The sequence below is a fragment of the Anopheles funestus genome, chromosome X (genome assembly GCF_943734845.2).
Source record: "Anopheles funestus chromosome X, idAnoFuneDA-416_04, whole genome shotgun sequence".
NCBI classification, from domain to species: Eukaryota; Metazoa; Arthropoda; class Insecta; order Diptera; family Culicidae; genus Anopheles; species Anopheles funestus.
The window spans coordinates 3,141,643-3,212,123 of NC_064597.1; the positions used below are offsets into that span (position 1 = coordinate 3,141,643).

At 40.0% G+C, this 70,481-nt stretch overlaps 2 protein-coding genes across 2 annotated transcripts; one reads left to right on the top strand and one right to left on the bottom strand.

The window, feature by feature from the left end:
- Positions 1-14,654: 14,654 nt before the first annotated feature.
- On the top strand, positions 14,655-21,000 carry LOC125762858 (achaete-scute complex protein T8). The gene has a single exon (XM_049425420.1). It carries the CDS (start codon positions 16,936-16,938, stop codon positions 18,079-18,081), a length of 1,146 nt encoding a protein of 381 aa, XP_049281377.1. The 5' UTR covers positions 14,655-16,935; the 3' UTR covers positions 18,082-21,000.
- A 22,337-nt stretch (positions 21,001-43,337) lies between these two features.
- LOC125762735 (protein yellow) lies at positions 43,338-49,469 on the bottom strand. The gene is made up of 2 exons (XM_049425214.1): positions 49,078-49,469; positions 43,338-45,256 (listed from the first exon to the last, which is right to left on the bottom strand). The coding sequence occupies exons 1-2, from the start codon at positions 49,310-49,312 to the stop codon at positions 43,836-43,838; spliced, it is 1,656 nt and encodes a 551-aa protein (XP_049281171.1). The 5' UTR covers positions 49,313-49,469; the 3' UTR covers positions 43,338-43,835.
- Between the last annotated feature and the right edge of the window lie 21,012 nt (positions 49,470-70,481).

Sequence of the window (70,481 nt, forward strand, 5' to 3'; positions counted from 1 at the left end):
CACGTGGAACAATGAAAATGACAAAAGTAAACAAACGATCAAGATCGAAATGGTACCCCATGATTGTTGGTACCCATTGTTTGTGATATGATTTTTGGATCGTAAATTTCATCCCTTATTAAAATTATCAAATACACGTACACATATAGCTTAAATAAAAATTCAAATAGAAATATGGACATGAATTTTCCATGTGTAAATTTGAAACCCAAATTTCCAATCTCTCTCTCTCTCTCTCTCTCCTAAAATCATGTGTGTCTTCGTCGATCTTAAAGCCCAAAACTGAGGGTTGGATTTGTTATGATGGATGCATAAAGGATGTGATTTTCATCTGCAAGGATGTGTCCCTTTCTGTTCCATATGTTTCCCTTCGTGGTTTTCGTGAGAATTTCAAGAGATAGAACCTCTTGACATTCAAGAGATAGACGACCACAATGTTCGCATGGTTTGTAAGGAATTCAATTCTGCGTCTTTGCATATATTGTACACAATTGTTTGATCCTTAGTACTAAGGATATAAAAAAAAACAGAAATGAAATATTATATTTTAACTTTATTTTGCGATTTACTAAAAATACCCTTAGCTGATTTAATGATTCTATTCCTTGATGATTCTATTCACTCAAATAATGCTTTAAACTAAAAAAAGAATAAAAATAAAAAAAAAAATTTCAAAAAATTTCAACTCGAAAATTTCATAAGGCTTACCCCTTACGTTTTTTTGAGAAATTTTGCAAAAAAAATGAAATTGATTTATTTTAATGCCAATTGGTTGCAATGAGTTTCTTTTCACTCAAATAATGATTGAATTAAAAAAAAGAGTAAAAAATAATGAAAAAATCAAAAAATTCAAAAAAATGAAAATTTACTAAGGGTCATTTTTGCACCAAATTTTGCTTATAACTCGGTCGGTATCCAACGGATCGCCAATCTTTAACCTGTGGTCGATAGATGGCATCAATGGCTACATTTTCCTTTTGTACGGCCACGTCCTCAGATGTCTGTGTCAAAAGTTATTGGAGGAATAAAGTTCCTTACCCTGTTTGATAAAATGTAAAACTTTCTTCATTTTTGCACCAACTTTTGCCTATAACTCGGTCGGTATCCAACGGATCGCCAATCTTTAACTTGTGGTCGATAGATGAGAACAATGGCTACATTTTCTTCTTGGGCCGCCATGCCCTCAGATGTCTGTGCCAGAAGTTATTCGAAGAACCAAGTTCCTTACCCTGTTTGAGAAAATGTAAAATTTTCCTCATTTTTCTGCAGTTCAGCAAAATTTTTAAATGTGATATTTTTTTAATGCGAATTTGTTGCAATAGGTTTCTTTTCACTCAAATAATGCTTTAAACTAAAAAAAGAATAAAAAATCGGAAAAAAATTTTCAAAAAAATTTCAACTCGAAAATTTCATAAGGCTTACCCCTTATGATTTTTTTGGGAAATTTTGCAAAAAAAAATGAAATTGATTTATTTTAATGCCAATGGGTTGCAATGGGTTTCTATTCACTCAAATAATGTTTTAAATTGAAAAATGAATAGAAAATTCGAAAAAAATGAAAAATTATAACAATTTAAAAATTTCACAAGACTCATTTTTGCACCAAGTTTTGCCTATAACTCGGTCGGTATACAACGGATCGCCAATCTTTAACTTGTGGTCGATAGATGGCATTAATGGCTACATTTTCTTCTTGGGCTGCCATGCCCTCAGATGTCTGTGTCAGAAGTTATTGGAGGAATAAAGTTCCTTACCCTGTTTGATAAAATGTGAAACTTTCCTAATTTTTGCACCAAGTTTTGCCTATAACTCGGTCGGTATACAACGGATCGCCAATCTTTAACTTGTGGTCGATAGATGAGAACAATGGCTACATTTTCTTCTTGGGCCGCCATGCCCTCAGATGTCTGTGCCAGAAGTTATTCGAAGAACCAAGTTCCTTACCCTGTTTGAGAAAATGTAAAATTTTCCTCATTTTTCTGCAGTTCAGCAAAATTTTTAAATGTGATATTTTTTTAATGCGAATTTGTTGCAATAGGTTTCTTTTCACTCAAATAATGCTTTAAACTAAAAAAAGAATAAAAAATCGGAAAAAAATTTTCAAAAAAATTTCAACTCGAAAATTTCATAAGGCTTACCCCTTATGATTTTTTTGGGAAATTTTGCAAAAAAAAATGAAATTGATTTATTTTAATGCCAATGGGTTGCAATGGGTTTCTATTCACTCAAATAATGTTTTAAATTGAAAAATGAATAGAAAATTCGAAAAAAATGAAAAATTATAACAATTTAAAAATTTCACAAGACTCATTTTTGCACCAAGTTTTGCCTATAACTCGGTCGGTATACAACGGATCGCCAATCTTTAACTTGTGGTCGATAGATGGCATTAATGGCTACATTTTCTTCTTGGGCTGCCATGCCCTCAGATGTCTGTGTCAGAAGTTATTGGAGGAATAAAGTTCCTTACCCTGTTTGATAAAATGTGAAACTTTCCTAATTTTTGCACCAAGTTTTGCCTATAACTCGGTCGGTATACAACGGATCGCCAATCTTTAACTTGTGGTCGATAGATGAGAACAATGGCTACATTTTCTTCTTGGGCCGCCATGCCCTCAGATGTCTGTGCCAGAAGTTATTCGAAGAACCAAGTTCCTTACCCTGTTTGAGAAAATGTAAAATTTTCCTCATTTTTCTGCAGTTCAGCAAAATTTTTAAATGTGATATTTTTTTAATGCGAATTTGTTGCAATAGGTTTCTTTTCACTCAAATAATGCTTTAAACTAAAAAAAGAATAAAAAATCGGAAAAAAATTTTCAAAAAAATTTCAACTCGAAAATTTCATAAGGCTTACCCCTTATGATTTTTTTGGGAAATTTTGCAAAAAAAAATGAAATTGATTTATTTTAATGCCAATGGGTTGCAATGGGTTTCTATTCACTCAAATAATGTTTTAAATTGAAAAATGAATAGAAAATTCGAAAAAAATTGAAAAATTATAACAATTTAAAAATTTCACAAGACTCATTTTTGCACCAAGTTTTGCCTATAACTCGGTCGGTATGCAACGGATCGCCAATCTTTAACTTGTGGTCGATAGATGGCATTAATGGCTACATTTTCTTCTTAGGCCACCATGCCCTCAGATGTCTGTGTCAAAAGTTATTGGAGGAATAAAGTTCCTTACCCTGTTTGAGAAAATGTAAAACTTTCCTCATTTTTGCACCAAATTTTGCCTATAACTCGGTCGGTATCCAACGGATCGCCAATCTTTAACTTGTGGTCGATAGATGGCATTAATGGCTACATTTTCTTCTTAGGCCACCATGCCCTCAGATGTCTGTGTCAAAAGTTATTGGAGGAATAAAGTTCCTTACCCTGTTTGATAAAATGTAAAACTTTCCTCATTTTTGCACCAAATTTTGCCTATAACTCGGTCGGTATCCAACGGATCGCCAATCTTTAACTTGTGGTCGATAGATGAGAACAATGGCTACATTTTCTTCTTGGGCCGCCATGCCCTCAGATGTCTGTGCCAGAAGTTATTCGAAGAACCAAGTTCCTTACCCTGTTTGAGAAAATGTAAAATTTTCCTCATTTTTCTGCAGTTCAGCAAAATTTTTAAATGTGATATTTTTTTAATGCGAATTTGTTGCAATAGGTTTCTTTTCACTCAAATAATGCTTTAAACTAAAAAAAGAATAAAAAATCGGAAAAAAATTTTCAAAAAAATTTCAACTCGAAAATTTCATAAGGCTTACCCCTTATGATTTTTTTGGGAAATTTTGCAAAAAAAATGAAATTGATTTATTTTAATGCCAATGGGTTGCAATGGGTTTCTATTCACTCAAATAATGTTTTAAATTGAAAAATGAATAGAAAATTCGAAAAAAATTGAAAAATTATAACAATTTAAAAATTTCACAAGACTCATTTTTGCACCAAGTTTTGCCTATAACTCGGTCGGTATGCAACGGATCGCCAATCTTTAACTTGTGGTCGATAGATGGCATTAATGGCTACATTTTCTTCTTGGGCCGCCATGCCCTCAGATGTCTGTGCCAGAAGTTATTCGAAGAACCAAGTTCCTTACCCTGTTTGAGAAAATGTAAAATTTTCCTCATTTTTCTGTAGTTCAGCAAAATTTTTAAATGTGATATTTTTTTAATGCGAATTTGTTGCAATAGGTTTCTTTTCACTCAAATAATGCTTTAAACTAAAAAAAGAATAAAAAATCGGAAAAAAATTTTCAAAAAAATTTCAACTCGAAAATTTCATAAGGCTTACCCCTTATGATTTTTTTGGGAAATTTTGCAAAAAAAATGAAATTGATTTATTTTAATGCCAATGGGTTGCAATGGGTTTCTATTCACTCAAATAATGTTTTAAATTGAAAAATGAATAGAAAATTCGAAAAAAATTGAAAAATTATAACAATTTAAAAATTTCACAAGACTCATTTTTGCACCAAGTTTTGCCTATAACTCGGTCGGTATGCAACGGATCGCCAATCTTTAACTTGTGGTCGATAGATGGCATTAATGGCTACATTTTCTTCTTAGGCCACCATGCCCTCAGATGTCTGTGTCAAAAGTTATTGGAGGAATAAAGTTCCTTACCCTGTTTGAGAAAATGTAAAACTTTCCTCATTTTTGCACCAAATTTTGCCTATAACTCGGTCGGTATCCAACGGATCGCCAATCTTTAACTTGTGGTCGATAGATGAGAACAATGGCTACATTTTCTTCTTGGGCCGCCATGCCCTCAGATGTCTGTGCCAGAAGTTATTCGAAGAACCAAGTTCCTTACCCTGTTTGAGAAAATGTAAAATTTTCCTCATTTTTCTGCAGTTCAGCAAAATTTTTAAATGTGATATTTTTTTAATGCGAATTTGTTGCAATAGGTTTCTTTTCACTCAAATAATGCTTTAAACTAAAAAAAGAATAAAAAATCGGAAAAAAATTTTCAAAAAAATTTCAACTCGAAAATTTCATAAGGCTTACCCCTTATGATTTTTTTGGGAAATTTTGCAAAAAAAATGAAATTGATTTATTTTAATGCCAATGGGTTGCAATGGGTTTCTATTCACTCAAATAATGTTTTAAATTGAAAAATGAATAGAAAATTCGAAAAAAATGAAAAATTATAACAATTTAAAAATTTCACAAGACTCATTTTTGCACCAAGTTTTGCCTATAACTCGGTCGGTATACAACGGATCGCCAATCTTTAACTTGTGGTCGATAGATGGCATTAATGGCTACATTTTCTTCTTGGGCTGCCATGCCCTCAGATGTCTGTGTCAGAAGTTATTGGAGGAATAAAGTTCCTTACCCTGTTTGATAAAATGTGAAACTTTCCTCATTTTTGCACCAAGTTTTGCCTATAACTCGGTCGGTATACAACGGATCGCCAATCTTTAACTTGTGGTCGATAGATGAGAACAATGGCTACATTTTCTTCTTGGGCCGCCATGCCCTCAGATGTCTGTGCCAGAAGTTATGCGAAGAACCAAGTTCCTTACCCTGTTTGAGAAAATGTAAAATTTTCCTCATTTTTCTGCAGTTCAGCAAAATTTTTAAATGTGATATTTTTTTAATGCGAATTTGTTGCAATAGGTTTCTTTTCACTCAAATAATGCTTTAAACTAAAAAAAGAATAAAAAATCGGAAAAAAAATTTCAAAAAAATTTCAACTCGAAAATTTCATAAGGCTTACCCCTTATGATTTTTTTGGGAAATTTTGCAAAAAAAATGAAATTGATTTATTTTAATGCCAATGGGTTGCAATGGGTTTCTATTCACTCAAATAATGTTTTAAATTGAAAAATGAATAGAAAATTCGAAAAAAATTGAAAAATTATAACAATTTAAAAATTTCACAAGACTCATTTTTGCACCAAGTTTTGCCTATAACTCGGTCGGTATGCAACGGATCGCCAATCTTTAACTTGTGGTCGATAGATGGCATTAATGGCTACATTTTCTTCTTGGGCCACCATGCCCTCAGATGTCTGTGTCAAAAGTTATTGGAGGAATAAAGTTCCTTACCCTGTTTGATAAAATGTAAAACTTTCCTCATTTTTGCACCAAGTTTTGCCTATAACTCGGTCGGTATCCAACGTATCGCCAATCTTTAACTTGTGGTCGATAGATGGCATTAATGGCTACATTTTCTTCTTAGGCCACCATGCCCTCAGATGTCTGTGTCAAAAGTTATTGGAGGAATAAAGTTCCTTACCCTGTTTGAGAAAATGTAAAACTTTCCTCATTTTTGCACCAAATTTTGCCTATAACTCGGTCGGTATCCAACGGATCGCCAATCTTTAACTTGTGGTCGATAGATGAGAACAATGGCTACATTTTCTTCTTGGGCCGCCATGCCCTCAGATGTCTGTGCCAGAAGTTATTCGAAGAACCAAGTTCCTTACCCTGTTTGAGAAAATGTAAAATTTTCCTCATTTTTCTGCAGTTCAGCAAAATTTTTAAATGTGATATTTTTTTAATGCGAATTTGTTGCAATAGGTTTCTTTTCACTCAAATAATGCTTTAAACTAAAAAAAGAATAAAAAATCGGAAAAAAAATTTCAAAAAAATTTCAACTCGAAAATTTCATAAGGCTTACCCCTTATGATTTTTTTGGGAAATTTTGCAAAAAAAATGAAATTGATTTATTTTAATGCCAATGGGTTGCAATGGGTTTCTATTCACTCAAATAATGTTTCAAATTGAAAAATGAATAGAAAATTCGAAAAAAATTGAAAAATTATAACAATTTAAAAATTTCACAAGACTCATTTTTGCACCAAGTTTTGCCTATAACTCGGTCGGTATACAACGGATCGCCAATCTTTAACTTGTGGTCGATAGATGGCATTAATGGCTACATTTTCTTCTTGGGCCGCCATGCCCTCAGATGTCTGTGCCAGAAGTTATTCGAAGAACCAAGTTCCTTACCCTGTTTGAGAAAATGTAAAATTTTCCTCATTTTTCTGTAGTTCAGCAAAATTTTTAAATGTGATATTTTTTTAATGCGAATTTGTTGCAATAGGTTTCTTTTCACTCAAATAATGCTTTAAACTAAAAAAAGAATAAAAAATCGGAAAAAAATTTTCAAAAAAATTTCAACTCGAAAATTTCATAAGGCTTACCCCTTATGATTTTTTTGGGAAATTTTGCAAAAAAAATGAAATTGATTTATTTTAATGCCAATGGGTTGCAATGGGTTTCTATTCACTCAAATAATGTTTTAAATTGAAAAATGAATAGAAAATTCGAAAAAAATTGAAAAATTATAACAATTTAAAAATTTCACAAGACTCATTTTTGCACCAAGTTTTGCCTATAACTCGGTCGGTATGCAACGGATCGCCAATCTTTAACTTGTAGTCGATAGATGGCATTAATGGCTACATTTTCTTCTTAGGCCACCATGCCCTCAGATGTCTGTGTCAAAAGTTATTGGAGGAATAAAGTTCCTTACCCTGTTTGAGAAAATGTAAAACTTTCCTCATTTTTGCACCAAGTTTTGCCTATAACTCGGTCGGTATACAACGGATCGCCAATCTTTAACTTGTGGTCGATAGATGAGAACAATGGCTACATTTTCTTCTTGGGCCGCCATGCCCTCAGATGTCTGTGCCAGAAGTTATTCGAAGAACCAAGTTCCTTACCCTGTTTGAGAAAATGTAAAATTTTCCTCATTTTTCTGCAGTTCAGCAAAATTTTTAAATGTGATATTTTTTTAATGCGAATTTGTTGCAATAGGTTTCTTTTCACTCAAATAATGCTTTAAACTAAAAAAAGAATAAAAAATCGGAAAAAAATTTTCAAAAAAATTTCAACTCGAAAATTTCATAAGGCTTACCCCTTATGATTTTTTTGGGAAATTTTGCAAAAAAAATTAAATTGATTTATTTTAATGCCAATGGGTTGCAATGGGTTTCTATTCACTCAAATAATGTTTTAAATTGAAAAATGAATAGAAAATTCGAAAAAAATGAAAAATTATAACAATTTAAAAATTTCACAAGACTCATTTTTGCACCAAGTTTTGCCTATAACTCGGTCGGTATACAACGGATCGCCAATCTTTAACTTGTGGTCGATAGATGGCATTAATGGCTACATTTTCTTCTTGGGCTGCCATGCCCTCAGATGTCTGTGTCAGAAGTTATTGGAGGAATAAAGTTCCTTACCCTGTTTGATAAAATGTGAAACTTTCCTAATTTTTGCACCAAGTTTTGCCTATAACTCGGTCGGTATACAACGGATCGCCAATCTTTAACTTGTGGTCGATAGATGAGAACAATGGCTACATTTTCTTCTTGGGCCGCCATGCCCTCAGATGTCTGTGCCAGAAGTTATGCGAAGAACCAAGTTCCTTACCCTGTTTGAGAAAATGTAAAATTTTCCTCATTTTTCTGCAGTTCAGCAAAATTTTTAAATGTGATATTTTTTTAATGCGAATTTGTTGCAATAGGTTTCTTTTCACTCAAATAATGCTTTAAACTAAAAAAAGAATAAAAAATCGGAAAAAAAATTTCAAAAAAATTTCAACTCGAAAATTTCATAAGGCTTACCCCTTATGATTTTTTTGGGAAATTTTGCAAAAAAAATGAAATTGATTTATTTTAATGCCAATGGGTTGCAATGGGTTTCTATTCACTCAAATAATGTTTCAAATTGAAAAATGAATAGAAAATTCGAAAAAAATTGAAAAATTATAACAATTTAAAAATTTCACAAGACTCATTTTTGCACCAAGTTTTGCCTATAACTCGGTCGGTATACAACGGATCGCCAATCTTTAACTTGTGGTCGATAGATGGCATTAATGGCTACATTTTCTTCTTGGGCCGCCATGCCCTCAGATGTCTGTGCCAGAAGTTATTCGAAGAACCAAGTTCCTTACCCTGTTTGAGAAAATGTAAAATTTTCCTCATTTTTCTGTAGTTCAGCAAAATTTTTAAATGTGATATTTTTTTAATGCGAATTTGTTGCAATAGGTTTCTTTTCACTCAAATAATGCTTTAAACTAAAAAAAGAATAAAAAATCGGAAAAAAATTTTCAAAAAAATTTCAACTCGAAAATTTCATAAGGCTTACCCCTTATGATTTTTTTGGGAAATTTTGCAAAAAAAATGAAATTGATTTATTTTAATGCCAATGGGTTGCAATGGGTTTCTATTCACTCAAATAATGTTTTAAATTGAAAAATGAATAGAAAATTCGAAAAAAATTGAAAAATTATAACAATTTAAAAATTTCACAAGACTCATTTTTGCACCAAGTTTTGCCTATAACTCGGTCGGTATGCAACGGATCGCCAATCTTTAACTTGTGGTCGATAGATGGCATTAATGGCTACATTTTCTTCTTAGGCCACCATGCCCTCAGATGTCTGTGTCAAAAGTTATTGGAGGAATAAAGTTCCTTACCCTGTTTGAGAAAATGTAAAACTTTCCTCATTTTTGCACCAAGTTTTGCCTATAACTCGGTCGGTATACAACGGATCGCCAATCTTTAACTTGTGGTCGATAGATGAGAACAATGGCTACATTTTCTTCTTGGGCCGCCATGCCCTCAGATGTCTGTGCCAGAAGTTATTCGAAGAACCAAGTTCCTTACCCTGTTTGAGAAAATGTAAAATTTTCCTCATTTTTCTGCAGTTCAGCAAAATTTTTAAATGTGATATTTTTTTAATGCGAATTTGTTGCAATAGGTTTCTTTTCACTCAAATAATGCTTTAAACTAAAAAAAGAATAAAAAATCGGAAAAAAATTTTCAAAAAAATTTCAACTCGAAAATTTCATAAGGCTTACCCCTTATGATTTTTTTGGGAAATTTTGCAAAAAAAATTAAATTGATTTATTTTAATGCCAATGGGTTGCAATGGGTTTCTATTCACTCAAATAATGTTTTAAATTGAAAAATGAATAGAAAATTCGAAAAAAATGAAAAATTATAACAATTTAAAAATTTCACAAGACTCATTTTTGCACCAAGTTTTGCCTATAACTCGGTCGGTATACAACGGATCGCCAATCTTTAACTTGTGGTCGATAGATGGCATTAATGGCTACATTTTCTTCTTGGGCTGCCATGCCCTCAGATGTCTGTGTCAGAAGTTATTGGAGGAATAAAGTTCCTTACCCTGTTTGATAAAATGTGAAACTTTCCTAATTTTTGCACCAAGTTTTGCCTATAACTCGGTCGGTATACAACGGATCGCCAATCTTTAACTTGTGGTCGATAGATGAGAACAATGGCTACATTTTCTTCTTGGGCCGCCATGCCCTCAGATGTCTGTGCCAGAAGTTATGCGAAGAACCAAGTTCCTTACCCTGTTTGAGAAAATGTAAAATTTTCCTCATTTTTCTGCAGTTCAGCAAAATTTTTAAATGTGATATTTTTTTAATGCGAATTTGTTGCAATAGGTTTCTTTTCACTCAAATAATGCTTTAAACTAAAAAAAGAATAAAAAATCGGAAAAAAATTTTCAAAAAAATTTCAACTCGAAAATTTCATAAGGCTTACCCCTTATGATTTTTTTGGGAAATTTTGCAAAAAAAATGAAATTGATTTATTTTAATGCCAATGGGTTGCAATGGGTTTCTATTCACTCAAATAATGTTTTAAATTGAAAAATGAATAGAAAATTCGAAAAAAATTGAAAAATTATAACAATTTAAAAATTTCACAAGACTCATTTTTGCACCAAGTTTTGCCTATAACTCGGTCGGTATGCAACGGATCGCCAATCTTTAACTTGTGGTCGATAGATGGCATTAATGGCTACATTTTCTTCTTAGGCCACCATGCCCTCAGATGTCTGTGTCAAAAGTTATTGGAGAAATAAAGTTCCTTACCCTGTTTGATAAAATGTAAAACTTTCCTCATTTTTGCACCAAGTTTTGCCTATAACTCGGTCGGTATACAACGGATCGCCAATCTTTAACTTGTGGTCGATAGATGGCATTAATGGCTACATTTTCTTCTTAGGCCACCATGCCCTCAGATGTCTGTGTCAAAAGTTATTGGAGGAATAAAGTTCCTTACCCTGTTTGAGAAAATGTAAAACTTTCCTAATTTTTGCACCAAATTTTGCCTATAACTCGGTCGGTATCCAACGGATCGCCAATCTTTAACTTGTGGTCGATAGATGAGAACAATGGCTACATTTTCTTCTTGGGCCGCCATGCCCTCAGATGTCTGTGTCAAAAGTTATTGGAGGAATAAAGTTCCTTACCCTGTTTGAGAAAATGTAAAATTTTCCTCATTTTTCTGTAGTTCAGCAAAATTTTTAAATGTGATATGTTTTAATGCGAATTTGTTGCAATAGGTTTCTTTTCACTCAAATAATGCTTTAAACTAAAAAAAGAATAAAAAATCGGAAAAAAATTTTCAAAAAAATTTCAACTCGAAAATTTCATAAGGCTTACCCCTTATGATTTTTTTGGGAAATTTTGCAAAAAAAATGAAATTGATTTATTTTAATGCCAATGGGTTGCAATGGGTTTCTATTCACTCAAATAATGTTTTAAATTGAAAAATGAATAGAAAATTCGAAAAAAATTGAAAAATTATAACAATTTAAAAATTTCACAAGACTCATTTTTGCACCAAGTTTTGCCTATAACTCGGTCGGTATACAACGGATCGCCAATCTTTAACTTGTGGTCGATAGATGGCATTAATGGCTACATTTTCTTCTTAGGCCACCATGCCCTCAGATGTCTGTGTCAAAAGTTATTGGAGGAATAAAGTTCCTTACCCTGTTTGAGAAAATGTAAAACTTTCCTAATTTTTGCACCAAATTTTGCCTATAACTCGGTCGGTATCCAACGGATCGCCAATCTTTAACTTGTGGTCGATAGATGAGAACAATGGCTACATTTTCTTCTTGGGCCGCCATGCCCTCAGATGTCTGTGCCAGAAGTTATTCGAAGAACCAAGTTCCTTACCCTGTTTGAGAAAATGTAAAATTTTCCTCATTTTTCTGCAGTTCAGCAAAATTTTTAAATGTGATATTTTTTTAATGCGAATTTGTTGCAATAGGTTTCTTTTCACTCAAATAATGCTTTAAACTAAAAAAAGAATAAAAAATCGGAAAAAAAATTTCAAAAAAATTTCAACTCGAAAATTTCATAAGGCTTACCCCTTATGATTTTTTTGGGAAATTTTGCAAAAAAAATGAAATTGATTTATTTTAATGCCAATGGGTTGCAATGGGTTTCTATTCACTCAAATAATGTTTTAAATTGAAAAATGAATAGAAAATTCGAAAAAAATTGAAAAATTATAACAATTTTAAAATTTCACAAGACTCATTTTTGCACCAAGTTTTGCCTATAACTCGGTCGGTATACAACGGATCGCCAATCTTTAACTTGTGGTCGATAGATGGCATTAATGGCTACATTTTCTTCTTAGGCCGCCATGCCCTCAGATGTCTGTGTCAAAAGTTATTGGAGGAATAAAGTTCCTTACCCTGTTTGATAAAATGTAAAACTTTCCTCATTTTTGCACCAAATTTTGCCTATAACTCGGTCGGTATACAACGGATCGCCAATCTTTAACTTGTGGTCGATAGATGAGAACAATGGCTACATTTTCTTCTTGGGCCGCCATGCCCTCAGATGTCTGTGTCAAAAGTTATTGGAGGAATAAAGTTCCTTACCCTGTTTGAGAAAATGTAAAATTTTCCTCATTTTTCTGTAGTTCAGCAAAATTTTTAAATGTGATATGTTTTAATGCGAATTTGTTGCAATAGGTTTCTTTTCACTCAAATAATGCTTTAAACTAAATCTTTAACTTGTGGTCGATAGATGGCATTAATGGCTACATTTTCTTCTTAGGCCGCCATGCCCTCAGATGTCTGTGTCAAAAGTTATTGGAGGAATAAAGTTCCTTACCCTGTTTGATAAAATGTAAAACTTTCCTCATTTTTGCACCAAATTTTGCCTATAACTCGGTCGGTATACAACGGATCGCCAATCTTTAACTTGTGGTCGATAGATGAGAACAATGGCTACATTTTCTTTTTACGTAACCATGCCCTCAGATGTCTGTGTCAAAAGTTATTGGAGGAATAAAGTTCCTTACCCTGTTTGATAAAATGTAAAACTTTCCTCATTTTTGCACCAAATTTTGCCTATAACTCGGTCGGTATCCAACGGATCGCCAATCTTTAACTTGTGGTCGATAGATGGCACCAATGGCTACATTTTCTTCTTGGACGGCCATGCCCTCAGATGTCTGTGCCAGAAGTTATTCGAGGAACCAAGTTCCTTACCCTGTTTGAGAAAATGTAAAATTTTCCTCATTTTTGCACCAACTTTTGCCTATAACTCGGTCGGTATCCAACGGATCGCCAATCTTTAACCTGTGGTCGATAGATCAGAACAATGGCTACATTTTCTTCTTGGACGGCTATGCCCTCAGATGTCTGTGCCAGAAGTTATTCGAGGAACCAAGTTCCTTACCCTGTTTGAGAAAATGTAAAATTTTCCTCATTTTTCTGCAGTTCAGCAAAATTTTTAAATGAGATATTTTTTAATGCGAATTTGTTGCAATAGGTTTCTTTTCACTCAAATAATGCTTTAAACTAAAAAAAGAATAAAAAATCGGAAAAAAATTTTCAAAAAAATTTCAACTCGAAAATTTCATAAGGCTTACCCCTTATGATTTTTTGGGAAATTTTGCAAAAAAAATTAAATTGATTTATTTTAATGCCAATGGGTTGCAATGGGTTTCTTTTCACTCAAATAATGTTTTAAATTGAAAAATGAATAGAAAATTCGAAAAAAATTGAAAAATTATAACAATTTAAAAATTTCACAAGACTCATTTTTGCACCAAGTTTTGCCTATAACTCGGTCGGTATACAACGGATCGCCAATCTTTAACTTGTGGTCGATAGATGGCATTAATGGCTACATTTTCTTCTTGGGCCGCCATGCCCTCAGATGTCTGTGTCAGAAGTTATTGGAGGATTAAAGTTCCTTACCCTGTTTGATAAAATGTAAAACTTTCCTCATTTTTGCACCAAATTTTGCCTATAACTCGGTCGGTATCCAACGGATCGCCAATCTTTAACTTGTGGTCGATAGATGGCACCAATGGCTACATTTTCTTCTTGGGCCGCCATGCCCTCAGATGTCTGTGCCAGAAGTTATTCGAGGAACCAAGTTCCTTACCCTGTTTGAGAAAATGTAAAATTTTCCTCATTTTTCTGCAGTTCAGCAAAATTTTTAAATGAGATATTTTTTAATGCGAATTTGTTGCAATAGGTTTCTTTTCACTCAAATAATGCTTTAAACTAAAAAAAGAATAAAAAATCGGAAAAAAATTTTCAAAAAAATTTCAACTCGAAAATTTCATAAGGCTTACCCCTTATGATTTTTTGGGAAATTTTGCAAAAAAAATTAAATTGATTTATTTTAATGCCAATGGGTTGCAATGGGTTTCTATTCACTCAAATAATGTTTTAAATTGAAAAATGAATAGAAAATTCGAAAAAATTGAAAAATTAAAAGAAATGAAAAATTTTGTTATGTTTTATTATATACGGGTATACGAGCATATAAAGCAACAGATTCAAAATGTTTGTTCAGCAGTATTATTCCACCAAAAGATCCAATGCACACGCCATTCTTCAAACGCTAGTTCACAAACATTTCGTGTCCTGTTGCTGTTTGTCTGTTTCACGGTTCAAACACTTTTCCTTAGCGTTGTTCATTAACTTCCTTTTGCGCTTACTTCACTGTTTCGGGCTGTTTGCGCACGGTTTCGTCCTTCGTGGCAAAGGCAACCGGGAACGGGACGTATCCAAAAACCAAAGACTTCAGCTGAATAAAAAAGAAGAAGTAACTAAATCCTTAGAAATAGGAAGCCTCAGACTTGTGGACCAAAGTAATAGGAGAACGAATACTCCGAACGGAAAACTCTCAAAGTTTTCTGGAACCCGCCTTTTCTGCTTGGTTTCGTTTGATCCCAATTTTTAATGTGTCGATCATCCTTTGAGCATTACGTAGGTTTTTCGTTGAGTTGTTCGCTGTTTGCTTCTAGCGACGTGGAAGACATTTTCCATGCTCGTGGGATAGTTCCCGGTCCCGAGCGCGACTTGACAGCTTCTAAATTGATAGCGAGAATAACATCTTCAGTGTACGTTTTTTTTCTTCTCTCTCGTACTTTTATCTTTCGCTTAGCACGGATGCGTGATGTCAAGACGTCGCCAAGGATCAGACGCTTGCGCTGGCAGAGAAGGAGAGGTTAGAGTGAGAAGGCGACAAACAAAGTCGGTAGTCGAAGGAAAAGGTTACACATAAAAATACCATGTAGCGGAATCTTAAGAGCTTGCAAAGGCCTTTCGGTTCAGGGAAGCAGAAAAAAATATCTAAAATAACCGCTCCAGAAGGTATTTCTGTAGAAGTACTTCTGCGACTTTCAACGCAGCAGGGAACAGAGTGGGTCCTTCACCGTGTTTGAAGTGCAATAGTTTCTGCGCACGGGCGAAATAATCAACTCGCAAAGCGAAACTGTTGACAGGGCAGCGCGGTGTGAGCCGATAGAGCTGGAAGAAGGAATAAAAAAAAACAACACGGGACTTCTTCAGAGGCACCCGCGCGTTTGTGCTTGAGAATATAACAGTTTTGCAGAAGCTGCTTCAAATCACCACGGCCGATCATGGATGGTCCGCAGCAAGGATTCTGCGTGCCGGAAACGAAGCCAAAAATCGGGTACAACCCCGGTTTATGAAAGTGTTTGCGAATAAAATTAGATGCAATTCAGGGACCTAAGGGGGAATACGGTTTGTGTATGTCTTCCTAGCTGCTTTATACGGTGTGAGGTTATGTACAAACGGTTTTTAGGTTTTGCCTTGCTCGTAAGAGGGGTCCTGAATCGGGGTCCACTGAAGCGTATCCTGAAGCTGGTTTATTTATTTTTTTTTGGTGCCGCACCCCGAACGCCACCTTGTCTATAGGGTACGGTACCTTCCCTTTTTTCCATTCTGGAAAGCGGTACGCTGTAATTTCGATACATAATTCCGACATGATGCAACACGGGAAAGGAAAACGGGAAATGTCTACCACCGGGAGGGTATGGTTTTCGGAACAAACGAAGCGGGAAGAAAAACCGGGTCCTTATATACTACAGTGGAGGACAGGGGGCAAGAGACATTGAAGTTACCGGAGTTACCGGAGTTACCGGAGTTGTCAGCGAAAAAATACAAAAATTAAGGACCTTTCGTAATCTTCATTGAAACGTACAGAGGGGAGAAATTGAAGAAAGAAAAAACAATTTCAGGACCCTTTTTGCTGTATGGGCGACAACACACACACACACACACACAAACGGTATCGGAAGGATGGGAAAAACAGGCAAACAGCAAGTCCCCGTTGCTGTGCCGATCATCAATGCCGCTAACAGCAATTGGTAGAGGATCAGACCAGGTGTGTGTGTACGTATATGTGTTTGACTCACGCGCGCGCGCGCTCTCACACACTCAAGGTCCAGCTGATCCTGGTCGATGCCACCGAGCGCCAGGGGAAGTTTCGTTGCTGTGTTTAATTTCTGCCGAGTACGAGGCCGGCTGCGAGCTCTGGGCACGCGACACTGTTGCCAGAACAACAGCAACCACGGCAGCGACCGGACAAGGTCTCGGCTGCTCAGTACTTACCACACAACACCACAATCAAATGGTTTTTCCCTGAGTGCTGCTAGAGTAACAACAGTGCGCAATTGTGAAAGTAAACCGTGTGTCCGCGCGTGCGTGTGTGTGTGTGTGTAGATGTATTTCTCTTATCGTGAAGTGCCTTGAGGTAGATGAGCCAAGCAAAGATCAACACTCGCCCCCATCAACTTCCTCGTTCCTGTTGTTGAAGAATTGCCCCAAAAAAATCAATTTCCCCAAAAAAAAAACAACGTAAAAATGTCAACCGGCGGACAAACGTCACTCAACCCACCGAAGCGGATGAAGCTGAAGGAGAACCAGATGGTGGTGGCGGTGCGTGATTTTGCACCGGCAACGCTCAAGCGCAAGCTCCCGCTCGGTAACTACGTCAGTGCGGATAACGTGATACCGGCGGTGAGCGCGCAGACATTCGCCAAGCAGCTCGCGCACGCTGGTGCCGGCCCGGGTCGGAAGCGGTCCAGCAGTACCGAGCCGAGAAGCGGCGTGTCCGCCGTCGAGCGGCGTAATGCACGCGAACGGAACCGGGTGCAGCAGGTAAACAATGGGTTTGCCGCGCTCCGGCAGCGCATACCGGACGAAATAGCGGAAGCGTTCGAGGCCGGCACAACGGCACGCGGCGTCCACAAGAAGCTGAGCAAGGTGGAAACGCTAAGGATGGCGGTGGAGTACATCAAAAGCTTGGAGCGGCTGCTCGAACACTCCGGCACGGGTGGTGCACGTGTACCGAGCTTCCCCCCGGATACGGCCGACACTCAACTCCCTGCGACACCACCGCCCGAACCAATTACCGGCCAATCCGGGAACTTCTTTCTCGCAATCAAACCACGCACGAGCAAGCTGGAACAGACCGGTACCGGGATAATGGCCGGCAATGGTGTCGGTGCGCTCGATCAGACCCAGATCACCATCATCAACGGGCATCAGTATATGCGCATCCCCGGTACCAACACGTTCCAGTATCTGGATCCGGAGAGTCTCCACGACGAAGATGATAGCTCTACCGAGCGAGCTCCACCCTTGCCGGATGAGGAGGAGGAGGAAGAGGAGGATACGTGCTCTAGCAGTGGTGATCTGCTGAGTGAGTCCGCCATTGCCCTTTCGCCGCAGAGCAACTTCACGCTCGAACCGGACACGGACTCGAAGCGGGACGTCGACTCACTCTACCATTCGATCGTATCCCAACCGGACGGTACGATGTTCGATCAGCAGCAGTACGATGATCTGATGCTGATCAAATCGGAACTCCAGGATGAGGCGGACCTCGCGGAGGACGCATCGTTTCTCAGCTGGTTCGAGGCGAATCAACAACAGTTGCAGCTTCAGCAGCAGCTGCAACAACACCTACAGCAACAGCTCCAGAGCCAGCAGAGTTTGCTCGATTGAGAATTGCAGAAAGTTCCAGTAGTCTAATCAACACCAACACCAAAATGACAAGTAGTTTCTATTTACCGTGTACATATGCATGTTTGTTTTTTTGTCTTTGTCAAACAACATTGAAGCCTATATATTACTCACTATTTGCGATTATTTATAATATTTATTAATAGTTTTTTTTGCTTAAACGTACAGTAGTGCCCTTATTTATTTCCCCATTCACAAAAGTGACTTAATGATGCATTTTTTTTTTCTTTAAAATAAATGAAATTGAAATGTCTCTTTAGCTGAGGAAACTCTGGAGATAACTTAAATGACTCTAAAGCTTGAAATTTCCAGAATTTATTTCCAGGAGGTTAGAGATTAGATAGAATCTAGTTCAAGTACGTAAATGATTAAATTGTTGGAAGAAGAAAAGTTTATTAGGAATTGAGCTCAAAACCTCGTTATTGGTACAATAAGTTCAAGCATCAATCGCGAAATAGCTTCTTTCTGTACCTTGTGCCTGTCAAACGAACCGTCGTCTGCGGATGGGAAGTTTTTGACTGATAAGTATTACGTTTATAGTTGCATAGTATTAGAGACTGATACACCGTTCGAGGGGGGAGGGGGGGGGGTTAGATTATTTTAAATTTGAAAAGGATACAAAACATTACCAACATTACCACTGTAAATGTGTACCCGTTTGTTTGTATTTGTATGTAAAATTTGGAAGTAAATAAATTGAAAAAAATACACAATAATAAAATCGAAATTTTACTGTAGTTTTTTTTTCTTGGTTTGGTAGTATATAAGGGTGAGAAAGGTGAGTTCGATGGGTAGAATTGGTTGGTAGAATAATTAGAAAAAAAAGCCGTGACAAGGGAGCTGAGAATGCATTCAGCATTCAGGAAAAAAGGGGGTTTTTTACCCTTCAAGCAATCACTCATTATATACAGATGCTGGAATTCACACGGCCCAAAACATTCCGCCAATTGTCCCTTCGCGCACACAGCGCTTGCATTGCATGCGGACGTTACATGACGCAGCGTACGTTTTTAGTTGGGTTTTTATTTTTTCTACCTTACTCGTTTGCCACTCTTAATACACAGGGTGCATGCTGTGTTTGCGCAGGGTTCAGGTTTCCGGTGCTCCCCTCGAGTCGAAGTCACATCGGTGGATGTGGAGTGGCCATTGTCTGGTCGGTTCACTCCACCGTCCCAAGATGGAGGTGTAACCCCGTATTAGCGGGCGACTACTGGGTTTTATTTCCACCAGCACAGTCCTGGCGGTATCCTGCCGGGTTTTTGGTGCCTCAACCGAACGCGCATTGTGACGCAAGCGCACGGCATTCGAATACCAAAAAAAGCGGGATGGCAAATCCAAAGCGAAACGAAACTAAAAATCCTCCACCAAGAACGGCGTTTTGTTCTTCTTCTGCTCATTCAGTAGATCCGTTTGCAGGGACCCCGTACCTGAAGGTAATCGCATTCATTCCTGTGAGAATGCATGCGAATGGTTTCGGATGAAACGATATAAAAGAAAAATCTCCTAGATCATGAATCACAGAAATCAAAAGTAATGGTACGGTAGAATTAACTGCACGTATCCTCGTTCCGTTGAGGTTGGAACCGGGAGAAAATGAAAAACACCAGGACGAACGAACCAAAGAGTGTCCCTACAGCAGGGGGAAACGGTAACGAAGAATGAAACAACAATAAAGAATGAAAAAAAAATGCGCCAGCGAAAGGAAACCCAGTAATCGAAAAGGATCAAAATTGAGAACCCGGACAAAACGGGGCGCAAAAGGTCCTCGTGTTCCTTCTGCAAAAGGCTGGGATAAGCGTGCCATCGTACGGACGAGGCACACGACCCAACCATCCCAACCTTGTGTGCTTGTGTGTATTTGTCTGGCAGCTGAAACTCTATGCATTCGTTACGAACGATACGCGCAAGGAGAGAAGAAACGAGTCCGAAGCGTGCGGTGGAATAAAGATCGAACGGATAGAAAGGACGCACGACCCCCAGGGACATCTGCAACCGTGGTCTTTGCCTGATCATAGGTTCGGTGTTAGCTCGCGTCCAATAAATGAATACCGCCACGATAAGGTTGCTCCCGCACCGGTGACGAACATTATTACACACACACACGCACACTAGGCAAGCATTAATTTATTTCACCCAGATTTCTAGGCGCAACCACCGTCAGAAAAGGGTGAACACGAGAGGGGTTTTTTTGTTGTTGAAATTTTTATAAAATTGCTTTTCATTTTCATAATGAAAATAGAGGTTCAACTTTATGATTTTTGCTTCCCTAGGTACCGGAAGTGGTTCTATGGTGCCGGATGTGTAGCGGAATTCTACACGCACACGTGCCACGGGCGCGTATCGTCACATGATCGCGTGTATCAACCTTGGCTTGGTTTGCAGAAGTGCGTGCGCGTGCAAAACATCCGGTAAGGAATGTCTCACCCAGTTTGCCGGGAAGTTTATTTCATTTTCTACTCCTTTGTTGTGTTATACCTCCTCCTGTACAAGTCAGTCATTAAGGGAGAGTTAAATCTACTTGAAGTATATCTTGAAAATTCAATGTAAACGAAAGACTTCAACAAGTTTAATTTCTACGTCTATCTTTGAGAATATGTGCGTTGTAAAGCTTTAAGAGTCAGAGCAGCGTTCAAAGCTCACCAAAAACTTCCCTTTTCACGTTCCAACCACTTCCCGCCTGGCTGGACAACCCGAACTGAAGATGTGTTGGACGCTAAGGGACCCATTTGCCTCACCACTTCATGGGGCAGATGTTTTTCGCCTACCTTTACAACCCGCATCATCCAAAAGCGCTGGTGTGTCAGCGGCAAAACCTTGCCCTTCGCGTAGCGTCCAGGTGTTTCTACGAAACCTTGTGGAAGGTTCGTGCAAGCGGTGAGGGAAAGAGGGAGTGGAGACACAAAACAAAAAAAACCACGAGAAAGCTAACGAGACGACACGAAAAACAATTCGTCGATCGTCAATTGATTTTGTTTGCGAAGGCCTTTTGCGCGGAAATTGCGCCTGTCACAACAAAAGCAAATGCAATCCGCGGTACGATTGGTGTTGGACAACCTGTTTCCCTTCCCCCCCCCTCCCCTCCCCCCCCTCTCTATGTGCGATCGGTTCTAAATTTCGTGCGGGAGTGTTTGCTGCCTTGATTGCACCCGAAAGCGTGTTGATTGGATGGGATGGGTTATGGTTATGGTGCTACTATGCACCCTGCAAACAAATTAAGACTTTGTTGCTTTACTCTGTGAGGTATAAAATTAAAATTAAATCACTAAAAGCGAAGCACACGGATAAAATGTACCGAACGAAGGAATGGATTCATTCGAATGAAGCCAAAATAAAATAAAAACGAAACGGAATGTATATGTATTTCAACTTCTTTAACACGATTCCCCCATAATTAGATCAAACTTCCGAAAATCCTGGTACGATTTTCGTTCCTTATCCCAGATCGCGAACGTTCACCGTCACGTGCCGGACCAGGACGGAGAACGCCAGCACATAGAAGTATGCGCAATTATAATAATATTATAAAAACAATAACAATAATGATAAAGGACACTAGCAGGAATGAGGTAGAATGAGAGAATTAGCGAACGATAAGCGAACGAAACGTAAGGAAACGGGGCAAGCATAAAGGGTTTTCTACTTTACAAGAAATGATAACCCATCCCCGAAGCGTGCATCCTTCGCCGCTGCAAGTGCGTATACGTTTGCTGAAGAAGGGACAAAAAAAAACGTTGCCGATAATAAACTCAAACCACGCCGAACATATTCAATTTGGTGCGATTTCGGCGGGAGTGTACGAGTGAGACCGAGCGCGAGCGTGCGCGTGCGCGCGCGCGCCATGCACCTTCAATCGTGCGGGAGCGTTATTTTAATTTTGTGTGCCTTTTGCGCCGGTGTTTTCCACCGTAACGGTGGTGGTGGTTTTTTTTAAGTTGCTTGCTGCACAAGTGCATCAACGGGTCCAGCTCATTTCGGGACGAAATTTAAAACGATAAATGTACGAAGACAGTGAGGGGAGGTAATGCAGCGAAGAAGCGTTCCACGCGGGGTTAAATTTTGGGGATGGCCAGGTTTACTGCTTAGGTTATGTTTTGGGGGCCCGTAGGCCCCCATTGCTGCTGCTCTTCATTAGATGGAAAATGATTGGAATAGGGTGCGGAGAAAAAAAAAACGGTACGATCGGTGGGGTTGTTTTCTGTTGGCCCGGTTTTTTTGCTGCCGGCGATTTTAAGACGTGCACAATATTAAAGGCGCTCTGCCTGTTCTTTGCAAATAAATTGGCAAAGCACTCACGGCAAAGTGAACCGTTTTTTTTCCTTCACTCTGTTCTGCTTTTTCTTTGCACGAACTTCTTGCACGTTTGGTTTGAAATGATTTGGTAAATTGGATGAAGCGGAATGAGCCGAGATGGGGGTGCAACAGTAAAGGTGTTTTTTTATATTATCCCGATCATACACACGCTCCTACCGTCCTTGCATTGGGGTATGAGTATGATGTTTGTTTTTATTTGATGTTATCCTGCAATCACTCTCCCTGTAATACTCTTAATCAATTTTGTTCGATTGCCTGGTTCGATTGAGGGATAAGAATGTTCCCCCGATTCATGCTTCATTTTACGACAGTAAACTTAACATTTTCTTTACTCCCTTTTTAGTTTATTCGAATAAAACAACTTTTCATTGTATTCTAATCATTAAAAAATATTTTAAGTTATTATTTGACGAGAAAAAAGCAAGTAAACATGATGCTTAAATTAATAAAAAGTAGGGTTCGTCGCTTGTTTTTGTTCGTCTACTGTTGAAGTCTTTTGTTTTATTACTAATTACTATTTTTGCATGTATTTTTGGCTAGGGATGAATATAAAATGATGCAAATAAACAGAGTTTCGTCTTAAAATATGCCTTTTCGACTGTAAATAAATACACAGAATAAATGTATTAAAAAAATGAAAAAAAAAACATTTTGTTATTCGATTTGAGTATTCACAAGATTTTCTTCAAGCTTTCACGATTCCTTGTAAAGCTTCGATCGAATTTCCCTTCCCATATGGCAGATTTATTTTCTCCACAGTGCACCGCATGTGGTATTCACTTTCGCAAACAGTTGGCAACGCTTTGCTGCCCGGTTCGGTGAAGAAAAAGGATATATTTTCCAGCTTTTTTGTCCCGACCGAAACTTAATGTGAGCATATTTTTTTATTGTTACTGCTTCAAACCGATCCCTTTTCAAAGGGTTTAGCGCAGCAAATCTGACAAACGACAGATTTGTCGCTCGGCAAAGGAAACCGTGAACGTGATGAGGCGAAATTTAGAAAAGGGAACGAAAACGGGAACAATATCGATTCATCAAGCGGTGTGCACCGGGCTTGGAACGGAACGCCGATGGTTTGGCGTGTGAAATGAAAGGGGTTTGTCATTTGAAAGTGCTTTGTCAGGACGGCAAGTGACACTCGGTAAAGAAATTAATCCTTTTTTTTCGCTGTCGTTCGCTTGTTCGTTGTATTATTTCATGGCTGAGAGTTTTGCACTACTCCCGAACCACAAGACCATATGGTTAAAAGTGTCCACATGGAGCTACTTTTTGCACAGCGAAACATACCTCAGAAAGCAATCACACAAATGTTACTAATTGCTCCTAAAAGTATGCAAAAGTCATAACGTTTCCTTCCCATCGGCGTAGGAAAGGAAAGCAATCCATTTGGAAAAAAATTAAGCGATCCACTTTTGCTACCAAACAAATGCACCCGTGCATGAAGCGGATAATGAAACTGTCCGCAATGGTGAAGTCGCCTGCCAATCGGTGCTAAGCCGCCAGGTTTACATTATTTGTTTTGACTACATGTGCATTGTTTCGAGGCGCAGTAATTACTTTCTGTTGCTCTTTTTGCCTTTGTTGTTGTTGCGAACCTTGCGAACGAGAGTCCCACCCGGGGGAAGGTCGGGTTTCCTTTTGGTCGGGAAAGCAGGGAATGTGTCCTTTTCGGGATTAGGTCCAGCGCAGGAGCCAGGTAGATGCGACACACACCCGACGAACGGGGATTAAGTTGCTAATCCACCCGGTGCAGCTAACAAAAGCTTCCGATTTCCAACCAAGCTGATGCTCTTTTTTTGGCGCGATGCAGCATGTGTTCAAACCATCATAAAAAGGAGAGTTTTGTTTAGAACAGTTTGAGTAAAAAAAATGTTTCATTTAATAATTTTTTCTCACTTTTTTATTAAATATTTTTTGTTGTCCTTTTTCGACGCTAACTAAAATACATTAATAAAGCCAGACGTAGCTGCTTTAGTCACGATTTTGCAATCAAGAAAGCGCATACATCCCATTCCGTTTTTATGACCATCAAAAACGGTGTCTGAACTTGATCCGTTCCACACAGGCGCACCAGCCACAGACGAAGATCAAGTTCGAACAATGAACTTTCGTCTTGCCGGCAGCGTTTTTTTCTTCATCTTCTCCACCTCCTGCTTCAGTCTCATCCGAGCAAGGTTAAGGACAACGGAAGTGGATGCCGGAATGCAAATGGCATCTACTTCCTGGCACTCTAGGCCCCTTTTTTTCGGGGCCTCTCATTGTCTAGCACACTTCCCGCCGTGTTCCGGTTTGCGGTGGTACCGAGCGCGTTCCGGAAGAAACAATGAGCGCATAACAAAGCGAAACTGAAAGCTAGGAAAATAAAAGCATTAAAATAAAGCACAGTGAAAACCCATCCAAGTAGGAAACTGTACGAAAGTAGGATTCTGCTGTAATCGGGAACCGACTCGGGTTCGTCGCCTGCTTTGTCCTACCAGAAGGGCATTGAATGATTGCATCGGCTGTGGTAGCGCTCGTTGTCTTCACTTCCTTTTTAAACGTGTGCGTGTGCGGATTTGTTTTCGTTCCATCTTATCCCTCCTTCACCTTACCCGCCTTCCGGATGACTTTACGGTCCACCTTTTAAGGTTGCGTCTTGGCCCAGTGATGATTTCTTCCTGGGCCTTTTTTTCTCTCTAATTTTTTCTCTCCCTTTTTTGCATGATGCCCTAACTCCGGTCTAAGAAATTGCATATATGCCGAGACAGCGAGACGATGCTGCGATTTGCATCACAGCATCCGGAACGCACATAAATAATGCGGAAAGGGATGCATAGAAAGGATGCCGAGGTTTTTATTTTCTTTTTTTTTCTTTTTTTGCAAATAAGGTAAAATCGGGATGTACCGCAACCGAACAGGAAGTAAGCGACGAACGCCGAAGGCCGATCGTTGAAGACGCTTGTGATGGACGGAACAATACCGGACAAAAATAATAAAAGATTGATTTTTTCCTTCGGTCTAGCAGTCGAGCAGTCGAGAGGAGAGAATGAACGCTGATTTGCCGCCTTTTGTGGATTAAGTTTTCGTTTGTTTTCTTTTTCCAGAATTTTCTTTCCAGTGTGCCTGCTTTATGAGGTTTTTTGTTCGATTTTAATTTCATTTCTATTTAAACTATTCATTTTTTTATTTCAATTCCATAGTAAATAGTCTTTGGAAAAGTAAAACTCACCTTCGAAAGGATCGATCGGGAGCTTGATAAGAAGCTAAGTTATGAATTATATTTTTCTGCCATATCATGGAAAGCACTGAACTCCAACAAATAAACGAGAAATAGTGCCTGAACCTTCATGCTCCATTTCATACGTGTATCCTTCGTATCGGTTTTGAGCATCATCAATCATCTATTCGCACATTACATAATAGGTGAATCCTTTAGCCCACTCAAAACCTCCGCAAGCTCAATTAAAACGGTTCGATTTGGAAAATGTTAAAAAGTTAATAACGAAGAAGAGCAAAAACAACCCCCATAACGGGGCACTTATGCGGAGGTGCTACATTCGCTTTTTAATTGCAATAATTAATGCTGTTTTGGTGCGACTTTTGTGGGACCGTTACCACTTTTTCCTAAAGGTTCTGCACAGGCTACGGCACCCAATTTCCAGGAAGATACGCACACACACACTACTTAAACACAATTTGCACCCTTTTTTCTTTTCACCCACCCTAGGATAACGATCTTTCCCTTACATGGGCAACGGTTGCCCGTTGCGCAAAACGCTTCAGAACGAAGAACATACGAAAGACTCACAAGCGACGAACCCGAATCGGCTAGCGGTCGAACCTGCTAGCAAAATGATAGGGAGCGGTGTAATTAATAAGTCTCGAAGAAATAGGTTACGGGAGCAAAACCGTTTGTCCTTATCGGATCATTCCTTCCACCCTTCCACGGGATCTCTTTGCTTTACACACCCGTTACACCCTGTTTGCATCCTTACGGGTGGGATGATGAAATTTCAAAAAAGAAGAAAAAAATCTTTCAAAGGAAAGCTTACTATCATCTTTCGGGCTTTGTTCGTTCCATTAATAGCTCTCAAAATATCGGTTTGGTTTTGCAATCACGGCACCCATTCGCCAGGAAATAACGAAGAAAATAAAAACAATCAAATGCAAACACGCACCAAAAAGGATGGCTACGATTAAACGGTGTATTTGTGTTTGTCTACGGGGCAGGACTAGAGAAATTATCCCTATTCTCCGTATCCATATCCTCCGAAACGCGTGGAGGTGAAAAATGTTTGTAATCGTATCGTTTAAGTCGTTTCTGAAATCGAAAATTAAAACAAAAATGCTCTACATTTTTCCCCTTAAAGCCTTTTTTTCCATTCCATTCGCAGTAATTGGAAAATTAGAAAACATGATTCAAATATTTTTATTGCTTCATTATCCTTTTTCCGTTGGTAGGTCCACGTAATTCGTCCTATCGCTTTTTGTATTGCGCGCTGCTGGTTGGGTGGTTTTTCTAGTGTTTTTTCTCCTCTCCCGTTTTCCATCCCTTTAAAAGGAAGACTCCTTTTTTGTTTCAGCTTCCTTCTAGAACCTTTTATCGCGAGTGGAATGCCAGTGCCGTCGTGCCAGTGTGCGCACAGTTAGGGTTAATTTTAATTGGCATATCTTGGCACCCGATAGAAATCCTTCGATGTGTCGGTTGTTGTACCGCCGTGATGATGGATTTCTAATCGAACGTTTGGTTCCGTTTAGTCGGTCCCGGTTCTGGAGATAGGATTGTTAAATGCTTCGGTTGAGGAAGGACACGCAAAGGACAACAAGGGTTTCGTATCGACGTTTTTCTTTTTTTTCGTTTGCTTTGTTTTAAAGGATGATTGTAAGGGATTGATCGATGACCGGGCGGGCATTTTTATTGGACCACCTGGAGGATTCCCTACTTTACCTCATTTGTTTCTCTCTCTCTCTCTCTGCTCTGTTTTTTACTTGATAACGAAACTGCACAAGCGCCAGCATACGAAAGTGATTTGAAGAATATGAAGCGCGTAACATGATCATGGCTTATGACAAATTCAAGCGCCTTTCGCTTACTCACAGCCAGTATCATTTTTCCTAAACATCGCGAGGTGTGAGGTTGTAATTGAATCCACCGCCTAAGCGCATTTACCATGCCACAGCTAGTACGAAAGGGGTTTTACTTTAAAAAAAAAAGAAAAAAATAAGGAGAATATTTTCATGCTCCTTTCGAGAACTTATCTCTCAGAACTTAGGCCCTCAGCTATCTGTTCTGTCAGCTATCTTTCAACGAGTGCTACTTTACTCAAGCACCTTAAGAGCTTGTCCTCGAAACCGTCTTCTAAGGGCTCGTAAAAACTATTTTACGAGTGCCTGGGTGCCGCACTTAATGGAACGAAAAATGAAGAAGGAAAAACCGAAAACGGACGAGGTCGCAAGGGTTTCGCCTGCCCAACGAAAAAAAAATCCTTTTCCATCTGGCGCTGGAAAATGATTTTACTCATTCGACACAAAGCGACAACCAAATGCAAATGCAGGTTTCCCTCTCACTTTATTTTTGTGACCGAGCCAGCGTTATAAACAGAAGCTTAAAATGTTGGCTGAAGGCAACATTTTAATTGTTTGATTATGGTAATCAATGTCCTTCCTTTCCTTTCGAGCGCTTTTCTTTTTTTTTGGCGAGGTTACAGTTGCCTTGAAAGATGAACCGATGATTGCTTCGTTACCAAATGTGACTGTTTACGATCTTGCGCCCAATTTGCTGGAAGGACAACGGCACGTATTGCAGTTTGGAAAGATTTTTTTTTTATTATTATTAGACATCAACAGAGTAAACCAATGTTTTTCGGTTCTTATCCTTGGTGATGCTCAACGACAAAGCGCAGTTTTAGTTTTATTTTTAGCTGCAGGACATAACCGATAAATCTTTTCAACTGTAAACTTCAGGGCCGAAGTTATGCGAAGAGTGTCGTAAACGTCAGAATTAGCGTTGTTTTTTGAATGATTTGTTTATGGATTAATTATCACTTAGTTTTGTAAACAAATCGTAACATCGCTAGCGCAGTTTATATTTAATATATTCTTTTTATTAAAGTGTTTATTTTAAAACTATTTTTCTTCCTAGAAGATGTTTTAAAAGAATATAAGAATATAATAAATTAAGAATATATTTAAAACACGTCCTTTGAGGAACTTGTTGCAGCTCGTGCTTTTATGTTGATTGCTGCTGCACAGTGGGAAGTAGATCATAATGATGAATGGTCATAAATATTTTTTTTATAATATTAATAAATTTGCTACTTTTCACAACGAAAAGCATCTTTAATAGGGAGGAAAAATTCGTGTTTAATAATAATTCTTCATATTAAAACGAAATTCAGTTTAAATTTAATATTGCAGCGCATCTTCTAAAACCACCCGAACCAATAGATTTGCGCTGGAAAGTGTTACACACTAAAAGTTGCGTGATTCTTTTACACCGCATGATACAACCAGCCTGCCTGTCTGCAAGTGATGCGGCAACTTTAACAAGAACCGACAAACAGTGAACAAATAAAAGAAAAAACACAAGAAAATGACACCATCGTTCCTACCGTCCGGTAAGGGCAAATTTCCACCGATGAAAAGCACACCAAGGGGAGGAAGGAAACAATGCACGGCAGCAACTGGACAGAAGCGGCACATGCCATTAAACACAGTGACAATGATGATGACACCGAGGCCGGTCGATATCTAAAGGAATTTTAAATTAAAAACGAGAGAGAAAGAAAAAAAAAGCACCAAAAACTCACCCAACTACCGCTTCAAGTCAAATGTTTGGCGAATAATAGGTGCGCATCTATTCTTCTCTCATTTGCTGCGGACAAAGACAAAGCTCACAACAAAAGGGACTCACACGCAGAGAGAAATAATAAAGGATCTCAACCATTGACGCTTCGTTTTTTTCTCTTTGGTTGGTCGAATTCGTTTGCAATTCCACCATGGTCCGTGCAGAAACCGGCAGGACACTGTTCCAAGGGGTACGCTTTAATGAGCGAACGATTACGAACAAATAACCATAGAAAATTTGTCCAGAATTTCCCAGGTTGCAACCGGGGAAACGGGATGGTCCACCTGGCGTGTTGCGCCATGCCGTGCGCCAGTGCCGCGCATGCTCCGTCCATTGTGTAGGGTCGCCGCAGGGAAAGGTACAACACTTTTCCCTTTTGGGCTGCATTGTATGAGCTCAAACGAGGCCACTTCTTTGGGTCCTTCGGTTACAGCTGGGCAGGAGTTAGGCGGGTGTAATGAGGCAAAGGAAGGTGGAAAACCAGGACCACCTGTTGCGGGGTTAGCCGGGACATCAGCACGACAACTGGTAATCAAATCTGTTTGCTGTTAATTCTGTTCCGATGTTAATTTTGCATGGAAGCTGATAAACAGTCTGTAGTCTGTGTTTTAGTGCGTACGGAGATCCTAGTTTGTTGAGGAGTACATACAGCATAAAAGGATGACATGGACTCGCTGTACTAGCATAACAAGTGCCGCGCAATTCTTCACAAATTCTATTGATGTGCCTTATTTCACTATAACTCCCTCCCCGTAGCGATCCATGGGAGACGGTCGAATGACACAAGATCAGCAGGGATTTTTAGAAGTTTTGTTGTTTTTTTTTGCTCATTTCCGCCGAAGCCCAGAGGAGGGCGCAACGCTTCAGACGCAGTATGGAGATCCTTTCAAAACGAATCTTACATCTGGAACAACCCTCAGTCATCGAACAATGCGCCAAAATGTACCACGACTTTTCCACTGTGTTTGTGTACAAAATAGGCTGCACGCTTTAATAGGCGGCGAATCGAATGTTAGGTTATTCGGTCGGATTCGTTGCACCATCACAATTAGTGATGGCAGCTGAAATTTCCGAATGTTTATACCCAGAAATATGCAATTTTTAGACTGTCAAAAGATTTGTGTTTTTCTCTTTCCACACACACGGCGAAATGTGGTCCAACCTTCTGGTGTTGCGGTGGCGATTGGCTACCGCAGGCGCCCCCCCAGTAAGCTGTGAAGCCTTCAACACGTCTGGTGATACGTGCTGGTTGCCACTTTTGCTAAAACAAACATATAATCAACGTCCCGCGTATCGGACAACCCTAATGCACTTCCTCCTCCCGACCCCCAAAACAATCCCTTTTTTGGTCATCCGCGGCTTTGGAAGCGATTAGCGTGCAGAGATGCAGATTTGCAGGCAAAAGAGCTACTCGGCAGGATGCAGGTTCATGATTCATGGCACCATCGTACGCCCCGTTTGTCTGTGTGTGTTTGTTGTTTATTTTTATTTTCTACCGATTGCTATCGCGTCAGATATGATACAGGGATAAGCAGCGGCATTTTGGCAGATTGGATCGCGTTGCAAACGTTCGCTTCCGTACCGCCCCAGAAAATACCCCGGCATCGGCATAAAGGGCATAATCTTATCGATCCCCCACCCCCCTAACGGCGCCTCCCACCTGTTGTTTGCTTTTCATTAGAAATTGTTTCGGTTTTATTTTTCTTTCTCCCTCCTTATAACCGCCGGTTGCGTATTCAAATGTACGGATGATGGTCGGCCCGACTCCGGGTGTACGGCCGTCCGCCGGCGATCGACGCCCGGCGGACTGTCTAATGATGATAATGCTGCCGTCGATAAAACATGAAAACGGAACCCTATCATTTGGAGACGATTTTTTCCCAGAATGAAAAGCGGGACGAGTCTGAACGATGACCAACGCCGATGGCCCCTGTAGGGCGCCGGGACTGAATTGCCACGGTGGACGGCAGACTTAAGATGCGCCCGAAAAGTGTAAGACAGTATGTGACAGAATTATTTATATATTTACTGATTTTATCATTCTTAACATATAAATTTAAAAATTAAACTTAAAATACTATTTCAATTCCAAGTCCTTCGTAAACTATTCCATATTAAACTAATTTACACATTTGAAGCCTACCTTTAGGCGAAAACGAATTTAACAAAGACTAAAAACAAATTTATGGTTATAATCGTAGATTGAATTCTTATTATTGTTTGCCTTTAAATCAGCTGTCCTGTGTCCCCTAAATTTATGCAATTTTTAGCTTAATTATGGCAAATCACAACAATAAAGAAAAAATAACGTTATTTCTCGATTGTTTTTTTATAGCACGCTCTGTATATCGTGTGGATTGAAGCAATTCGATTTATTAAAGTAATTAATTCCTTTTTTAAAGAATATACTCTCCATTCTCCATCACGTGACAAGGGCATGGGAGTTGGGTTTTTAAAAAAAAGAGGGAAAGAATCGTTTTTGGGGGGTGAGTATTTTAGGCACAGAAATATATTTGCTAAAGACGAATCCCTATTCCGTATCGTCTTACGGGAACCGGTTGTCTAACACGCATCTCCATGGCGCATGGCAGTGTTAGGAAACGGAGAGTACAGCTAAAGTGTTGTGTCTGGTGTAATTTTGCACCCTTCCTTGCACAAACGCATCTTCCTGCTCCTGCTTTTGTTTCCTTTTTTTTGTCGTCCAGTACAAGAAAAGTTTAACCGAAAACTGAGATATTTGTCACCGAGACTTTTCAGGTTGCGTTTCTTCCCTTCGTGTTTGTTTCGATTTGGTTTTTGCTGCTTCTAACTTCAAGTTAAGAAGCCCTCGTATGTCGTACAGAGAACAGATCAGTACGCCAGAGTGCACGCGTGAAGGAAAGAGTGGGGTATACGACGGAGGAGGGGGAGGAAAAATTTGTTCCCAAAACAATTTTAAAATCGCACGGCATTTGCCCCCTTTTTGTCTCCCAGTTTCTGTTTGCCAATCGCTTAGCTCTCACGCATCACCGGGGTAAACGGAGTTGGAGACCAATTTTTGCGTGCGCCGAAAAATAAACGCCCGCTTTTAACTACCGCCCTTCCACCTATGCAAAACTCCCTCCCTCTCACCACACGGTAGGCAGGATGAGCACACGCTTATGCATACTGATGAGTTGTTCGTATGTTGCTGTTTTTTTGCGTTCGCTTTTTTTTCCCCGGCCCCCATTTCACCCTTCGGTACAGGCGACGGTAGTGACAGTGGCATCTTGCAATGCGCGAGCAGCGTGTTAAAGAGCGTGTGAAAAACACTTGCACCCTGTGGCTTTCCGAATGCAACCCGCTCTTTTTCGTTTGTTTCCCTCCAACGGTTCCGCAATCCGGCGACAAGTGTGTGTGTGTGCGCGCGAGAAGTATTTGCAGCATCGAACTTCAAAATCGAAGACGGTGCAAGGCGAACGAACTAATTTCTCCGCTGATTCGATCGTTAGCTCGGGCAAGCAAATGAAACAGGTTTTTTTGTGTTGTTTCTTTTCTTCTATCTCTCTCGCTCTCTCTTTGCTCCATCTCTTCAGCTCTGGTCCGTCTTTCATTCGCGTGGATGGTTTGAGCAGAACGTGCGATAATGCTCGCCAATGTTTGAAACGATCAGCGCCAAATGAAGGAACGCCATCCATAAACGTACGACGCAAACCCCCCCGATACGGAAGGTGGTGACGGATCGCATGCAGGTCGTTCGTGTTGGCAGTCATCAAGTAATGGCGGAAGGATATTATTTAGATCACTTTGAACGTGAACTCGGCCCCCAGAAAACGATCGACCCGATCAGTCAGAATTACCCGGCGCGGCAAACCACAACAGCTAAGCTGAAATTAGAAGCAGTCCGGCTTTGGCTTGAAAGGAGTCTTGAAACGTACGCGCTCGTCCACACGACACTTGTCATCCTTTGTGGCAGCTTGGGTACGAAACAGAACGAGCCCCCACCCTGCCCGCCACATTCATCCCGGCCCAATCGATAAACAAACATGGTCCCGTGTCGGCACCGGCCATACCCGTCGGTAGTGGTCGCGAGCAATAACTCATCCGTTTTATTACTACCGAGCTAATGACGGAGTGTGCGATGATGAACAATGCCGCGGAGTGTGTCCACAGAAAGTCACCGTCCAACGAGCCACGCGGGATGACGTTTGAGCAGCAGAAAAAATCCTTAAAGAACGGAACAAATAACAAAAGATTTAAAGAAGAGCGAAAAGCGGACAAGCGACGAACCTTTCGCTACCTGACACGAGATGAAATCGCTGTATGAAGAGGGAAACGCTTTTCCCCCGGTTTTTCCGTGTGACAGCTTCGGGGCAAAACATCGGCGTTATTGTTGCCGTGGGTTTTGAGCTGAAAAATCAAAACAATCGCTTAAATCGGCCGTACTTGGGATGTGCGTTTTATCCCAAGAGAAGCTAACAAAATAAACAAAAAACCAAGAAGCGAAGCAAAAAAAAATCCCTCAAAGACGTTAGAAATGGAACGTCCCTTCGATCCATTTGCCATTGTCCAGCTGAAGGGATACAGATGTATATACGGTTTTTTTTTATGATACAGTTTTTTGAAGAATAATTTATTTAAACCGGCAAGTTGTCATTAATAACGCAATGCGGGAAAAGCGTTTCGCAGCTCAATGGTAGATCGGATCGATTCAATTGAATGAAACAGTTTTTTTGTTACTTCTTCTGTATATCATTTCAATCGTAGCCTCGCACACGCGGTAAGGGAAGCGAACGGAAAAGACAAATATCCACCGCCGCAAGAGTCGTGTCTGTCCTGGCGGATATGCGTCGAATCAGCAAACATTGCAAAGCCATAAATAATATCTAACGTAAGCCCAATACCGGGGGTAGAATTGTTTATATCACTTCTTGTGGTGGAAATTTCAAAACCATCATGCAGATGGGCAGCAGGAAGTGGGTGTTGGGACATACCATCCATCCGGTTTAGCCGCGGTAGAAAATAATATGTGTCAGCGGAGACAAAGCGGAAACAAATTTTTGACTTCCAACGGTGAGGTGATTCTTTTTTTTTCTCAGTTATCCTTTTTCCCTGCTTAAACTGTCCGACAATCAATCGACATCGACAATTCGTGTGCCGTTTCACAGAAAGCCTTGCAAAATCGAAGATTTCGATTGATTTGTGAAAATGTTTTATTTTATAGTTTTATTGAGATATATTTTATATTTTATTAGTGATAAAAATTAAATGTTTTACTAAAGCGAAGAATATCTGACTTGACTGATGCGATTCCTTGGAACTATGAATTAGAGACGACTTATATATTTGAGTTTATTCTTCCACTGATTCTTGCGTAGAATGACTCTTTAATGAGTGAAATAACTCTTCGATGAGTTAGTCAAAGAAAGACTCATTCAGACTGATTCTTAGGAGACTTAGACAAGGTGCCATGTAAGTGCGGACAAGATTTTCATCCCTTCTCTCCAAATCCTTGGCTATGCGGATGACATCGACATCATCCTACTTAAACGCGAGGTTTTAAGGAATTGATTGACGATCAATGAGGCGAAGATAAAATATCTGCTTGACGGAGTCCTCTGATCGTAGCAGAGTGCTCTTGGGGAGAAGACTACCAGATCTGGAGGTAGTGGAGGAGTTCTGCTCCTCATTTATTCTCTGTGGTACGATCCTAAGTAGTTTCGGGTATCAACCTAAGTAGTGAAATCAATTGATGGGGCTCCAAAAATAGAATGCGGCAAATAACTCATCCTGATACATCCGGTACTCTTCTAGGACCATTAATCTTGGACATTTCTAACGGAGGACTCCAAAGCTGACGCCATTTTCAAGCGACGAGTTCCACGGAGAAGGAAATTGAAACATGAACTAGCTGAGCTGTATGTTGGAGAAAAAATTCATAGGTTGATAAAATAAACCACAAGGATGCGATACTTAGGGCACGTCTTGAAGATGCCGGACTCATTCTCTACAGAGTTAGAGGAGAGTCTTGAATAGTATACTCAAAGCTCATGTACTAACTACCCTTTTACACTCAATTTCATCATCTATCATCTGTCTCGTTTGTCTTATAAATTCTTCTTTTAACGCTTTAATATTTTTCATCATTTTGCAGGCTAAATTTAATTCACCTCCATATATAAATTGCTTTTGTTAAGCATTCCCCGCGATTCATTTCCTCTCTTGCCACACCTTCGCAACAAAAATTCAATCTTAAGGTTTATAGCAAAAAAGGAAAGAAAAAAAGAGCGAACCCGGGAGTAAATCAAATATTGATTTTCTAAGCGGATTTTAAGGATTCCTCCAAGGTCCAAGGATGGGGAGGGAGAAAAAAAAGCGCAAACCATGCACAGAAAACACACACACGCACCAAAAATCGGCCATGCCAATAATACTGAAAATGCCGAACTTTGTTTGTCCCATTTTGGTAGCTTTTGGTTCTTCTTCTCTCGCTCTGTGTGTCTGTATGTTTGAAGAGCCTTTTTCTGATCGGGGTGTTGTTTGCCGAAGGCCGAATAGCGGAGCAACACACAAAAGGGCGAACAATAGAGCAAAAACCCCTATATGGCCGAGAGCCTGAGGGATTGCTACGATCGCAATGTAGACCCGCTCACTCTCTATTGTGTGCCACCCGATCACTCCCTCGAGGCATGAGGTTTTCTTTTTTTTTTTTGAAGGGAGTGATGCGTGGTACGGTTTTGTTCGATTTGTGAAACTAATAAATCGTTTCCGAAATTTATAAAGATTTGTTTGGTAGGCGTGATGAGGGTTCGGTTTACGGGTACGTGGGAGAGATGATGTTTCGTTATGTTGCTGCCATTGGGATCGATTTGCTCTGGGAAGTTTGACTCTATTCTAGCGCTTCAGGGATATGTGCGAATTTTGGGAAAATATGCTCACGATATGGTGTTGCATGAATAATTTTCTTTCACCGTTTTCGTGTACTAGCGGCACCCTTTCTTTTTGCGGCTAATCTCATCCATAAACAAGCGTACACAGAAGGATGCCGCCGATCGGTGAAGGTGAATCCTTTAACTCACCGCAACCTCGAGTAGCGTTCAAGTGGCCCCTTTGCCCCGGGGGTGTACAGGATCACCCGGTGGTCCGTATGCTGACTTTCGAGCCGTGCGCATACACTTTAATGAGCGACCAAAGGAAACCTCCGTCTGCAAAAGGATTTGTTATGCCCAGCAGCCAACAAGATTACGTGCGCTTAAGGACTCGGTTCCTTCTCTCTCTCTGAGAGGATCACGTTACCGCGTCACGTTCCAAACGTTGCTCGGAAACATCTGGCACCGGCTTCTGCCGATACGGACCTTTGCCTAACGCCCTCCGGTTCTTGGTCTGCAATCTCGACGCCAACCGAACGAGACCAAAACGCAACCGAAGGACACGAAATGCGCTGTCCTAGTCGCGTGAAATCGATCGTTTTTCCTTTCTGTGGCCGTGTGGTATGGTTTTCTGTGCAAAGGGAATGATCGTTCTCCGACGTTTGTGCGGAAGTTGGGTGCATTTTTAACGCTAAACAAACATTCGGTACATTAAGCAACATGTGTAAGATGCACGTGCACAAACTCAATTATGTACCTAAACCAACACACGTACATCAAACGTGCCTCGGTATGGCACCAGATTTTTATTTGAAATGAATTTCCTTATTTTATAAAATAATAATTACAAGTAAAATGAGAAAATATTAATTCCTTCTTTTAAAATTTCAATAACCGCTGTTGGTTTGACTTTCAAAAGCAGCTGCCTTTCGTTAATAGTCACAACTCCCGACACGTGTGCTTTACCCAAACTCGAAAAACGCATCTCTGTTCCATACGACACCACATAATCGAAACGATGCTCAACTTCAACACCACGAAAAGCAGATGTTGGTCGTGTGTCACATACCGTTTTAAGGCGATTCCCTATCGCCCTAAAGCGAATTACTTTTCGTTCGCGGCCAATTCCAGCTGTGAGTAGTGTTGGAAGGGAAGACCACCCACGTTACGATTTGCTGAACCGAGGTGCTAATTTGTCGCGACATTCATTAAGATGAATGATGGGATGGGAAGAGCTGCACATTAAATTTGCTTCTGCGCGTTTGTCGCTTAGCGTGCAGCGAGGTTCCGTGTGTGAAGCGTTTTGCGCCGTTCGGTATGCAATGCGCAAACCATCGCAAAGGAATGAAACGTTTCAAGCGTGATCGCACTATGGTACATGATTCACGATCAAAAAGGGCTTTTTTCCTATATTCATTTTCACAATTTAAAGAAAAATAATAAAACAGATTCACGGGTGTGATCTGAACGGGTGTGATGAAAAAAAATTATTTGGAAATAAATATCAATTTTGTTGCCTGTTTAATTTAACCTACCCCATAGTGATCATCATATATGATTGAAATCTTTCACATACTTTACGTTGAAACATTTCGCCACGATCATTTAGTGACATTGACGATGTAATCATGGTTTCAAGATCAATGTTATACCTGTATGTGTGAGTTGTGCGTATTTATGAGCATAATTAAATAAACCAAATAATAAATTAATAAATAAATAAATAAGGCTCATTTTTACACCAAGTTTTGCCTATAACTCGGTCGGTATCAAAAAAATCGCCAAACTTTAACCTGTGGTCGATAGATGGCACCAATGGCTACATTTTCTTCTTAGGCCGCCATGCCCTCAGATGTCTGTGTCAGAAGTTATTGGAGGAATAAAGTTCCTTACCCTGTTTGAGAAAATGTAAAACTTTCCTCATTTTTGCACCAAGTTTTGCCTATAACTCGGTCGGTATCCAACGGATCGCCAATCTTTAACTTGTGGTCGATAGATCAGAACAATGGCTACATTTTCTTCTTGGGCCGCCATGCCCTCAGATGTCTGTGCCAGAAGTTATTCGAGGAACCAAGTTCCTTACCCTGTTTGAGAAAATGTAAAATTTTCCTCATTTTTCTGCAGTTCAGCAAAATTTTTAAATGTGATATATTTTATTGCGAATTTGTTGCAATAGGTTTCTTTTCACTCAAATAATGCTTTAAACTAAAAAAAGAATAAAAAATCGAAAAAAAAATTTCAAAAAAATTTCAACTCGAAAATTTCATAAGGCTTACCCCTTATGATTTTTTTGGGAAATTTTGCAAAAAAAATAGAATTCATTTATTTTAATGCCAATGGGTTGCAATGAGTTTCTATTCACTCAAATAATGTTTTAAATTGAAAAATGAATAGAAAATTCGAAAAAAATTGAAAAATTATAACAATTTAAAAATTTCACAAGACTCATTTTTGCACCAAGTTTTGCCTATTACTCGGTCGGTATACAACGGATCGCCAATCTTTAACTTGTGGTCGATAGATGGCATTAATGGCTACATTTTCTTCTTACGCCGCCATGCCCTCAGATGTCTGTGTCAGAAGTTATTGGAGGAATAAAGTTCCTTACCCTGTTTGATAAAATGTAAAATTTTCCTCATTTTTGCACCAAATTTTGCCTATAACTCGGTTGGTATCCAATGGATCGCCAATCTTTAACTTGTGGTCGATAGATCAGAACAATGGCTACATTTTCTTCTTGGGCCGCCATGCCCTCAGATGTCTGTGCCAGAAGTTATTCGAGGAACCAAGTTCCTTACCCTGTTTGAGAAAATGTAAAATTTTCCTCATTTTTCTGCAGTTCAGCAAAATTTTTAAATGTGATATATTTTATTGCGAATTTGTTGCAATAGGTTTCTTTTCACTCAAATAATGCTTTAAACTAAAAAAAGAATAAAAAATCGAAAAAAAATTTTCAAAAAAATTTCAACTCGAAAATTTCATAAGGCTTACCCCTTATGATTTTTTTGGGAAATTTTGCAAAAAAAATAGAATTCATTTATTTTAATGCCAATGGGTTGCAATGAGTTTCTATTCACTCAAATAATGTTTTAAATTGAAAAATGAATAGAAAATTCGAAAAAAATTGAAAAATTATAACAATTTAAAAATTTCACAAGACTCATTTTTGCACCAAGTTTTGCCTATAACTCGGTCGGTATACAACGGATCGCCAATCTTTAACTTGTGGTCGATAGATGGCATTAATGGCTACATTTTCTTCTTAGGCCGCCATGCCCTCAGATGTCTGTGTCAGAAGTTATTGGAGGAATAAAGTTCCTTACCCTGTTTGAGAAAATGTAAAACTTTCCTCATTTTTGCACCAAATTTTGCCTATAACTCGGTCGGTATCCAATGGATCGCCAATCTTTAACTTGTGGTCGATAGATCAGAACAATGGCTACATTTTCTTCTTGGGCCGCCATGCCCTCAGATGTCTGTGCCAGAAGTTATTCGAGGAACCAAGTTCCTTACCCTGTTTGAGAAAATGTAAAATTTTCCTCATTTTTCTGCAGTTCAGCAAAATTTTTAAATGTGATATATTTTATTGCGAATTTGTTGCAATAGGTTTCTTTTCACTCAAATAATGCTTTAAACTAAAAAAAGAATAAAAAATCGGAAAAAAATTTTCAAAAAAATTTCAACTCGAAAATTTCATAAGGCTTACCCCTTATGATTTTTTTGGGAAATTTTGCAAAAAAAATAGAATTCATTTATTTTAATGCCAATGGGTTGCAATGAGTTTCTATTCACTCAAATAATGTTTTAAATTGAAAAATGAATAGAAAATTCGAAAAAAAATGAAAAATTATAACAATTTAAAAATTTCACAAGACTCATTTTTGCACCAAGTTTTGCCTATAACTCGGTCGGTATACAACGGATCGCCAATCTTTAACTTGTGGTCGATAGATGGCATTAATGGCTACATTTTCTTCTTAGGCCGCCATGCCCTCAGATGTCTGTGTCAGAAGTTATTGGAGGAATAAAGTTCCTTACCCTGTTTGAGAAAATGTAAAACTTTCCTCATTTTTGCACCAAATTTTGCCTATAACTCGGTCGGTATCCAACGGATCGCCAATCTTTAACTTGTGGTCGATAGATCAGAACAATGGCTACATTTTCTTCTTGGGCCGCCATGCCCTCAGATGTCTGTGCCAGAAGTTATTCGAGGAACCAAGTTCCTTACCCTGTTTGAGAAAATGTAAAATTTTCCTCATTTTTCTGCAGTTTAGCAAAATTTTTAAATTTGATATATTTTATTGCAAATTTGTTGCAATAGGTTTCTTTTCACTCAAATAATGCTTTTAACTAAAAAAACAATAAAAAATCGGAAAAAAAATTTCAAAAAAAATTTCAACTCGAAAATTTCATAAGGCTTACCCCTTATGATTTTTTTGGGAAATTTTGCAAAAAAAATAGAATTCATTTATTTTAATGCCAATGGGTTGCAATGAGTTTCTATTCACTCAAATAATGTTTTAAATTGAAAAATGAATAGAAAATTCGAAAAAAATTGAAAAATTATAACAATTTAAAAATTTCACAAGACTCATTTTTGCACCAAGTTTTGCCTATAACTCGGTCGGTATACAACGGATCGCCAATCTTTAACTTGTGGTCGATAGATGGCATTAATGGCTACATTTTCTTCTTAGGCCGCCATGCCCTCAGATGTCTGTGTCAGAAGTTATTGGAGGAATAAAGTTCCTTACCCTGTTTGGGAAAATGTAAAACTTTCCTCATTTTTGCACCAAATTTTGCCTATAACTCGGTCGGTATACAACGGATCGCCAATCTTTAACTTGTGGTCGATAGATCAGAACAATGGCTACATTTTCTTCTTGGGCCGCCATGCCCTCAGATGTCTGTGCCAGAAGTTATTCGAGGAACCAAGTTCCTTACCCTGTTTGAGAAAATGTAAAATTTTCCTCATTTTTCTGCAGTTTAGCAAAATTTTTAAATTTGATATATTTTATTGCGAATTTGTTGCAATAGGTTTCTTTTCACTCAAATAATGCTTTTAACTAAAAAAACAATAAAAAATCGGAAAAAAAATTTCAAAAAAAATTTCAACTCGAAAATTTCATAAGGCTTACCCCTTATGATTTTTTTGGGAAATTTTGCAAAAAAAATAGAATTCATTTATTTTAATGCCAATGGGTTGCAATGAGTTTCTATTCACTCAAATAATGTTTTAAATTGAAAAATGAATAGAAAATTCGAAAAAAATTGAAAAATTATAACAATTTAAAAATTTCACAAGACTCATTTTTGCACCAAGTTTTGCCTATTACTCGGTCGGTATACAACGGATCGCCAATCTTTAACTTGTGGTCGATAGATGGCATTAATGGCTACATTTTCTTCTTACGCCGCCATGCCCTCAGATGTCTGTGTCAGAAGTTATTGGAGGAATAAAGTTCCTTACCCTGTTTGAGAAAATGTAAAACTTTCCTCATTTTTGCACCAAATTTTGCCTATAACTCGGTCGGTATACAACGGATCGGCAATCTTTAACTTGTGGTCGATAGATGAGAATAATGGCTATATTTTCTTCTTGGGCCGCCATGCCCTCAGATGTCTGTGCCAGAAGTTATTCGAGGAACCAAGTTCCTGACCCTGTTTGAGAAAATGTAAAATTTTCCTTATTTTTCTGCAGTTCAGCAAAATTTTTAAATGTGATACTTTTTATTGCGAATTTGTTACAATAGGTTTCTTTTCACTCAAATAATGCTTTAAACTAAAAAAGAATAAAAAATCGGAAAAAAAATTTCAAAAAAATTTCAACTCGAAAATTTCATAAGGCTTACCCCTTATGATTTTTTTGAGAAATCAAATTGATTTATTTTAATGCCAATTGGTTGAAAAAAATAATAATATAACGGGAAAAGGTAAACAACCTTGAAACCGCGCCAGAATCGCTAAACTTTTTTGGAAAATTGAGCTACGCGACAATTGCTAAGTATGTAATGAAGGTGTAAAATACAAACTTCACCATGTAGCTCCATTACGCTTACCTAGCCGGCTAGTGTCTACTTTATTACACCCTCTAAGCGTATCGGTAATTACGATTTTACGATTCTCCAAATGATCAAAACCTTGCCGTCGGGGTATTGGGGTTTCCTCCTACGAAATCATTTGCGTTCGCCAATTTAACGACCAATTCCTTCCATCCACTTGAACCGAGCCGGTTCATTAATAACGCACACCGGGGCGAGGTGAGTCTAGGGATGGTGTATCTTGTCGCCTTGTCTTGTGCCACAATCTATTAAAGCAATGCCACCCCTAGTGCCTTCCCTTACGCTGAGTGAGGAAAACAAAACCATCGGTGGCGAACCATTTTCACCGACATCATACGCACGGTCAGCTTTCGTTCCAGCGCGAAGGGGGATAGTAAAATTGGTTTGGATTTTAATTAATGATAACCGGCGATCATTTGTACACCTGCGGGCCAGCGTTAGCGAACGCGGACGGACACTAAACGGTCAGCCAGACGGTGTCCGGTACGGTCGTGTTCGGTTTGAAGATTAATGCACCTATCGAATGTCTCGTTCATGCGTGAGTTTTATGTGTTACTTTATATCTGGTTTGCATGGTTTCGCTGTTCGGTTCCGGTTTTGGCATTGCTCCACTTCAGTCAGTCGCAATGTCGTTTTGCTGCTGTACTCAGCCGAACGAAAATCGGCCATAAAGATAATTTTCTCAACCTATTGCACAACCGGCCAAGCAAACATTTGCTGATGAGCGCTAGATGAATGTGTGACCTTCCAAATATCTAAACCGGAAACGAGTTCTTTTTTTCTTTTTTTTTGTTTTTGAAAGGAATGTTACTAATTATATTCATTTAGACGAACCATTCTCAACACTCAACGTCGTTACGTGTTAAGACTAAGCAAGTGATTAGTGGAACGAATCTTTCCAACGCCACGCTTGGAGTGCGCTGTAAAGAATTTCGCAAAAACCTAATTAACCCTTCAACAAGAAACCAAAACTTGGGAAACCTTCAAAAAGCTTTTAATCTGATGGTGTGCAATCTTGTCCCGGCACAGAGAAAGCAACATCGATGTCACGAACGATGATAATATCCAGATATAGACGCTGACTGATCTAGTAGCGTCCGGAAAGGGACGGCCAAGCAATTATACCACTCACATGCGCTCACCACACTGGCTGCGCGTCGGTCACGCTAAGATGCCGTTTGGAAAACAAAAAACAAAAATTCCCCCTTCATGTTTTCTTGTAATTTGTAACCGTTTATTACAGCGTCGGTAGTGTGTAATCGACCATCTCTACGCAATACCTTTTACACTTCTCACATAATTTATTTCACTCACTTACTATCTCCCTGTTTTTTTTCTGTAGCTGCCGTCAGCCACATACAGGGTGGGGTGGAAAATATGTTCCTTACTTTACAATCATGTGTGTTTGTTTTTTTTTTACATATATATTTTGTTTTGTTTTTCTACTCCCTCATACTCCCGTGTTTGTTTTTTTTTTGTTAGGTTGTAAAGTGTCTGCTTAAGCTATAAACAGTGGAAAAGACACCGGAGGGAGGAGAACCGGGAGGAGGTGAAAAGTGGTGCAGTTGAGGGTGTTCGAGAGGGTGAACCGAATCATTGCCGCATCGGCGTGTATATGGGCACACTGTGCACGAATATCTCTCTGTGGGTGTGTGTGGGTGTTTGTCTATGAACCTAATCGAGCGTACAATAGTGTGGCGTTATCTCCGCTTAGTAGAAGAACTGTTTCCACGAGTCCTGCTTCTTGTGCGCTCCGTTCCAGTATCCACCACGATGTCCACTGTAGCCGGTCTCCTGTTCAGCCGCACCTTCATGGTTGTGCGGTCCATGATGGTAACCGTGGCCGTGATGCGGTGCACCGTGCGCATGGAACTCGACACCGTGGTACTTGTTGTACGCGTACGCCTTGGCAGTCGTCGGGTACGATTGGGTCGAGTACATGTGCGAGGTCGGCGCATCATAGCTCTGCGTGAACTTGTGGACCTGCGGTGCAGCGGTCGGTGCGTAACTTAGCGTCGGCGTGTACGAACCGGACAGCGGCTGAGCGTACGTCGTCGGCAGCAGCGTGGTGTCCGTGTTGTACGTCGTCGACAGATCCGAACTTCCCGCATCACCACCAAACTTGGGCTGTATCGCACCGAACTGCGACTGGACATCGCACACCGTACCGGCAACCAGCGTCGACAGTGGAGCGGAGAAGATGCGGAAGTTCACATCACTGTAGTCTAGGTCCGCAATCAGGAACACTGGCATCCGGTCCGAGATGACCCACACCTGTTCCTCCTCGTCGATCTTCACGTCCGCCGGGAACACAAGCTCCACATCGTCCCGATCGACCAAACCGTGGTACTCCGGGCTGTACGGTAGCGACGAATGCCAGCAGCCAACCGCATTCTGGTCGATCAGATTGAACAGCTGCAGTCCGGTATCGCTCATCACGCGCGACGTCGTATGGCTGTTCGGGCCGCGCTCCTTCAGATATTGGAAATCGTGGAAGCTTTCCTCCACCTTCGATTCGTCGCGCAGAATTCGGGTCGAAACGGTGAACTCGCGATGGCTGGCCAGTGGCGAGAAGTACAGCGTACGATATCCGTCCGCCTGCAGCGGTGTCAGCGACATACCGAAGATACCTTCCTCGCCCCACTGGAAGTTCAATCCCGCCACGTTGAAGTCACCGCGCAGCGGATCCGGGAAGAAGAAGCTGTGGGCGAAGCGCCACGATTTGTTCTGCTCGAACGAGTACACGATCAACCCATATCCGAGCTCGTCCGACATGTACGCGTACGTATCGTCACAGCTGCGCCCCATATCAATGGCAATGTTAGCGATGAAGGTGTTCGCGTTAGTATCATCCGCCCGCAGCTCGTAACGGCGCAACCGGCGGTTCGTCTTCAGGTCCCAGATGTTCAGTGCGTACGGGCAAAGCTGCTGGGTGGTGTTACCGATACCGACGGTACCGGTATCGAGGGCCCACAGACGGCCACACTTATCCGCCTTGATACGGTACACCGTGGAGAGTCCGTTCGCGCAATCACCAGCGACGTTCGAGGACCAGTCCGGATAGGGGATAAGTGCCGGCGATCCGGACGGTGTCTGATTCATGTCGATATAGTTAAGCGTTGATGGGATACCTGTCAAATACCAAAGAAAAAACACATACAGATTAATGTCACACATCTGACAGGACAGCCTACTGACGTCAGCATCATTATCAGGCGCGGGATCTTTGAGATCTTTGAGAGCCAGTGCCTACCGCAACTAAATCATTCCACCAAGGACATCGAGCTCCCACGAGGACCTGTAGCAAAATCGTTCGGAGTGACATTCCCTGCAAATCTAACCGGCTCGTCCAATTCCAACCTCTTTGCTAACACCTCACAAAAAGTCAACCAACCATTAACTAATGGTTTATTCGGGTAGGTCTGGTAGGCCGTTCGTCAAGGTTAGTCGCTAACAAGCTTTACCTACAGCTAATCCAAGCTTCACTTTCGAACATTTCGAGCACGTCCTTGAACTTGCACGCGCAGCTAGTCACACCAATAAGCGGGACTGCCACAACCGAAAAACTTTTAACCAACAAAAAAACTGGATCTCCCTCTCTTCCAGCAGTACCTCGCTAGAAATTAATTTGGAGCTCCAAACAAACTTGTGTTTGCAAATGTAACAAATCTTAATTTTGAGAAAGGAGGTATAGTCAGGTTGTCAGACGTTGAAAAGATTTAAATGTGAGCAGCGCCTAAGGTGTTCAGGTTTTTGGGTCCGGTCTATTCCGGTCCGGCCCACAATAGAGACGAGTGCTCAGTAAACCGCAACTTGGAGCAGTTTAAGGTTTTGCGAGAAGAAGAAACATTAAGACGTGGTAAGAAAATTATGCAAATCTGCACCAATAGCCCAACATGTTCACGTCCTCGTTTACGTCCCCACTGATCCTCAATTACCGTGCATAATGTGTGTCCCCGGCCAAGCGCATTTATGGTCATTTTTCAAAATTCTACCATTTTGACAGCTTGTTTACACTTGATGGTATGGTTACCGATCGTACGGCAGATTTGCGGACCTACTCATACCACACATTTCAACATTCCAACCTTTTTTTTCGCTTTTTGCTTCCCCACTCTCTTTTGCCGCTTCTCTAGACACCTTTTCACTGGCGTTTTTGGTGGCGGTGTGTTGTGACGTTACGGTGGACTTAGTCACGTAGCCACACACACACCGGGTGTGACAGGCGGAAAACGTTTTTTGTTTTGCATTTTTAATCTGTTTTATTAAGATACATTTTCCAATCTAGTGGTAACGTTAGGTTAAGCGCCAAAACTAACCCCAATTCTTCGATATGGTTCCTCACCTTCGGGTAATTTGGACACTTTCAAACAGAGCACCACAACTTCGAGATTTTGCAACTTCGAGGCCCAACCGATTCGTCACATTCGGTACTAGTTGGGAAAGTCTTTGGTTTGTCAAAAAAAAAAAAAAATCCCCCCAAATGTCCACTGAACCGGAGTAGTGTTTCATGCGCTACTGTATGTCCACACCTGAGTTTCGCGCGTTCCTCCAAAGACCTGGTGCGCCTCTAGAACAGTCTCGTAAAGAAGGTACGCCTGTGGAGGGAGGACCAAAACAACACCAAAAACAAAAACCGTCCAAGCACAAATGTCCTAGTTAATCATCGGTGCGGTTTTTGCGGTACATACACACATACTCAAGGTTTTTGCGTAAGGATGGTGGCCGTATGTTGTAAACAAGCGCCGTTTGCACATCCCCGTAACTATCGCTCCACGCACGGTTACACTGTAGGATTTGCTGCTGTATTTTCCTTTTTCTTTCCCTAGCAGCAGTGTTTGCTAGTTTGCTTCAGTGCAATTGCAAACGCGTGTTACGATCATTAGCGGCGCTGTACGCAAAAACCGACGTGTGAGAGATGTTAGACTATCTTCGCAGGACAAGATAACACCCCGACAAGCCGCCGGTACGACAAACCGCAAGCCAGATGTTTGTCCGGAGCTGTAACGCATTTCCTGGAGGTGAGCTCCAAACACTAACCAGGTGTCGCTATCGATGTTACTATTGGTACCTAATTGGTTTGCTATCAAGTACCTGACTCCACGCGCAAGAGGAAATAGTTTTTTTTCGGAATTGATCGTTACTTGAAATGATTTTTGTAACACGGACTACTTTTAGCTGAAATACACAATGTTACGCAATATCAGCCGAATATAACCTTGAAGATCGCGTGGTGAGCGTGAACATATTCACGATCTTTCACCCTGGAATGACTCCATTTTCTTTTAGCACAGAAATGGGGAAAAGTACCGTCTGGGCATTCGGAGGACATCGAGTTCTTTTTTGGGTCGCTTTCATTTTCGTAGGGTTTCAAGGTTGATTGTGATCACCAACATTCGAGAAAGGGTTGCCCTAATTATCGTAAATCAAGCGTACGGCACACCAATCACATTCGTCTCCACCCCCCCAAAACAATGCGTGGGATGGTCTTGAATTTGTTTCTACACTTTTGTACTTTACTCCTTTTCATTCATTGCATCCGGGTTAAAACTCTCTTATTAACTTATGTCTTGTTTTCCAAAATAATAAACGCATGCTTTTCTTCGGTACAAGTTCTTGGAAAGCGGAAACTGGAATTCGGTGCTAGGGACCGGACACCAAACACAGCGTGTCAGCATGTTGCAAAAAAACAGACAGTCCGACAAACCAACAGAATAGGAGAGAAAAAAACCAACTCCAACCAACCAAGGGAACCTGTTTTGTGCAAACAATTCACCCGTCTGCAAGACGTGGGGTGCGGTTTTTTTTCGTACAGCGCGTAGCGGGGCCCAGCGTCTTCAAATTTCGCTGACGCATCGAAACGGGGTCCAAAAAATTGCTCCACATTGTGTGATGCGGCGAGGTTAAGGTAGGAGTTGCGGAAGTGGGTTTTTTTTCGGGACGGAGTGCAAGGGGAGGGAGGAGGGTGGATTTTCTTATGCTTTTGTCTTCTTCCGATCGTCACGCTCGGTTGGCATATAATGATAGCACCAGACGAAAACAAAACCATCCCAATAAAGCTATCTTCAAACGTATGACGTCGCCATATTGGTTGGTTTTGGACAGGAAATTAGTCTAAATTGATTATTTACACCACCTTCACCATCCAGTTACAGCGGGGGGATAAAAAGGTGGCAAGGAGAGTTGTCTGTCACGGATTGATTGCCCGAATGCGGTAATGAGTCGTGGCATCGCCGTCATCAATAAATCAAAACCTCCCAACCTCCCTCGTGCGGGCTTATTAACTGCACACCATTAATTCATCTGGGTGAAGATGCGCATCGAAAGGAAAGCAAAATCCCATTTCACCCCCCAACGGGGTGGTGGCTGAAGAAGAAAGGCATCAACCGAAACCGATCGTAACAGACAGTGGTGCTGTAAATCAGTGTAAAGGAAGACGTAACCAGCGCCAATATTAGAAATGGTCGAGATGGTCGTGTGGCGTGATACGCGATATCTTTGCTCCAGTTGAGTAGAATTCGGGGGGGAAATTTCGACATCACATCAGCCAACTGTAGGCTGATGTTAACTTCACCAAAAAGGTGTCTCTAAAATTCTTCACCATAACCGGCACAAGCGTTCTGAGTGAACAGCATTGTGCATAAAATTGCAACGTTGTGTTTTGGAGTTGGCAAATTTACATTCGTTTAACATATTAACGAAAAACAATCAAACAGATTCGTTCCTCTTCAACAGGTTCCGTTTTTGGGGGTGCAAAATCAAGAAGAAGAACAAAACAAAAGGCAAATTGCGATTTGTTGCAAACTCATCAGCTTAACTTCATTTACTGCTGAACCGGAAGAACGAGTTTTTGGATTCACGCTTAATTTTTGGGATTTTTCATTCGATTTTTTTTCTTTTTGGTTTTTTTCGGACGACGGAATGGTTCACTCACGGGGGCCATTTTACTTACCATCCTTCCATCTTGGTACCGAAACGAACAGTTTGTTCTCCCAACGCTCGATACCGACCGGCAGACCGTTCGTGGGGACATAGTCACCCCGTGCTAGTGCCTGTTGCTTGAGGCGTTGATTGGGGAAGACGAAATCGAGCTGCTGCCAGCTGTACCGCTCCTGCAGCTTCTGGGTCGCACTGACACTACCGGCGACGAGACACACCACAATCAGCAGCATTCTACCACCGTACATTGTTCACACTCTCTGGGCACGGTGTACGTAAAACGGTGTTCACACTACAACAGTAACTGTGGATTAACGCACGGTATAGTGGGTAACGTCTTGAACTCTCACGACACTACGGCGGCGACTACACCACAACGACTGATGGTTGTACGAGCTGCCGCACCGGGGTTATATCAACAACGAGTCCGGCGAAAAACCGCTCCAGCGACGCAGATCTCCCACCACGGCCCGGCCACTACAAGCGACAGCGTGCGAGCGAGAAGGGAAGCGACCGAGAACGTGCGTGTATTACCGGTCGGTCGGCAACCGATGCGAACGTGGAGAACTAAACGAGCGCGTGAGCGAGAACACAAGAGCATGTTTGTTCCTTTTTTTGGAGCCTCCAATGATGCTCCGATTCTTTCCTTAGGTATACGTTCGTATTCCAATAGGTAGGATATGGTACCTCAATAAAACTCACAAACTTCTCGGAGCGGAAGATTAAGGCGCACAGGCAACAGGGTAAGAAGCAAAAGGTACACGATCCTAGCATATTAGTCCAGTACAAAAGGGGTACAAGGGTATTAACGGCAGGGTAAGAAGCGACAAACAATTTAAGCGACTTAATGAAGTTCAATTTTCGGCTTGTAATCAACAGCTGCTGTAAGGTGTGCTGAAGTTAATAAAAAAAAACGTGTGTCAGTGGTCAGCAGAGCGGGTAATTTTTCGGGTTAATATTGCCGCAAAACCAACCAAGCCACCATTAGGAACTCACAGTTTTCGTGAGACGAGCCACTTATTTTACAATTAAATTAAAATGATTTAAATGTACGGATCAATCAGCTGAATTACTTCAACTCTTCCGTATGCGGATCTTTTAGGGTAATAGAAGAAGACAGCAAGAGATCAGTTTACGAATGTATTGAAGTTGTAAATGGTGAAGAAATGTACATGTACCAATAGAAGCACTCAAGAAATTGAGTATTGGTCGTCTAATTAAAAGTACAAAGCGTTTGAGCGCTTCAGAGACTCGATCCAAGACATTCGATGTCTAAACCTAACATCTATGTACAGTACTGACCTTATAAGTAGACATATCTTCATAAATTTTCAAGAAATGTTGAGCAATTTTCCAAGTTTTGAAATATTGGAAAAAGAATATTCTGAATATTTCAAACTCAATTTTAAAATTCCAACTCTCTCGTTTTTGACAACCACTGATGTCGAAGAATCAAGGTATATCCTTCAAACTGAAGGTGTGACACTGAGTTCTAAAGTGTACAGTATTGAAACGATCGGTCAATATTCGTTACGGTGCTTATACCGGTTAGCATCAAACTGTCATTCGCGTCTCGATTCTAATGGGTTAATTATGTTTCGTGGTCCGCGTGCACCGATTGGTCTCACCGCAAGACCGGTTTCGACCACTCCGGTACCATTAAGCTCATCTTCTTCACCAGTCTCTCCACTCATTTAGAAGAGAAATTCCCAACCTTTTTTCGGTTTTTTTTCCCCGGGAAATACCTACCAAACCCGGTGATGGGATGATGTGAGCGGGATTCCCGCAAACCACATTAGACGGACGAAAGAAAAAAAACGTAACATGGGATGCTAGTTTGACGATGGTAGCATCGGTAGTGTAGAAACACCTTGACCTCCCGGCAAGGAAATCATTCACCCGAAAGGGGGGGAGGCGGGTGTGAAACCAGTCTGCCAGAACGGCCCCAACCCGGTACGGTACGGTGTGCATTCTAGCGCGTCATGTTGCATTGCCCGCCGTCTGTCTAGCAAAAGCTAGCCCTCCCGAAGGGCACGGATAGGCCAGTTTCTCTACCTAGGCCAACCGTTTAATCCTGAGAGGTCGGTCAATTTTCCGCCCGACTAGCGTTTAGAGTCTAGACGCTGTGGCTTGGCAAGAATGCTTTACTCGAAACCCCCAAAAAGGGTAATTCTTGGTACGGAAGGGGTGGGCCATGTGACAGTGACGCGGATCTCCTCCAATATACCGCAATATGCGCAAAGTATCCCGGCACGAATTTTGCACGCTAACGATGCCGCTCACCAACTCCCGGACGTGAGCCGGTAAAGCCTCGATAAGTAATCCTTTCCATTCACGTCTTTCTTTGCGTTGATTGGCAATTTCTATCTAGCACGCACTCACGACTCACGGTACGGATACACCGGTGATCACGAACCGCACACCGAGGATCTTACCTATCGCAGGATCGACCTCAAAATTGGCCACATTTGTGACACCCAGACTGCGCAATATAATACAATAACTGTAATAAGCCCCGTTCAAACCCCTTGTTTGCAGAGCCGGCAAATCTGAAGCCGGCTCCTTCGCGTACCCCTTGCCAATCATCCGTTTCTTCGCATACGATTGTTTATCGCGATATAGCGAGATTTCTCGCGCGCTCTCTCTCACCCTTTGTCTGGCACGATTTTTATATTGATGGTAACAATTTTCAGCAAAACAGAATTACCTTCATTATCCCTGGGATCTGGGTGTTGCAAATGAGATCACAGCCCAAGACGATACTGTGTGAGGAACACACCCATTCGCGCGCGAACATAAAGCGAAGGTGGTGTGTGGTATGGATTGCCACTGCAGAGCATTATAATAAACGAGGTATAATATTATCGCTAGGCAATGTCCCAAAAAAAAAACAAAACAACAAACCGTTGACTTTGGACGTTCGAATCAACACGATTTCCAACGCGACAGTCCTAAGCAGTCGGTGCAGGCCTTCGATTTTCAAGGAATCGATTACCTTCTTTGCTGGTTTCGTTTCTTCACCCTGTCTCGTACGGATTTACCCTACCCCTCCCGATGATCTCGAGCAGCGAAGGTGAATGTCACGAAATTTTATGTTTTCAATTTTTAATACCTTACGATCAAACGATCTGTCTATGCACAGGAAAATAAAGGGGGAGTTAAACAGACCCGATTTACTACCCAGTGCTAGCTAGGCCACACCATATTGCACCATCAAGCAATGGGACGATTCATATCGCCCAACACGCATTGTGTCGTAGTTCTTTCCGTTTGTTTTTTTTTTTTTTGTTGTTGTAATGGTCTCCTCAACTCGAACCCAATATGTCCAATATGGTACCTAACGTGGATGACAGGTAGAACCGCCCGGTGCCGTCGTCGACGCGGTGAGAACACCTTGCTACCTTGCACCAATCTTCAGCACTCATTTGTCACCATAATTAACGCACGTCTCTGCAAAAAGGTAAGCATTTCCATGATGAAGTTGTCATGGTTACTGTGTGGTGAAGTTGCGCGACCAGCCACAATTAGTACCGTACGAGTAAATCGCCATTGTCGTTAGGGTAATTGGAAATGGCTGCTTCACCCGCTCGCAGAGGTACGCCGTTGGTGTGATTGGTGCCGTGACCAGGATTCCGATGACGCTCTACAGAGCGCAACAAGATGTATTGTTTTGGGTACGTGTTTAGCAGCAATAAATAACGAATGGGAGTACTTAAAACTAATCACCTGCAATGCTATAAACCTGCTCAAATTTTACTACTTTGCCAAATGTCCTATTCATGAGGGTTAAAAGAATTGAAGGGTGTGTTGTTGTCTTTGGTGTTAAAAATATTCGATTTTTTTGTATTCTTCAACTTTGATTTTTATTTCAGGAGAAAGCTCAAAACTAAATTCCTACGACACCTTCATCGAATTGCTATAATCCTTTTCCTCTTTCTCATTTTATTGGAAAAATATTCTTCACAACCCCCCACAATACCATTCACTACCAGCTACAGATTATTGTAGGTGGGTCAGGTGGCTTTTTTTTTATTTCTTCTCTGCACCGCCAAGTGTAACCTCAAAAAATGTCTTCGACACGCTGACATCGAATCAAAGACATTCGTTCAATTATGTACGCACCCTCGCACATCGGGTCCCAAAAAACGGGGCCCCAAAATCGAATTATTCTCCACCTCAAAGTGCTTTTCCTCCGCTTCGCACGCCGCGAATTGTTTTTTTTTCCAAATCTCCCGATTTCGATCGTTCGCTAATATCGTATGTAATCGATAATCTTCCGTAAGTGATGCCGCATACACACTCAACGTTTGTTTTGGGGGAGAAGGGAGGGGGGGGAGAACGGAGCACCGAGCGTGTCTCTCGTGCGTACCCAAAATGAAGCCTAATTGGGGAACGCGCTGTGAACCATGATTTCAACAATTATCGTCGATTTTTTTTCCGTTTCTCCAAACGCCTTTTTGGAGGTTTTCTAAAGTTTTGGCTTGGGGCACCATCTCTACCCTGTACCGAAACCACCATCGTAGCCCTCGCTCCAACCCATCCACTAGATCGGATTGTTAATCGTACGTTAATCGTATAGAATCGGATCGCCAAATATTATTGCGCCTTAAGCGTATGCGAAGCGAGCGAAACCGAGCGCGAAAGATTTTCGTTCACTTGCACAAGATGGGGAAAACTTAAAGAAATCGACCCGTACGTTGGCCGGGCCAAACACGGTAGGGTCAGTAAGCAGTCGGTCACTTCCGCCGTCCAATTACGCCCGCCCATGTATGGATGCGCGGATGGGTAAATCAATGCTATGGCTGCTTTCAAAGTTTCCGCATTTTGTTGTTCTAGGTCTAGGTACGGTTTTGGTTCGGAAGATCCACCGCTCAACATATGAAGGCCCGTCCTTTTAGGTCTAGGTACGGTTTTGGTTCGGAAGATCCACCGCTCAACATATGAAGGCCCGTCCTTTTAGCGCAGCTGATCAGTGAACCGATGATTAGTGCCATGTTTTTCGTGTTGCTTCTTCTGCTCATAACCTCAACCCCGCTCTTCAATTCCTTCTCCTTCCGTATGGTGGGCTACTGATGCCGGTGGCTTCTCGCAGGTGGCTCGACGTTAAGCTCCGGGTTCTTGCAGCGCGGAGAGAACATGCTGGATCACTTCAGGGGCGCACATTGTATATGTCGGTTGGAAGATACACGAGCTACAATGCTCGCTTACGGGACGTAAGAACTAAAAACTGTACGATTAGTGAACCCTGTCGCATCCTGTCTTTCCAAGAACGTTACGGTTCAGTGGAGTTTTGATCGTAATTTATAATCACTTTACGTCCCGGGAGCTTCAGGTTGGGCGTTAGGCAAGGTAAAAAATAAATTACGATTTCTTGCTTTTTGAGCTTTTAACTAACAGATTGTTTTCTAGATAATAATACTACGCAGATATGCAATCTTTAATTTAAACGAGAATGGTAGAAACGGTAGATGAAATTTTCAACAACAAAAATTTAACTTTATTCCTGTGAAGGACATAGCCTTATTAAGTAAACGCCATATGACCTTGATTGCTTGATCTACCAGAAAAAAGCTTTTCGTGGGCTCGTTAGTGAGGGAAAACAGACAAAGTGATTGTTGTAATTCCACTTGTAATGGGGAGGTTACATCAGGAAAATGAATAGGAAAATAACTAAAAATAAGATCTGGAAGCATGTAGTACTCACGGCAATTCTTGGAGGGTCTCCCGCGGGAGAAAGATATGATGCAATATAAGGGTTTCTACAACCAAATTATCTTGAAATCATCACCAAGGTCCGCAAGACGGTAGAAACGAATTCGTGATGGGATTTTTGGACATTTAGACATGAAAGTGGTTTTTAGATTGTTTTTAATATTTAGTGTACCAAGGTTCGAAAAGTTACTCCTGTTGTCAAATTAGGATGTCTGTTGTGAAATCCTCAAAAGTTTGAGATAGTCAAGAACTAGTAATTTGGGAAGTCATACTCGAATAGTTTGAGTACTCGCTCTATCCTACACAGCTGTACAAAACACCAAACAATCAAACTTTCAAACCTTGGAAGTATTTTTTTTTTCTTTTTGAAGAACAGTAAAGAACCTTCTACATCATCAGATATATAAATCACCTACACAGCATGTGGTTTAGGGCTGTCTAAAAAAGTACAACCAAACCCATTTTAGTAGATTTTGATCTGTTTTCCTAGAAATGAAGTTTCCTAGAAAGGATCTTCGGTTTTGCATACTTTCACTTCTGAACCTGTGCTGCCTACCACCAGAAGTTCTTTAACTGACCATTTATAGTTAGCATAATTGGTTTTCCCACATCATCCAAATTTACAGCAAAAACGCTCAATCAGCTAGCAACAATCTACGGACCAAATATGCAAATGTTCGTACACCAAAAATACCAATCCCCAAAAACTGGACCCGTTCCGTTAAAAAGACCTTCACCCATGGAAACCGCACTTCGAAAATCATTAATCTCGCACCAAATTGTTCGTTTCCGTGCGCTTCCCTTAGTGCTGAGAACGGTGTGTACCCAAGCCGTCTAGCCTAGTTTAGCGACCGAACCAAATTCGAGCCGGATGGAATTTTCGATTCAAGAGGTGAGGGAGATGCCGGGGGAGGGGAGCACGAGGACGAGGAGGTGTCTATGCGCCATACCCTTAAACAAACAAACTAATTCTTTACTTGCGGAATATTAAGGTGATTGAGTTAATTTTTGGGCATTGTTTTTTTTTCTCTCTCTTTGGTGATTCTTTTCAAAATCGATGACGCAATCCGGGTCGTGCGTCTTGCATTGCTCGTTCATTGTCGTTCAGGTGAAAGGGTTTTATTTTTCGCCTGTTTTTTTGTTTGTTTGTATTTTGTGAGGAGGTGGGGGAAAATGGATCAATAATGTATGTCGATTGCTATGATTTTATAGCACACGTGAGCGCCGGTACGCAACGCAACGTTAAAAATGTCCCCTACCCTCGTGTGGGTCCAATAAATCTCGTAACTAAATTTCCGCTTTACGACGTCCTGCTCTGAAATTTCCGAAACGGAATCGATTCATCTTCGGCACAGTAAATGTATGTTTGCCTCTTTCCATACGGCCCACCGTAGCCGGTATAAAGTTGCTGCCTCATTTCAACCTTTTAACCAATGCACCAGTTTTGTGTGTGACTGGTTTCTGGAACGTACGAATTTCACGCTACAAAGTTTAGTTTTCCTTCATTTTATAAGCGAAAAAGGAAGGTGCTATTATTTTTTGGTTTTGAATAAGAATTGAATTGAATGAAAAAAAAAACAATCATCACATTCAGCTTCCAATGTTTTATTGAAAAAAAAACCACCCCGCCGTGTGGGGATTGACAGCAAAATGGGCGAGGAATAGAAAAAAGCGACACTCAATACCGTCACCGATTAGCGGGTGGAATTGAGCTGATGGACAGGGGCAAGGCCCTCAAGAACCGTGCCCACATCAGGGTCATTTTCTGCTTTCCTGCCCGCTGTTTAGCGACCGTTCGGTCCATCAATCATCGATCTTGGGGGGGCATTGTAGTAAAGCTTACCGTAAGGCTTCAGCAAGAGCGAAAAAACAACAACAATAAAACAACGAAAAGAAACCACATCCTAAAACGCAAATTAGTTCTCACTCCCGCACAATAAAACGTGGGCGAAAACGTTGAAGGAGAAAGGATGTGGCAGAACCTTAATTTGTTTTTTGGTTGGCTTTTATCTCCTTGCTGTAGATGGATTTTTTTTGTGTGTAGAATGCGTCCACAAATCAGGTGATTTATGGTACACACCTCCCACAACGCACGGTGGTTCGTGCCACTCCCGGACGGTGACACCGTTGATGGACAACCAAACGCGCACATAACCACTGTCGGTTGCAGATTGATGGCATTGTCGTGCCGAGAAATAACGATACCAAACCTCCACCCGACGACCTCCATTTTCCCCCCAGTCCATCCTTTCCTTCACCTGTGGAAGGTGGTAAAATCTTGCCAAACATAACAATGTAGTTCAGTTAAAAATTACGTCCCAAACATCGTAAGCGACTTCAACGTGTGGATACGGTCGTGAACCGGTACGGTCGAAATCGAAACGGATGTCGCCGGAACCGGGTGCTACAAATCCACTATCGACAACCTGTGCGCGTTACGCAATCAAAGTCTTCCCAACAAATGTCTAGTTTTCCTCCCCTGTCTAATTAATCGTCAGTTACAGTTCCGTACCGGGCAGCGCAGAAACGTTTAGGGTAAACAACGTCAGGTGAAAATTTTTGCAAACCTCCCGCATCGCATTGGGAGACATGGGGATTTTAAACCGTACATATCACACTCTGCACCCGCACTACAGCCGTTCGAAGAATGACAAAAAGAAAACACTGCAGCTGCAGAAAACTTTCACTTTGTTTGTGGTGTGTAACGCACGGATGAAGTGTGCGAATTGAGGAGAAAGATAAAAAAATCGATGCAGCAAGGAAGCTCATTAATGCCACCGCGGGTGACGAGTGCATTTCCACTTGACACTAGTTTACTATCGCCAAAACGCGAGACGGATGGATCTTTGCACCTTGTTAACCATTTAAGGGGGTGCGTTACTATTTGGTCATCACGAAAGTAACTCCATGTGTTTGTATCGACTTTGGCTTTAATTGTCATAAATGTGTTATTTTGACAGATGACTTCTCGTTTGACAGGTGACAGTTCAAGCTAAAATTTTAGTAGCTAAGTTGACATTTTAGTATTCTTCAGTTTTTTAATTCTAGAATACTTGGATAATCGCCAACAAGGTTTTGGTATGTATCTGGTGGGACAGGAAGAATAACGTATATTATGAGCTACTAAAATTTAGTCAAACTTGCTAATCTAACTTTCTCTACCAAACACTGAATTCATTGAGCAAAATTTCGGATATTTCATCAAAAAATCTTAAAAATTTTAACCGTGATGCTTTAGCAACAAGCAAAAATGGCGACAATTCATTGGTAAAATTGTTTATTAAACTTTAAATTCTTAATAAAAAAAAGAAAATACTTTATGATTCACCTAATTCGATTACATTTGTGTTCATATGTTGCTTTTTTTTTAAATAAAGTTTTTTTTTAGGTTTTGTCGACAATTTTCAGTTTAATTTACCTTTTTCACTCTCTTTTGTTTGTTACTTTAATGACACTTTACCTCAAGGGTTCGTATTGACCAGCGTGCACGGAATGCATGACCAGGTTGGGTGGGATACACGCTCTTGCTTTCGGTGCACGGTTTGAAGCACCATTTGCCAGACACTCTTCCCATGACAGACCACCCTCCCACGTAGGTGATGTATGTGCAGAGCGACTGCATTCATAAGTGATCATTTATTCGCACCAACTTTGACAGAACCGATTACATGCTTATCTTGGCATCAGCTTAGGTTTGTTTGTGTCCGTTTCTCTTTCTTTTTTTTTGCGCCTTTCAAGTGTTTATAGTGTTTATGGTGTATTTGCACGAGACTATGTTATTATGTAAGGGAACAAATCAATCAACCAGACGTATTGATTCCCGTATGTTGCATTCTAGGCGGTACTCCTTGGTGGATGGCTTTCAAAATCCTATCACCCCGCGGTATGATCTCGCTTGCCTTGGTTTGATTTTATGCACCATCAGAAGCGAGTGCAACGAGGTTCACGAGTTGAGCAAACTTAAGGAGAGCTGCTTTTGCCAACTGGACATCAACCATGACCAGGACAAGCTGCTACCATTAATAACTGTTTAACGTTTAGTCGAATTTTTTCACGAACGCGTGTAGAAAGTGGAGCAAGTAATAATTTCGGCACGATCAAGTTTTGATTTCGTCGTGTTTTCGGGTCAGGGACTGCTTAACAAATTCGTACGGATGCATTCGGCCGGCTAAAAATACGCGCGCCATACGGTGCGTTTTCGTTCCCTGTCCTGTAATTTCGCCTGGAAAGAATTCCATTAAGCAGCAACGATAATGATACCCCTTCCTTGGGTTTTGGTGGAATCTAGGCAGCTAAAACAACGAACCACATTGTATAATATCCACCAACATATCCGTCACGCCATACGGACCGAAAGGACCCAACGCGGAATCGAGCTGAAATCGATGTAGGGCACACGAGATAATAATCATACCCTGCTGATGAAGGGTATCGGCAAATTTACGTGGGTGGCCCGAACCAGATCGATGGATGGTAAAGAAAGCTATCCTAAATCAATATCCGTGCTGATTCGGTGTTATTATTGCATTGAAACGGCAAGCAACAGAAAAATGTACAATTTAAAACAAAAGACTTCAATGCGTCACTATGCAGCGGCAAGCGACGAACCCCCTCATGTGGAACAATGTTCGTTAGACTTTGGGGCTTTTTTCTATACAATGAAATTAGAGAAAAAAAAAAACAAAACCAGTTTTTGGGTCACAACCGTCCAAAATTAACCAAGACGATTAGTTGCACCGTCTCCGTTCAGGTTTTGTATTTGAATAATAAATCGTAGGTGAATGTGCTAACCGCCATACCGCCGAATGTGTGCATTGCATGCGGGACCGGATAAACCGTGCTCTAATTTCACCACAAATGACACCACACGTACCGCGTTGTTAGTGCCGGGCAATAAATAATCCGGATCGTGGCCCACGCACGCACACACACACACTGTTTACCGTCCATTAGCGACGCAGTGTTCGATCTAAAGCCACTCGATCGCGGATGAAGACCAGCAAAATAAAGACGGAACAGCAAAAAAACCGAAATCAATCCACTTGGTTGGTATCGATATTTAAAGGCACAAATCTACGCTCGATACACATGTTCCGGGTTGCCGGGTTTTATCTCACACAGGTACAGGCAATGCGTGATTTTCGATCGGTTTCGGAGACGATAATTTTCGTATTTCCTTCCCATTTCGGTGGAAGCGCAACGAGGAAGCGAGATACGTTACGATTGCAGCTACTACTATTGCAGCGATCAACGCTACGCAGGTAGCGACATCGTATAACATCACGATTAACGCGCTATCTCCGCGCTGCGCTTCAGTCATTGCGTGGTTTAGCTTTTCCCGTAGTAAAACGTATCATTTTTTTATGACCATTGCGACTTCTACCACGCACGGGTCGTTTCGAACCGGGTTTGCATCGTAAAACCTACTCAGGCTATTCCCGTCCGGTTTCGGGGCAGGTCAGGAACCGACACACCTTACAACCTTGCAACCCGGCACAGTGGGAATTTTCAAACCATTTTTTGGGATTAAACAATTTACTCGAATTTGAATCGATCAAATGATTTTAATGACGTTTGTTCTATCAATATGGTGTTCTATTCTTTTTATTATTTATTATTTTATTTTTTCATTTTGCTAAATACTGAAAATAATACAATCAACAATCTCTTTTTCTACAGAGAACGTGCCAAATGGCAAAAATAAAATGGCGGAGTGGTCTATAAAAAGAGAGTGCTTTTTTATTGTTTTACGATATTATTATTTTTAAATCGCGATCAGTTAGAAAATTAAAAAGGATTAAAAAACTTTACAAAAAAATGCCCAATGTACCCGGTGTGTGGTCAACACATTCTCTCTCTTTCTCTCTCCCCTGCTTCTCCACTCTAAACGCATCAAACAACGTAAAAGATTACGCTGCCCCTGTTTGCTTGGCAGGAAAATAAAAATCATGAATTAAACGCACCAAATACACTAAACAAGTGCGCCGTTTTTTTCCCGGGCGACGTTTGTGACGCGAGTTAGTTGTGGTTTTTTTTTCTTTCTTTACGGCCTGCTAACGTTTGTTGACGATGGCCGTGTGCTCACCTGTGCGCATCGATCGATTGCGCAAGCCGTCTAAGTGCCGTAATCGGATCGGGAGGGGTTTGGGGAGGGGAGGGGAAAGGGGAGGGAGAGGAGTGAATAAAGAAATAGACACAGCGACGGGCTGTCTAGCGATAAGTGACGACGACACTTTACGGTGGAAAACGGACGTGAGGAATATTTTTCCGGCTCCATTTCAAGCGTGAAGTTGAAGTCCGAAAAGTCGTCCGAAAACGAACGAGCTAAACCAAAAAATCGTTTCCTAAAGCAACCTCACGAAATGGGGCAGATTCGCAACGGGATCGATGTACACAGTGCACCAAAATTGTTTCACCATTAAAATCGATCGAGACAAGGGCACCCATTCACCGTGTCTGCAATATGCACTTTACGGCCGGTTACACCTCTATCCCACCCAATGCTGTTGCTGCTTCCTTCTGTTTTCGTTTACCCCACCGGTCCACGGGGTAATTTGCGGCCGGCTGTCTGCTGACCCGAAAGGGTGGTAGCGCCAGACAGACCATTCACGGTACCCGGTCCTAGGACCCGTCGTCCCATCCGGTGTCGCTCGGTACGGAAAGATGTCTCTGCCCATTGGGCCAAACCTGCCTGATTTATGAAAATATGCGGTTACTGCTGCTGAAGGGGCCGTGAAAAGTGACGCAGTACCCGCAGACCCGCATTAATGAGGCAACGTTGACAGCACACCACCGCATGCTTTTGGAAGCGGTTTTGATTGATTATGAGTGTTTTTTTCTTCTTTCCATGCTGAAAGGTTTACCTTTTGCCAACCAATTACGAGGGTGGCCAAGATGAAGCTGATGATGATGATGATGTTGTTGATGTTGTTGATCGAAGAGATACACGTAAGGAAAGTGACAAATTCATTTGCACTAGTATTCAGCGTACAGGGGGGAGAAAAAAACAGAGCTGTCTACTATTAACCGCACCATTCCACAACTTCATCTCCTTCACGCCAATCATCATCTCCTCTGTCAAGCGGAAAGGGGAAAGAAATGAAACCGTAGCACAGAAAGGGATTCTCGGTGTACGATATCGGATTGGGTAACGCTTCTACCAGTGCAACTGTGCAACGTTTCGTTACAGAAATTTGCCGTTTAATGAAGTTAATGAACGGGTTGACGGAGGCGGCTTACCGGTGGTGTAAGGAACGCCTCCCCCCAGGTCAGTATCAACTCGATGCTCTGCTTTCGTCCAAAAAATCCTTTCTTATTGATTTTTTTTTGTTAATTTTTCCTTCTTTTTCTGTTTTTTTTCTGTACACCTTGTCTTCCTCCTCCTCCCTACCTTCCCCTACCCCTTTTTTCCCCATAAAAGCAAGCTAATGAATATGTGCCGGTACGGTGTGGTCCCAGTACCAGATTCTCATCCCGCTTTGAGGTCACTGTGAGCCAAAAGGTGTGGATGACGTGTCGTGACCTCCGCCGTCCGCAATAACTGAAAAGAAGCAGAGCGCAAAAAAAGCGCGCACACACACACTGCACTCTTTCACTTTCACTCCAAGTGTTGCGTTGATATGCGTCATCCGAACAAGGGGGTTGGAGTCGCACGCTACACGTGTTTCGGTTGATAATTGGTTTGAAAATTTTGTACCACCAAAAACGAGGAGTGGGAGTGGATTAAACAGGGCGGTAAAGGTGGATTGAGGAGTGGAAATTCCACACGGCGTTGCGATTGCTACCGCGATCACTGGATTATCGAGATGTGAAGATCTTTATGAAACGATACAGTCTGGGAGGGAGGGACCATACGAGTGCCAAACGTTTAACTGGTTGCTTTTACGCATGTTTCGTTTCATTCCTTCCCCCTTACACCTAGTGGCTTTATCTTGTCCAAGGATTTCATCCACGACCTTGCTGCCATGTTCACCTGCTGTTTATGTTTTGTTCGTGAGCGATGCCGGCGTGCATTAGATAAACTCCAATTATACAATCTGTTGGAAAGGAGCAGAAGCAGAAGAAGACGAAAAACGAAGACGAAAAAAGACACAACACACGTAAACGGAACTACAATCAGAGTAGTGCGTCCAAGACGTGTTCATGCCACACATTCTTGCAAGTCTGAGCGAAGGAAGCGGGTAATTGTCAAGAATTTACCATCGCCATCGAACGGATTTATTATCGTTCGACGCCAAACATTCATGCTCGCCATCGAATTAATTGGACCGTAAATCGCGACCATATGTGCGCGTGTAGAGTTAAATGTTTTAATATGCCCCAGTCGCACGAAAAAAAAAATAAAACAACACGAGGGAAGTGAATGTTGTCCTGGAACCATTAGTCTATCGGTCTAATCTATCCCCTTTAATACCTCTTTTGAAGAAGAAAAAAAAGGAAACAAAACACGAGCGCCAAAAAATCATTGCCAGCATCAACAAATTCATGACCTGACACAAGCCGTTTCGCCTTAGAAACAACCATTTCAGTTTCAATGTCGCGCCAAGTGGATGTGGTTGGGAAAAGGACTTAAATACGAAGCAAACGTGAACAACAAAAGCACCGATCAAAGCGTCAACGAGGTAGGTTCGGGTTGTTGCTGTGCGTGTATGTTTTTTTTGTGTTTTAGATAGATAGAGAAAAGCAAAAGAGAGTGTATAACACAAATAAATTTGATGGTAGCGCTGGATCCAGTTGACACGCAATGGTGCAGACCGTCCATAGGTGTTACGCCTAATGGTGCAACACCATATGTGTAATGGTACAGCTTACACTTGCATCGTGTTTAATTATCTTATGTGTAAATGAAACATATAATAAATGCTGCTTTTAATTCCATTAAACTGAGCTGAGAAGAACATTATCATGAAATTGTTTTAATCGTTCCAATAAAAAAAAACCCCAAAAGTTATGCAATCCACATCAAATAATAAACTTAATAAAGATGTGCCATATATTTAAAACCTTGAAATGGTCACTATATTTTAACTTGATTGACTAAGGGATGATATTTAGGGACAACGTAACGCGAAAATTAAGAACTTTCTACCCACTTCACTAGAGAACTCTTTTAAGTGAGTCAACTCAGAGTGAAAAAGTCGTTATTAGGCGTCAGCTCGTTTAACGACTCATTTCGGAGTCAAAAAAAAACCCAGCATAAACGTATAAGTCGGGGTTCGGTCATTTTACTCACTCATAAGTAAAATTATTTAGCCGTGGTGAAACGAATTACAAAAAGAGTAAATGCGTTAGTTGAAAGGAAAATGGACGAGTGAGTTCAACGAAAATGTGCGAATTTTTATCATTTTTCACTCTTTTTTTATTTCAAGCATTATTAGAGTGAATAGAAACTCATTGCAACCAATTGGTATTAAGTTAAAACAATTTTATTTTTTTTGCAAAATTTCTCAAAAAAACGTAAGGGGTAAGCCTTATGAAATTTTCAAGTTGAAATTTTTTTGAATTTTTTTTTTCGATTTTTTATTCTTTTTTTAGTTTAAAGCATTATTTGAGTGAAAAGAAACATATTGCAAGAAATTCCCATTAAAATACAACAATAACGAAGTAAAGCTAGCTAGAGAACGATACGACCATACCTCGGGGTTTGGTTATAACTTAAGCATCAATTATCGGACAAGTATGCCAAATACATGTAAAGACGCAGAACTTAATTCTTCACCACTCATGGAAACTTTGTTATTGTTTATCTCGTCAGGATTTCAGGTAAATCGTGAAATAAATTAAGACTTGAAATATTTCATGTAATATATGTACCTCCGTTTTTATGTAATAACTTTAGTACTAATGATCAGACAAGTATGTAAAACACATACAAAGATGCAGAATCAAATTCTACACAAATCATCCGAACATTGTTGATGTCTATCTCTTCAGGATTTCGAATAATTCGCAAAGAAAGGAAACTTTGAAATATTTCACTTCGGTTTTTTGGTAATAACTTTAGTACTAATGATCGGACAAGTATGCCAAACACATGCAAAGATGCAGAATGAAATTCTACACAAATCATCCGAACATTGTAGTAGGCTATCTCTTCAGGATTTCGAGTAATTCGCAAAGAAAGAAAACTTTGAAATATTTCACTTCGGTTTTTTATTAATAACTTTAGTACTAATGATCAGACAAGTATGCAAAACACATGCAAAGATGCAGAATAAAATTATACACAAACCATCCGAACATTGTAGTAGGCTATCTCTTCAGGATTTCGAGTAATTCGCAAAGAAAGGAAACTTTGAAATATTTCACTTCGGTTTTTTGGTAATAACTTTAGTACTAATGATCGGACAAGTATGCCAAACACATGCAAAGATGCAGAATAAAATTCTACACAAATCATCCGAACATTGTAGTAGGCTATCTCTTCAGGATTTCGAGTAATTCTCAAATAAAGAAAACTTTGAAATATTTCACTTCGGTTTTTTGTTAATAACTTTAGTACTAATGATCAGACAAGTATGCAAAACACATGCAAAGATGCAGAATAAAATTATACACAAATTATCCGAACATTGTAGTAGGCTATCTCTTCAGGATTTCGAGTAATTCTAAAATAAAGAAAACTTTGAAATATTTCACTTCGGTTTTTTGTTAATAACTTTAGTACGAATGATCGGACAAGTATGCAAAACACATACAGAGATGCAGAATAAAATTCTACACAAATCATCCGAACATTGTAGTTGGCTATCTCGTCAGGATTTCAAGTAATTTGCAAAGAAAGAAAACTTTGAAATATTTCATTTTGGTTTTTTATTAATAACTTTAGTACTAATGATCGGACGGGTAAGTGAAACAGATGCAAAGATGCAGAATGAAATTCTACACAAATCATCCGAACATTGTAGTAGGCTATCTCTTCAGGATTTCAAGTAATTCGCAAAGAATGAAAACTTTGAAATATTTCACTTCGGTTTTTTGGTAATAACTTTAGTACTAATGATCGGACAAGTATGCAAAACACATACAAAGATGCAGAATCAAATTATACACAAATCATCCGAACATTGTAGTTGGCTATCTCGTCAGGATTTCAAGTAATTTGCAAAGAAAGAAAACTTTGAAATATTTCATTTTGGTTTTTTATTAATAACTTTAGTACTAATGATCGGACGGGTAAGTGAAACACATACAAAGATGCAGAATCAAATTCTACACAAATCATCCGAACATTGTAGTAGGCTATCTCTTCAGGATTTCGAGTAATTCTCAAATAAAGAAAACTTTGAAATATTTCACTTCGGTTTTTTGGTAATAACTTTAGTACTAATGATCGGACGGGTAAGTAAAACACATGCAAAGATGCAGAATCAAATTCTACACAAACCATCCCAACATTGTAGTTGGCTATCTCTTCAGGATTTCGAGTAATTCTCAAATAAAGAAAATTTTGAAATATTTCACTTCGGTTTTTTTGGTAATAACTTTAGTACTAATGATCGGACGGGTAAGTAAAACACATGCAAAGATGCAGAATCAAATTCTACACAAACCATCCGAACATTGTAGTAGGCTATCTCTTCAGGATTTCGAGTAATTCTCAAATAAAGAAAATTTTGAAATATTTCACTTCGGTTTTTTGTTAATAACTTTAGTACTAATGATCGGACGGGTTAGTAAAACACATGCAAAGATGCAGAATCAAATTCTACACAAACCATCCGAACATTGTAGTTGGCTATCTCTTCAGGATTTCGAGTAATTCTCAAATAAAGAAAATTTTGAAATATTTCACTTCGGTTTTTTGGTAATAACTTTAGTACTAATGGTCGGACAAGTATGCCAAACACATGCAAAGATGCAGAATGAAATTCTACACAAATCATCCGAACATTGTATTTGGCTATTTCTTCAGGATTTCGAGTAATTCGCAAATAAAGAAAATTTTGAAATATTTCATGAAATATTTCAAAAAAGTCAAAAGTGTCGGAGAAAAAATGAAACTTTTCATGAAATATTTCAAAGATGAAAAGTTTCACAGAAAAAATGAAACATTTCATGAAATATTTCATGAAAATTTTCATGAAATATTTCATCAATTTTCATGCCAACTTATTAACGAGGAGTCAAGGAGTCTAAAACAGTTGAAGTTGGGGCGAAAAACCAAAAAAAAAAAAGCAAAAAAAAATTGGGCCCACGAACCGACGAAAATGTGAAAAATCAAAGTGAAAAAATACGCTTCAAAATTTCAAAATCTGGTACCATCGATTAGAAAAAAGCAAAAAAAAAATTGGGCTCACGAACCGACGAAAATCTGAAAATCTAAAGTGTAAAAATACGTTTTGGTTTTTGAAGTGCTACCTCCTCGCCTGGTATGCTCTCCTGTTACCTCAAACCATTTCGCCTGGTAGTTTTCGAAATCCAAAAGTACCCAAAAGTATCGAAAAAGTACCAGTTGCAGCAACCAAGTAACAGGAGAGCATACCAGGCGAGGAGGTAGCACTTCAAAAACCAAAACGTATTTTTACACTTCGTTTTTTCAGATTTTCGTCGGTTCGTGAGCCCAATTTTTTTTTTGCTTTTTTCTAATCGATGGTACCAGATTTTGAAATTTTGAAGCGTATTTTTTCACTTTGATTTTTCACATTTTCGTCGGTTCGTGGGCCCAATTTTTTTTTGCTTTTTGTTTTTGGTTTTTCGCCCCAACTTCAACTGTTTTAGACTCCTTGACTCCTCGTTAATAAGTTGGCATGAAAATTGATGAAATATTTCATGAAAATTTTCATGAAATATTTCATGAAATGTTTCATTTTTTCTGTGAAACTTTTCATCTTTGAAATATTTCATGAAAAGTTTCATTTTTTCTCTGACACTTTTGACTTTTTTGAAATATTTCATGAAATATTTCAAAATTTTCTTTATTTGAGAATTACTCGAAATCCTGAAGAAATAGCCAAATACAATGTTCGGATGATTTGTGTAGAATTTCATTCTGCATCTTTGCATGTGTTTGGCATACTTGTCCGATCATTAGTACTAAAGTTATTACCAAAAAACCGAAGTGAAATATTTCAAAGTTTCCTTTCTTTGCGAATTACTCGAAATCATGAAGAGATAGCCTACTACAATGTTCGGATGATTTGTGTATAATTTTATTCTGCATCTTTGTATGTGTTTTGCATACTTGTCTGATCATTAGTACTAAAGTTATTAACAAAAAACCGAAGTGAAATATTTCAAAGTTTTCTTTATTTTAGAATTACTCGAAATCCTGAAGAGATAGCCTACTACAATGTTCGGATGGTTTGTGTAGAATTTGATTCTGCATCTTTGCATGTGTTTTACTAACCCGTCCGATCATTAGTACTAAAGTTATTAACAAAAAACCGAAGTGAAATATTTCAAAATTTTCTTTATTTGAGAATTACTCGAAATCCTGAAGAGATAGCCAACTACAATGTTCGGATGGTTTGTGTAGAATTTGATTCTGCATCTTTGCATGTGTTTTACTAACCCGTCCGATCATTAGTACTAAAGTTATTAACAAAAAGCCGAAATGAAATATTTCAAAGTTTTCTTTCTTTGCAAATTACTTGAAATCCTGACGAGATAGCCAACTACAATGTTCGGATGATTTGTGTAGAATTTTATTCTGCATCTTTGTATGTGTTTTGCATACTTGTCCGATCATTCGTACTAAAGTTATTAACAAAAAACCGAAGTGAAATATTTCAAAGTTTTCTTTATTTTAGAATTACTCGAAATCCTGAAGAGATAGCCTACTACAATGTTCGGATGGTTTGTGTAGAATTTGATTCTGCATCTTTGCATGTGTTTGGCATACTTGTCCGATCATTAGTACTAAAGTTATTAACAAAAAACCGAAGTGAAATATTTCAAAATTTTCTTTATTTGAGAATTACTCGAAATCCTGAAGAGATAGCCAACTACAATGTTCGGATGGTTTGTGTAGAATTTGATTCTGCATCTTTGCATGTGTTTTACTTACCCGTCCGATCATTAGTACTAAAGTTATTAACAAAAAACCGAAGTGAAATATTTCAAAATTTTCTTTATTTGAGAATTACTCGAAATCCTGAAGAGATAGCCAACTACAATGTTCGGATGATTTGTGTAGAATTTCATTCTGCATCTTTGCATGTGTTTGGCATACTTGTCCGATCATTAGTACTAAAGTTATTACCAAAAAACCGAAGTGAAATATTTCAAAGTTTCCTTTCTTTGCGAATTACTCGAAATCCTGAAGAGATAGCCTACTACAATGTTCGGATGATTTGTGTATAATTTTATTCTGCATCTTTGCATGTGTTTTGCATACTTGTCTGATCATTAGTACTAAAGTTATTAATAAAAAACCGAAGTGAAATATTTCAAAGTTTTCTTTCTTTGCGAATTACTCGAAATCCTGAAGAGATAGCCTACTACAATGTTCGGATGATTTGTGTAGAATTTCATTCTGCATCTTTGTATGTGTTTTGCATACTTGTCCGATCATTAGTACTAAAGTTATTACCAAAAAACTGAAGTGAAATATTTCAAAGTTTTCTTTATTTGCGAATTACTTGAAATTCTGACGAGATAGACATCAACAATGTTCGGATGATTTGTGTAGAATTTGATTCTGCATCTTTGTATGTGTTTTACATACTTGTCTGATCATTAGTACTAAAGTTATTACATAAAAACGGAGGTACATATATTACATGAAATATTTCAAGTCTTAATTTATTTCACGATTTACCTGAAATCCTGACGAGATAAACAATAACAAAGTTTCCATGAGTGGTGAAGAATTAAGTTCTGCGTCTTTACATGTATTTGGCATACTTGTCCGATAATTGATGCTTAAGTTATAACCAAAACACCGAGGTATGGTCGTACCGTTCTCTAGCTAGCTTTACTTCGTTATTGTTGTATTTTAATGGGAATTTCTTGCAATATGTTTCTTTTCACTCAAATAATGCTTTAAACTAAAAAAAGAATAAAAAATCGAAAAAAAATTTCAAAAAAATTTCAACTTGAAAATTTCATAAGGCTTACCCCTTACGATTTTTTTGAGAAATTTTGCAAAAAAAATAAAATTGTTTTATTTTAATCCCAATGGGTTGCAATGAGTTTCTTTTCACTCAAATAATGATTAAAATAAAAAAAAGGAGAAAAATAATGAAAAAATCAAAAAATTTAAAAAATGAAAATTTACTAAGGGTCATTTTTGCACCAAATTTTGCCTATAACTCGGTCGGTATCCAATCGACAAACTTTAACCTGTGGTCGATAGATGGCATCAATGGCTACATTTTCTTCTTGGACGGCCATGCCCTCAGATGTCTGTGCCAGAAGTTATTCGAGGAACCAAGTTCCTTACCCTGTTTGAGAAAATGTAAAATTTTTCTCATTTTTGTACCAACTTTTGCCTATAACTCGGTCGGTATCCAACGGATCGCCAATCTTTAACCTGTGGTCGATAGATGGCACCAATGGCTACATTTTCTTCTTGGACGGCCATGCCCTCAGATGTCTGTGCCAGAAGTTATTCGAGGAGTCAAGTTCCTTACCCTGTATGAGAAAATGTAAAATTTTCCTCATTTTTGCATCAAATTCCAACAACCAACCAACAAATTCGCATTAAAATATTTCCCATTTAAAAGTTTTTGCTACATTGCTCAAAATTGAGGAAAATTTTAC

What these genes read in the sequence shown, in the direction of transcription:
- LOC125762735 (XM_049425214.1), bottom strand. Translation starts at nt 49,312, where the DNA reads ATGTACGGTGGTAGAATGCTGCTGATTGTGGTGTGTCTCGTCGCCGGT. An exon ending in GGTACCAAGATGGAAGGATG is followed by an intron (nt 45,257 to 49,077) that starts GTAAGTAAAATG and finishes GGTATTTGACAG; the next exon opens with GTATCCCATCAACGCTTAAC.
- LOC125762858 (XM_049425420.1), top strand. Translation starts at nt 16,936, where the DNA reads ATGTCAACCGGCGGACAAACGTCACTCAACCCACCGAAGCGGATGAAG.